The 72,089-nt window shown below is 44.3% G+C and overlaps 1 protein-coding gene across 1 annotated transcript; it reads left to right on the top strand.

Moving 5' to 3' along the window:
• Positions 1-37,319: 37,319 nt before the first annotated feature.
• Positions 37,320-53,272, top strand: LOC125339919 (neuronal regeneration related protein). The gene is made up of 3 exons (XM_048331292.1): positions 37,320-37,784; positions 46,867-46,944; positions 51,492-53,272. The coding sequence occupies exons 1-3, from the start codon at positions 37,713-37,715 to the stop codon at positions 51,618-51,620; spliced, it is 279 nt and encodes a 92-aa protein (XP_048187249.1). The 5' UTR covers positions 37,320-37,712; the 3' UTR covers positions 51,621-53,272.
• Positions 53,273-72,089: the final 18,817 nt, after the last annotated feature.

Genomic DNA, 72,089 nt, shown 5'->3' with positions numbered 1-72,089 from the left:
GACAAGGTAGAAATTGTATGGGAGTCCTTCAAATGCTTAAACGGCATCTGTGAAGAAAACCTACAGTTGATTTCATGCTTAAATGCCAAAAGACTCTCTTCCTAAAGATCCAGAGCAATAGAAAGTGCTCACTTCTTTCATTTCTAGAAAACGTAATTCTTGAGACCCTATCCAATATATGAAGACCCAGAAAAGGCATAAAAATTCATAAACATTAGAAAGGAATGCTTAAAATGATCACCATTTACAGAGTTAGTTGCTATAGGAGAACTTAGGAAATCTAAACACGGCTAGGAAATGCATTCATCAAAATCTCAGAATATACAAAAAGTAAACTTCTTATGTATTAACAACTAGAAATGTAAAACCATATATATGCACAGACATATATATACATCTATCTATCATCTATTTATCAGCAGCTCCCAAGCATACAAAAGTGTCTGTGTGAACTGAAAACTACAAAACATTACTAAATTTAAAAAAAACAACCCTAAATTAATGGAAAGATACATCAAATTCATGTATAAACTCACTTTGAAAATCTATCCAAAAGTTATAAACTAAAAAAATGATAAATTCAACTTCCTCCACTTTCATTCTCCAAAAGGCAAACATGTAGAGGCCAGAAGAAAATGTCTGCCACACACATGTATCCGACAATGAACTCACATCTATGTGTCTAAAGAACATTAAAAATTCCAAAGAAGATACACTACCCAATGAGGAAAAGATTCAAAGATTTGTACAATCACTCCACCCCAGGAGATCTGTGGCGGGTTAACACACACATAAAATGATAGTTAACATCATTAAGCACCAGAGAGGTGAACACACAATGAATGACACACTAGCACAAATCCTTCGATACGGCTAGGGTTTTGAAAAGCATCATGGTATCAAGTGTTCTGAGCATAAGGAGCGACAGGAACTCTCCACCACTGGTAATGGTGTCAGAATTAAACTTATATCCACCATATAACTTAGCACTTCTAGTGCTTGGTATTTACCCAAGAGAAAGATGTACATATGTCCACAGTAAAGAACATATGTCCCCACAAAAACTTGTACACAAGCATTGATAGTAGCTCTATGTGTAACATGCCCAAACTGGACGCAACCCTAATGGCTATCAATAGAGAAGTTAATAAGCCAATTGTGATTTGTCCACACAATGGAATATTACTTAGAAATAAAAAGGGCACTAGTGGGACATCTCACAAAATGGATCAATCTCAAATATTATGCTTAGTAAAAGAAGCATAATATGTGTTCTGATATAATGAAATGTTGAAGTGTGCAAAATATTCCACAGAGATAGAAAGGAGGTCTGTAGTTGTCTGTTGGTGGACAAAGGGGCAGGGAAACATAGAAATGTTTAGGAATGAAGAAAAAGTTTCTTATCTTGAGTCTGGTGATGATTATATAGGTTTATGCATACATAAAAGCAGATGAAAGGGTAGCATTTCAGTATGTAAAATCTAATGTCCTTCAGTTGTGCCATAATAAAGCAGGCACTATTTTAAATATGAAAATTGTGGTAAATTCCCACCTTCATTTTACCTTGTGAACTTCAAAATCTTTTGTTTTTTTAATTCTAATTCTATGAAAACCCTGTGGAAATTTGTACAGACTGATGCATCGTTTGGACACAATGATTTTTATACTTGACAGGTTTTGTTGAGTCTACCTGGAAAATAAAATAAACATGGCAACTTGAATACTTCATCTGAATAATTTTCTAGTGTATATTTCTTCCCACATATAATCTTGGGAAGATTTTTTTTAAAATAATTATTTGACAATAAATAATTTTGAGAAAATTCAGATTTCAATGACAAAACAACAAAGCCAGAACTTACACAAGGTATCTGATGGGCTTACATCCATCCCAAACCCATCTTTCATGGGAGGAATAGAGAGATTTTAGGCAGATACCTTGTGGCCATGTCTGTGGTTTAGAAATCTATTGAGACCAGTACTGACAGTTTGGAGGTTGTTTCCTGCTTATAGGAAACAATAAGGTCTTCTTACTATGAGTTCACCCAAAAGTGTAAATGTTAAAAAGTTTGCTGATGGCAATTTTCTACTCAAGCCTGGCCAAAAAGAAAAAAAAAAACTTAAAAAAAATACCATATGTTTCTTTGTCATCCTACACCCACTTACTCGAATTTTCCATTTATTGTGCATTTTATGAGAAACCTTGGGGTTTTTTTTCTATTTTACTCACCAAAATATTATTTTTAGAGTTAATCTAGAAGTGTCAGATGCCCAGAGAATCTATTTTCAGCTCCATTTTTACAAGGGAGTCAAACATTTTGTAAAATATAAATGAAATTCAGTGCTAAAAATGTAAGAGTCTAATTTGAAATACAGATTTTCCATGTTGTGATTATGTTCCAAGGCTGGCAAAGTATATGTTCATATCTCTAAGCTAAGCTTTGCCATTTATACTCAAACACATGCGGAGATGAATCAATGTCTTTTTAGGTTGCTATCTTCCAAATTGCTTTAGGGGAGATTTCAAATGAGTTCAACTATATGTTGAGCTTACTAGGCACCTTATCAAACTGATGATTCCATCTGCCCTCTCAACGTGGAGATTCTAGGAACATTAGCTGTGGACAGAGGAGTGGCCAGTGCAGTAGTCTGGGTCAACGTGCTACAATAAATAGTTACAATCACAATGACTCCAGGACCACTGATCAAGTCATTATCCAATGTCAGGTGCTATTTCCAGCATGATACTAACAATAGCTAATGTTTGCAAAATGCTTATTTTGTGCCAGACACTTCACTTATCTCTTTATATGTATGTTTTCTTAATTCTCACAATTGTAAATATGAATTAACCTAATTTTACAAATGAAGAAACTGAGATTAAATATTCCCAGGTACATGGATTAATAAAGAGTTGCATTTAAAAGAAGTAACTCTAGTGTGGGAAGCCACTTGTTTTCTCCTTGTGTAGCCTGGGATCTACTTTTACATTTCTGAAAGATTAACCAGTTCCACTTACATTTCTCTCCTGCAGTAATAGTCTGTGTCAAGTATCAGAAAGCTTGAAGTACAAAGAATGAATTCTGGAGACCCAAAAATGCCGTGGAAACAGACATAGACTGTCTCTTTTACCTCAAATGGAATGAGTCCAAATTTCACCACCGAATTGCTGTTAATTTTTTCTGGGAATTTGCAGCAAGAGCTGGCTTTGAACGGAGATCCTCAGATTGCAGCCTCCTGAGTCCTCATTTATATTTGTGCCAATTACCATAATCATTTTCTTTTCTTAATTAATTTTTATCATCATTTTCATAATTGACAGAAATATGAAAACATCCCATTGTTTAAAAAAAAAAAACTATGTGGGACAGTGGTATACCCTGACCTAGACTTTTTTTTGCAGTGTAACATAAGAGATTTAAAACATTTTCAAATCACGAATGACTTTTAGCTCCTCTTTTGGTTACAGTCCTTCTATTAATCAGTTATCTAACAGTTCTGTGTTTTATTTCCCTACTTTCAAAACCTAGCCTCTTTCCATAATGCACACACACACAAAGAATTACACTCGCCACCAAACAATCACAAACACAAACATCCACTGAGAGATGCCAGCAGGCATTTACAATCAAAGAATTCTCCATAAAGGCGCTAAAAACATACATCCGAGAAATTACAACCCTTTAATAAATGGTGCTGGGAAAACTGGATGTCCACATGCAAAAAACTTAAACCTTCTCTTTATCTCTTACCTATGGTGGGGAAATGGCTCAAAACAATCAAAAGCCTGAAACTCTGATGCCACGAGAAAAAACTTTACATGGAAACACCCTGAGAAATTAGCAAGGACAACTAGTTTTTTAATAAGACCCCAAAAGCATAGCTGAAGAAAGCAAAATTGCAATTTTGTGGCTCAATAGAAGAGTGTGTATTTACAATGTGCTATGTTCTGAGTTCAGTCCACAGCACCAACATTAAATAGATATAGATGCGTAAATAAAAATTTTAAAAGACTTATGCCCTATTGTTCACAGCAAGATGTCTAAACTAGAAGACATAATGTTAAATGAAATGCAATGGATTCCATTGAAGAATTTCCTGCACAAGCAAGAGAACAATCCACAAGGAAGAGACAATTCACAGAGTGGGGGAAAGATTGCAAATGAATTATCAGACTGAACACTTGAATTATCAGGATTAACACCTGAATACATAAAGAACTCAAAGACAGTAACAGAAAAGCAAATAATACAATTTAAAAATGGCCTGGTCATATGGATAGATATTTCTCAAAAGAAGGAATTCAAATGACTAAAAAAAATATGGGAAAACACTCTGGTTGCAATTGCTCATTCCTGTAATCTCAATGAAATAAACTAGGTTGAGGAAGACAAATACTGCATGTTCTCTCTCATGTAGACATTAAAAACCAGAAAGAAGCAAATACAGAAGAGGCTGGGCGAGGCTGGGGAATAGAGAGGGGCTGGCTTGTAGATATGGACGTACGAAAGGGGTAAGTCCTGGTGTCTGACTGCACAGTGTGGGGTGACTGTAATTCAGTATAATCCTTTCCCTGCAAATGATACAATATTATACTTTCTAACAGCTATGTAAAATTCCATTGCGTAAATTTCATTTTTTTTGTTCCACCCATCTATTGTAGGGCAGCTGGGCTGTTTCCATAACTTGGCGATTGTGAACAGTACAGCAATAAACATGACTGTGCAAGTGTCTCAGTGGTATCCTGGCTTTGGATGGGCTTTTGATGGATTGATGCCCAGAAGGGGTAGAGCAGGGTCACAGGGAAGATCTATGTCTAGGTTTTTGAGGAACCTCCAGACTGCTGTCCAGAGTGGTTATGCTCATTTAGATTCCCACCAACAGCGCAATACATTTGCTTCTCCCCCACATCCCCGCCAACATTTGTTCTTTGAATTTACGGTGCTGGCAATCTGAGATGAGGTGGAATCTCAGAGTTCTTTTGATTTCCATTTCCTTTATGGCTAGGGATGCTGAGCACTTCCTCAGATGTTTCTTTGCCTTTGTTACCTCCTCTTCTGAGAAGTATTTCATTAGCTCCTTTTAATTTTTTAAGAAGGCTTTCCTAGTTTTTCCTGGGGCCAGCCTCAGACCTAGGTCCTTCCAATGACACCTCCCAAATAGCTGTGATTACAGGTGTGAGCCACCACCTCGGTCTTTATTTTCTTACCTGCCTCTTCTCTCAGAGAGGCCAAAGCTTTAAACACCTTTCCATTCTTCAGTGAAGAGTAATTCACTTTTTACCCATTTTGCTGTTACCTCTATCGCATTTCACAGTGGGAATGAGAATTCCCTTTGCACATCCAAGGGCTCTTTAATGTTTTCTGCTAAATCCACAGGTCACCTAAATCTAAACCTCACATTTACTTCCCATTCCATCTCCTTTTGCAAGAGAAGAGGCGCTGAAGGGATTGAGGCCTCTGTGAGGGGAACCGTCCTCTGTTCCCATCCTGTCTTCTCCGTGGTAAAGGCCAAAGTTGCTGCATTCAGACGTGGTTTAAAATAGCATTTCCCCTTCGGCTTTGCATTGGCGTGCACTGGCTTCTGGCCAGCACTATCCACTTAAGTTTTCCATTTCTGATCTCCAAAACATTTAGGGAGAGCCTCCTTCTGAATGTTGCTTTAAAAAAATAGAGGTTTGGAAGCAAAACTCACCATCCAATTAAGAACAAAGCCTTAAGATCCTGCGTGGGTCACCAACCAAAGAGGAGGACCAGGCTTCTGTCCTCGCGCAACACAAAACATCGGGTCTGATTGACTCCCTTCGCCAAAGCCTGTCCTTTTTTGTTTGCCAGTCCTGGGGCTTGAGCTCAGGGCCTGAGCACTGTCCCTGGCTTCTTCCTGCTCAAGGCTAGCACTCTGCCACCTGAGCCATAGCGCCACTTCTGGCCTTTTTCCATATATGTGGTGATGGGGAATCGAACCCAGGGCTTCGTGCATGGTAGGCAAGCACACTACCACTAAACCACATTCCCAGCTCCAAAGCTTAACCTTAAGTCCAATAAACTTTTAGAAATAGATTGTCTCAGGAAAGGTCTTTATGGAAACATCTAAATATTGAAAAAATACCTTCTGAATTATAGTCCCCAAATAGCCAGACTGGAAGACTAATGCTTCCATGTGGTGTAAATTTCATGGTGTGTTTTTCCTGCACAGTTCTATCCTCCCCATTTCCAGCAAGCCCGCCTTGACTCTTCCCAGTTTCCCCAGACTGGCTGAAGAGCGGTGCAGAAGGGATTATGGCGCAGCCAGGCTCCAATCCAGTCAGATTGTTTGCCTAAGACAGTGGGATAGGGCTAAAAGACAGCGGCTGAAATGGTCTGCCCAACGCTGACCACATCTGTGTAGAAGCAGAAGCACAACGTGGATGCTGGGAAGTGTGAAATGGATGCAGTTTGGCTTCTGAGAGCGGAGGAAAGAAATGCAGCTGTAAACGCTGTCGGATTCTTGCTACCAGACCCTTAGGAGGCCTGGGACTTCCTGGCCGCCCCTGCCTTGGAGAGACCCCTCCAGCTCTGGAACTGCAAGCCTATCAGGGCGTTTCCTCTAGTTTACAGCCACACGAAGAAGAGAGATGGTTCTGCAGAGGTCACGAGAAGAAAAATTAAAAGTATCTTTTTATTTACATTTGATATGTATATATATTACTATTTTTCGAGCATGTATGCTGTAAGTAGTTCAGACTTTATAAATCAAGGAGGTTTTAAAAAAGCATGATTAGGGCTGGGATGTAGCTCAGTGGCAAAGTGCTTGCCTAGCAAGTGCAACATCCTGGGTTCGATCCCCAGTACCAAAAAAGAAAATACAAAAAAATACAGTTAAGGGCTGGGGATATAGCCTAGTGGCAAGAGTGCCTGCCTCGGATACACGAGGCCCTAGGTTCGATTCCCCAGCACCACACATACAGAAAACGGCCAGAAGCGGCGCTGTGGCTCAAGTGGCAGAGTGCTAGCCTTGAGCGGGAAGAAGCCAGGGACGGTGCTCGGGCCCTGAGTCCAAGGCCCAGGACTGGCCAAAAAAAAAAAAAAAAAATACAGTTAAGGGCTGAGAATATGGCCTGGTGGCAAGAGCGCTTGCCTCCTACACATAAAGCTCTCGGTTCGATTCCCCAGCACCACATATATGGAAAACGGCCAGAAGTGGCTCTGTGGCTCAGGTGGCAGAGTGCTAGCCTTAAGTAGGAAGAAGCCAGGGACAGTGCTCAGGCCCTGAGTCCAAGGCCCAGGACTGGCAAAAAAAAAAAAAAAATATGGTAAAGATGATATCTACCGGGGTTACAGTTATATAGGTCAGGTAATGAGTGCATTTCCTTCTGAACAGTGTCACCTCTTCCTTGTTTTCTCCCAGTTTTCCCCCTCCTGACCTCCCCCTCCAACACCTCCACTTCTGACTTTTTGCTGGTTAGTAGGAGATAAGACTCCCCGTAGGTTGGGAATATGGCCTCGTGGTAGAGTGTTCACCTCGTATACATGGAGCCCTGGGTTCGATTCCTCAGCACCACATATACAGAAAATGGCCAGAAGTGGTGCTGTGGCTCAAGTGGCAGAGTGCTAGCCTTGAGCAGGAAGAAGCCAGGGACAGTGCTCAGGCCCTGAGTCCAAGGCCCAGGACTGGCCAAAAAAAAAAAATACAGTTAAAAAAAAAAACCCAACCTAAAAAAGCATGATTGATATTCCTCTAGCACTGCTGTTATAAGTTGGTCTAGATCCTTCCATAGAATAAGATACACTCTTGTACAGAATGAAATATCATTGTGAGTTTATTTTTGATGTCATAATATATATACATATGTATATATGTATATCCATATATATATATATATCCATACAAATGACACAGAGAATGAGAGATCAGGCCTGCCCTTGAGATGTTGCCTGGCTGCCCTTGAACACTTAGATTCATTTTTAACATAGCACAACAGTGTGATTTACTTCAGTTAGAGTGTTGTGAGGTAACAATATAATACTTGTAAAACATGGGTAACATGCATAGTTGTGCTCAATAAATCTGAGACTGTTCTTGTCTTTCTTCATCCCAATGTATCTGGAAATGCAAGTGCAGTTTCCTTGGTCTACAAAGACCTGGTGTGCTGGCTGGAGACAGTTTGCCTCTGTGCAGTAAGACCGCTTCTCCTTTGTATGTGTGCATGTGCGTGCGTGTGTGTGTGTGTGTGTGTGCATGCATGCACATTAAATCTGTCTGTATAAACTTGTGGGTTTCACCACCAGGTTTCAGTTTCTTTGGTCAGGGATAGAAGCTGTTTTGATATTTTTACCAACTGTCTTTTTAAAGCATGAGCGAAGCAGTCAGAACCCTGGGCCTCTCCTCTCTGTGTTTATCTCCCTCACCAGCCTGTTTCGTGTGGACCAGATGAGGAAATGTGACCCAGCCTGCTAGTAGTATATTATTGGAAACTTATTATGCTCTAACATATGTCTCTGGCCAATTTCCCCGTTTGCCCTTATTTACAAGTTCTAGAACTTTCCCAATCTTAAACCAAGCTCCAGTCTCACAAAATGCTTACTTTTTTCTTCTTCAATCACCCTAACTTATGTCAATAGTATTTTGCCCTTTAAAATGAGATAAAACACTCTCACTGTTAAATGTCACAAACACACACTCACCATTTTGAAAACATCATCTCTGTTCCTATCTGGCTCCTCCCTATCTTAGGTGAGAGGAAACGTACCTGAAGTTACATGCGCATGGTGCATGATTCAAATTATATACAGGGCCTGTCATGGAAAGGGAGCTATCTAGACGCCCCCCAAGAGACACGAGCTGTTAGTTTTTTGTGATGACTACACATGTAAACACACACCAATATACAATGAAGCATAATGCACATTTGCATTGATGGTTCCTGGAGAAGATTAAGCTCTCATCCCCTGAGGCTTCCATTGTGTGTAATAAATTATTTTTTCTCTTAGGCATCAGGAATGGTATTAATTATTTGCTCCGTGAGAGAACAGAGACAACACAAATAAACTTATATGTATTCTGTTTCTCAAAGAAGAAACCTAGGAAATGCTTTCACTGAACAACCTAGTTTGCAGATTTTATACACACACAGGTACATGATGTAAATGTATATGTATACATGTATATATATACAAACATGTTTATGTTTAAACATATAGGTTATATGCATGATACATATGTTTATATATGAATTATGTAGGGAGATAAAGATATAGATAGATAGATAGATAGATAGATAGATAGATAGATAGATAGATAGATAGATAGATATGTTTGAGTATTTAGAGAGCTGCTGTTCTCTTTTTTTCCCTCTCGGTTTTACTCTGTTTCATTGTCTCCCTTTTTTTCAACTGAGGTATAAACTAGAAGCTGCATCAAGGTCTGGGGTTGGGGCTCAAGTGACGGAGCCCTGCCTCGGAACTGCTTCAATGACTTAAATGTCCCTCGTGATGCATTTCGCATGTTTATATAGTCACACCTCCCCCATTCCTGTGATGACGTAGAACATTTCCATCACTCTAGGGAACGTCTCTTCATCCCCCAGAGGTGGTCTCTAGTCTAACTTTTACCTTCTCAGTTAGTTTTTCCTCGAATCTAACGTCTATCATTTCAGACATGAGTTCCAATGATGGAAATTAGACTAGAAATCTCCTACAAGTTTATCTGATCTGCAGAAGGAAAAGGGGATTCTAGAAACAGCAGGACAAAGGATGAATCAATGCAACAATGATACTCACTACATACTAAATTGGAAATGAACTTTACAACTTGGGAGGAAAGGGAAGTGGTTACAGGAAAGCAGGGGAAAATGAGGGAGAGGATAACAGTGTCCAAAAAGAAATGTACTCATTGCCTTGTTTATGTAACTCTAACCCCCCTGTTTACCATATGTAAATAAGGGGGAAATCTCCTGTAAATGTAACCATGTCTGGTTCTCTCTTTCTTCCCTCTACATGTCATAATGATTTTTCCATGTGAGTGTTGTGGACCGATATTGCCACTTGTTTCTTCTTGTTGTTACACGGTGTTATTCTGTCAGGTGAATACACCAGTATCACTTGCTTATTCTCCCCTTGATGGGAAAGTTGAGACGTTTCTATTTTAGAGATGTGATGCTCAAAGCCACTTTGGAAAGATTAGCACGCATCTCTTGGTGATGTATGCACTCATTTCTCTTGGTTATGTACCAAAGAGCAGACTGGGTCACGAGGCAGGCACGCATATGTTTAGCTTTCATAAACATTGCCTGACAGTTTTTCAAACGTGCTTTAATTTTGTTCATTCTTTTTAACAGCTGCATGACATTATGTAGACTTTTCCCCATGATTTATTTAAACTAGCCTACTATTGATAGAGATGTAAGTTATGTTCAATCATTTGCTTGTTAAAAATATGTTCTACATGTTACCTTTCACATAAATCAATTTTCACATGAGCAAGTTCAAAATAAAAACATATGAAAAGGGAATTTTCTTAACCATTGATTTGTGCATTTTTAAATTCAAGGAGGAAATATGACAGAATTGCTCTTCAAAGTATTTCAACCAGTGTTTCCTTCTACTGACAAGTTTAGCGGTGTTTCACCTTCAAGAGTAAATTGTGCCAATGCAACATCGATATTCACAAGACGCTAGGTTGGAAATTAACTCTACAACTTGGGGAGGGAGGAAGGGTGAGGAAAAGTAGGGGGAAAACAAGGGAGGGGTTGACAATGTTTAACAAGAAATGTTCTCCCTACCTTCTTACATATGTTACTGTAATCCCTCTGTACAACACCGTGACAACAAGATATATTAAATTTTTTAAAAAGAGTACAAATGTTTTGAACTTGTCCATCTAATAAGTGTAACTGCTGACCTGGGTAGTTTTAGTTTGGAAGTGTCTAATTCTTAGAGCTGACAAGGACAAGTTTTAAAGTATTTGGGCTTCCTTTTCCATAGTGCGTGACTGGTGTTTGAAATCAGGACCTTGTGCTTTCTAAGCCGGCCCTCGAAACTCCCTTTGCTTTGTTTTAGGTGGTGGTGGGGGGTGGAGTCTCCCACGGATGTTCCCCCCCCCCCCCACCAGCTTGGCCTGTGCTCCTCTGTCCAGGCCTCCTAGGTAGCCAAGAAGATGAGTTTGCCCATTACACCAGCGTTCGGCAGTTGAGATGTAGTCTTGTGAACTTGGTGCCCAAGATGACCTCAAACTTTGACCTTCCCAACCTCTCACCCATGTAGCTAGGATTACCGGAATAAGCTACTGTATCTGGCTGGGCCTTGTCTTTTAATATCCTTTGCCCATTATTCTACTAGGTGCTTAGTATTTTATTGATTTGGGAGAACCCTTTCTTATATTACAGAAAAATAAGTCCTTTCTTTGTGAATTGCAAATATTTTCCTCAGATTTGTTTGTCTGCTTTTTTGTTGTTGTTGTTAATGGCTGAAAAAACCATTTGGACTCTTTCCTTTACATCAGATTTCCAAAGCATATTATACAAAGCCCTAGTCTATTTATCTTCCCCCACTGACAAGATGTGTATTGACTGCTCATAATAATGAATACAATTAATTTGTGCTCCACATACCCCTTTTGGGTTATTAAAAATAATCTTGCTCTCACACACGCTGCAGGGAACTGAAAGGAAGCCTGCTTGCAGAGCGAGGGTGTGCCTCCGGTGCTGGCAATTTTCTCAACAAAGCAAAAGGAAAGTTGTTTTCTTAGCAAGATCCTTATTCAGCTCTGAGAAGTGGTTGTGTGAGGCACTCGGGCAAGCTGGCTACTCTGGCCGAGGTAGCCTTAAAGTTGCACAATGACTGGCAGGCAGGCACTACGCCCTGTCTCCCAAACACTTGGTTAGTTTTACCTGTCCCCAAAGTGACCTTTCCACAATGACGGGCTAGTGGGGTATCAGTTGGATGGGAGGACTGAGCCCTGCGTAGAACCCTGTGCTCAACCTCTAGCAGCAAAAAAAAGACTGAACACAAAGTTATTAGTATGCAAAAGGATGCTGGAGGTATGGCCCAAGGGGCAAAGCACCAGCACCTGCAAGTTCAAAGCCCTGAGTTCAAACCCCAGTACTGCCACTAAACAAACACAGCAGAAAGCAAACAAGTCAACAGGTACAAGGATTGGCCTAAGGTATTCTTCAAATGCTAACACCTCTACGATGCTTAAAAACTAACATGTTATTCTTCTGGAACATGTCACCCCAACTACTGACCTTTCTCATTACTGTCATTAGTCTTCTCACTTAATTATTATTCACCTACTTTCTCTTTCATTCGATTCTTTACAGCTAAAGGACATATATTATGTACAAGTTTCCTATCACCACCATAACAGACTACCATAGTTTTAACAGTTAAAGGAACACTCATATTTTGTTTCACGTGGGTTAGAAGTCTAGGTTGTGACGGCTTGCGCAGATCCTCTGCTTGGTGTATGGCAGAAACTGGGGGGTTGGCAGGGCTATTTCCTCTTTGTCGCCTCTAGCAATGGTAGTGAACGCCGTTCCACGCGCATTCATTAGCAGGATTCAATTCTTTGTGAATGTAAGTCCGAGGGCCCATGTGCTGGCTGCTTGTCAACCAGGGGCCTCTCTGCTCCTCGTGAGCATCTGTATTCCTGGTCATGCATTTCAACTTCAAACCCACAGCGGAAACGCAACTGAGTCCCACGCTTTGAGTCTTTCTGAACTCTTCTTCTGTGCGAGCTGTTCTTACTGGAGCGCAATGGTGTCTCTTTGCTTTTACAGGGCCGTGTGACTGGCTAGGCAGAGCAGGGTAATCTGCTTGTAAAGTCTGTAGCTTTAGATCTGCAAAGTCTTTCGTATGATGTGAAGTCACACAGTGAGGTTTGGGAAGGGGAAGGGGGCATCTCTTAGAGGCCATCTTTTTCTCCTCTTCCCCTTCTTTCCTTCCTTCCCTCCTTATCCCTCCCTCCCTCCCTCCCTCCCTCCCTTCTTTCTTCCTCCCACCCTTCCTCCCTTCCTCACCCCGTCCTCCCCTCCTTCCTTCTCCCCTCTGTGTCTCCTTCCGTCCTTCCCTCGGGCCTTCCCTTCTGCCTTCCCTCTCTTCTTTCTCTTTACTCCCTCTCACTCTCATTCACAGCATCTAGAAAATACCGGAGCTATAATGTGAGAACTAAATTCATGTTGATTGTCTCAATGATGTTTTTAGCCTCTTCTATTCTCAAGCTTGTTCGTCAAAATTATATATTGGAGCAACTCTTGTGAAGATCATAACTTCCAAGAGCAGCAGAGTTCAGCAGCTGAAGGGAGGCGCTTGCTTCGACCGCCCTTCTCCGCAGCCTAGGCCAGGAGTGTGCATCTGTGTCTCTTGTCTAGCTGAGCACCTGAAGATTGCTGTGCAGGTTAGGGCTCCAAGGAAAGAAGAATATACGAACTCCTTCCTTGATAATGCAAGACAAATGTTGACCCAACAGTGTTTTAGCACAGTTTATAAAAGGAATTTCTTGGTGGTAGCATTTGAACTTGGGATCTTGCGCTTGCTAGGCTCTCTTACTGCTTGGGCCTGCTCTGTTTTTGAGATCCTGTTTTCTTTTTGTCTGAGCTGGCTTAGATGATATTTCTCCTATTTATACTTCCTGTCATAGCTGGAAGGATAGGTGCGCACCATTGTGCCCAGCTTTTTATCAATGGACGTGCAATCTTTGTAAACTTACTGCGCGTGTTATCTTCAGATCACCCTCTTCCTGATCTTGTAGCTAGGATTACAGGTGTGAACTCCCATGGGCATATAAAATGGCATATTTTTTAACCAAAAAAGAAATCCCCACTTGGTAAAGAAGACATTAGATCATCCAAACCTTGTCTTCTTAAAGTCTATTTTCCTAGAGTCTTCCTTGTAGAGAATAAGGGGACACTGCCATTTGAGAGTTTAAACCACAATTTATCCAGAGGCCAATTTTTCTTGCTCTTTGTTGTACTATTGAAAACAAGAGCCTCTTATAGGTCTCCCAACAGGCTTGATTAAGGATAAATCCTCCAATGTTAAGTGCTGTCTATCATGGCTTACATATGAAATTTCTTCTCCAGGCTCGTGTGTTGAATGCTTAGTCCTCGGTGGAGCTAGTTTGGGAGTTGTGGAGATTTCAGGGGTGGGATCTAGCTGGGGGAAGTAGGAAGTAGGGGGTGTGTCCTTAAGCATTATATCTTACTGTGGCTCCTCTCTCTTTGCTCTCGGTCTGCCATGAGGTGAATAGACATCGCTATAAGCCCCGTGGCGCATGCAGCCAGGGGCTGAGCCCTCTGAAAGCACAGCCGTCTAAGTCCTCCCTCCCTGAAGGGGTCTGTGTCCAGCATTCGTCACGGTGATCTAGAGGGAACTCATGCATTCTCAGCAGAGAATGCGCTCGTCTCTTGAGCAAAACAATGTGACTATTTGTCTTGATTTAAGTGAAACAAAAGAACTTTCAGAGAAAAGATTCAGCATCACAGCAAATCAAAAAAAAAATAAAGACTTGATAAACTGTGTTAAACTAAAAAGATTCTGTATTGCAAAGGACATGGCCAACAAGCTAAACAGACAACTTACAGAACGGGGGAAGATTTTTGCCAGCTACACATCAGACAATGGCCAAATATCCAAACTACACAGAGGACTTAAAAACATTAACCCTCAAAACAAACTTGATTAATAAATGGGCTAATGAGCTAAAGAAATTCTTCTCAGAAGAAGAAGTAATGGCCAATAGACACATGAAGAAATGTTCAGCATCTCTGGCCTTAAAGAAGATGCAAATCTAAACAATATTCTGAAGTCTACATTCTTATTTTACCAGGATTTGGAATTATTTCACACATTGTAACATACTACTCAGGTAAAAAGGAACCTTTTGGTTATATGGGTGAGATTCTACCTCATCTCAGAATGGCCATTATCAAGAAAACAAACAATAACAGTTGCTGGTAAGGATGTAGCCAAAAGGGAACTGTTGGTGGAAATGTGAACTTGTTTAACCACTCGGAAAAGCAGTGTGGAGATTCCTCAAAAAATTAAATATGCTCCAACAACTTCACTCCTGGGCATTTGTCCAAAAGATTACAAACCAGGATACAATCAACCACCAGCATAGCTCAGGTATGCAATCAGCCCAGATGCCCTCCAGTAGATGAAAGGTCAAGGATATATATATATATATATATATATATGGGATTTTTACACATTCATGAGAAAGAATGATATTGTACCATTTATAAAGAAATAGAAATATATACATATATAATGGGATTTTACTCATTCATGATAAAGCATGATATTGTACCATTTATAAAAAATAGAAAGGCTTGGAAAAAAATTATAAGTGAAGTAAGTCAGGCACAGAGAGACAAAGGATGTATGTTTTCCCTTATATGTAGAAGGTAGGTTTAGGTTATAAAATGGTAAGTAAATATGGTGGTGTGCAAGTGTATACAAATGTGTTAATGTGATAGATTTAAAGGAGAACTCATGTAATTCCTGAGGAAGTCAAAGTTTGATAAAATAATCACCAGGAAGCAGGTTCTTGAAAAACTGGGGTAGAGGGGTACAAGATAGATGGATGGAGAGGAGAAGAGGGGGAGAATGAAATCAAGAATTCAATGTATATTCTAAAAAATTAAGAAGAGTGAGGAGAAGGGTGGGTAGGGGAGGGAGAATGTTGAAAAAGGTGACATTAATCAAGATGCAATGTATTCATAAACTGCTTTGTTAAGTGGCAAACTTATACAACTTTGTACAGAGTACTTAATAATTTTTTAAAAAGCACTGTCTCCACTGTTTCTTTGGGATGGGAATGAACTAGAAAGTAACCTTCAAACATTATTTATTACTGTATTTGTTTTATAGAATTGGGCATTTGCTAACATTCAGTGTATGCTTGTATTTCTGTCTCCTTCCTGGGCTACTCATTCCTTAAGCAAAGAGTTCATCTTTAATTCAAGAACACAGAAAAACAAATACAAGCTTAGAGAATTTGAAGTTCCAGCGCTGTAAGTCTTACTCTCCTTTACTATCCCTGAGGCTCCCAAACCAGAGAACACAGATAATATATGAATATACTTCAACAGCTATATATCGTAGTAAAATTCTGGCATTATGAAGACTGTGTTGACTTTAGCTGAATCAGATAAATGAAAAACCTAAAATAGATCATCATGTTGCTATTTAAGAGAAACTAAGCAGCAGTCACCATTAGTAACAAGATAATATGACCTAATCCCAAGCTGTCGGGCCACAAAGCATAGCATCATTTATATTAAACTGCTAGGATTAACAACAAATGATTAATAAAGATACGTGGAAAGGAAAATACCATCTTTCGGGCACAGAACCCAAGCGATGCAGTTGTGTTTGCATGACAACCATACCACCCCTAGCCAAAGGCGGGTGGCCGTTGAGGCCAGGGACCACCGGCCTCCGTGGGGGGAAGGACTGCGGCTCTGGGCCTTGGCTAGCGTCTCTGAGGCTGTACACTTGCTCCTTGAGGAAAGCAGGCTGAACACACTCACCAAGCGCGCCCAGATAGTCCTCCAAACCAGACCGTGATTTGCCATGGCAGCCGAACTTTCAGAGTGGAAATACAATTTTTCGCCACTGGACATATTATTTCCCTTTTAAATAAGGACTTTTCACATTAATGATAAAAGTCTCAAAATCATTTCTATAGACCTAGTGGAACAAAGATGAATGAAATGACAAAAATTCTATTTCGAAACCGTTGGAGTATTGAAAAATAAATAATAAAACCGAAAGCTTCTCTATCTTCCAGTTTTTGATTGTTTATCAGCAGCACAAAAATGAAGCCTTTGACGAGGTAGACTGTGCTTGAAATACGAATTTTACAAACCACAGAGGAAAGCAATTCTAGAGTTGCATTTAAGCAGAAGACTTTGCCTATAAATGTTCACACAGTATTCCGTTTCAGATTCTAGAGTCATAGCATTGTAGAGCGTTAAAACAGACATGGATTTAGAGAATGTTCTCACCTAACCACTGTATTTTACAGATGATGCGATTTCTCACAATTCCATTTTCCCTAAGAATCTACCGAGGGATGGTATTTTCAAGTGGCATTGATAGCAACCGCTCTGCTAAGTGATCTCTTGTGTCTAGGGGAACACTGGTGTTTGAACTTATGGACTCGCGCTTCTTTGGCTGGCTTGAGAAGGGCCGGAGCTCTGCCGCTTGAGCTACATATCCAGCCCCGCTTTTTGCTGGCTATTCTGGAGACGGAGTGTCATGGACTTGTCTGCTGGGGCTGGCTTTGAACTTAACGCCTCCGGGTCCTGGACCTCCGAGTACCTAGGATCACAGGAGCGTGCCGCCAAAGCACACACAGCTAAGTGATCTGGACGGAAATCTTAAAAAAGCATTCCGCAACCACGGTTCCTTCTCTGAGTTGGGCGGAATAGTCTTAGGGATTTTAGTATAATTTTTGGTATACAGTAGCATAGGGGAATACTTATTTTTAATGGCACAATAGAATCCTGCTCATAAATATTCCATTTTTCAGATAAGGTCTTGTGCTTGGCCTGGAGCAGCTCAGAGTGCAGTCCTCCCGTCTCCACCCGGCTCTTATCTGGGACTCCTGGGCAGGGACTTCTATGATCAGCCTATTTCGACATAGAATCTCACTTCTTTTCCTCCTAGGCTGGTCTTTAACTGTGATTCTTCTGTCTCTGCTTTTGAACTAGCTGAGATTATAGGCAGAAATTACCATGCCCGTCTTTCCATTAAAATATATATATATATGTATATGTGTAAAAGATATGAAGCCTGTGGCCAAATAATCCTACTTTAAAATCTCCTCTCTCTCTTTCTCTTTCTCTGTGTGTGTGTGTGTGTGAGAGAGAGAGAGAGAGAGAGAGATTATTTACTCAGTAATCCCAGCTAAATGGAAATGAGTCCAAGAATGTTTAGCTCAAAGAATCTTACAACGTTCCGGGAGGTTTGCAGGCCCTGTGCTACGCAGGGTGCTTCTCGGAACACGGCTGCTCTCAGTAAGCGACTCCTGTCACTCCTTCCACCACTCACCCGCCTCACCTGCCTCTCAAAAGCACTTTGCACGCTTGGCATCGCTTCACCTTCCTAATAGAGTGTGGCAGGTGGGAAATGAGGGGCGTGCCGACTTCCTGATCTCATCTTATCAACTCTTCTGCCTGCTCACTAAGCTCTAGCTATAGTGTCTCAGCCACATTCGACCCCAACTCATGAACTTCCTCACCTCATGCCCAAGGCCTGTGCACTTGACCTTCCTTGCTGGTAGAAATGCTCATTTCTCAGGTCTTTCAGTGCCAGCACCATGTCATTAATCAGATCTTCGCTCCCGTGTCGACGCAAAGGGCCTGGAGACTCTTCCTCTCCCTGCACCCCGGCGTTCTTGCCACATTGCCCAGTCACTTTCTTTATCTGAAAATGCTTTGCTTACTGGTTTGCATATTTGTGTGTGCAGTTTGAGATTGCAGGATGGAGTTCCGTTAGGACAGCGTACTTGGGTCGGTCTTGTTTTATCTCCAGTGCCTAGCACTTTGTCGTGCATGGAGTACGCAGATGCCCAATGAAAATATGTATTGGGGATGATTGAATGGCACCATTCCCCCATAGGGCGTATGGGAGCTACTGTGAAGCTTGAGCTAAGAACTGGAAGATCCTGTTTAAAATACAGGATTTACACAAATTAGGGGCCGCGGGGAGGAAGATGGGAGGAAGGGTTCAAATCCGGTGGACTGATTACATGGAAGAGTAACTGCTTCAACAAGGAACAGAAGGTAGTTCTTTCCAAAGGAGATGATAGATTTAGCTCTGGATAAGATGGGTGTACCGTGCTTGTGAGCTTCTCCGGTGAGGATAAGCCACAGATAAACAGAAAGTCAGCCTGTGTTGCTACAAGATACTTCTGCTAGTTTTTACCTTGAGTTTCCAATGAACTATGTCTGTGCTTAGGTTATTCTGGTATTACTTTAATAATTGAAATTGTTTTGGAGATTTTGTAGCATATTTTGTGAACAACACTGGAAATGAGCTTTAAATCTAGACTTTCAACACCTTAAGTCCTGTTAATTTCGCTAATTTTTTTTATGAAATGCTCCTCCATACAGACTGCACAAACACAATTCTAATGTCAGCGTAGCCTGACTTAAGTTGAATTAAGAGCCTCTTACTTGAAAATCCTTGGTTTCTTGAATTCCTGAGGATGTTTTCATGTCTTTCCAGTTGTTCATGTCTCTCTAAATCCCTAGGGTAGCAGGGGTGTTAAAGGAACCTGTAACTTACAACACATGTTCAAAAAGATCATGGGTTATTTAAAACTTCAAACCTGTACAAAGTAAATTTATTGACAGAAGGAATTACGATATTCCTGAACTTAGCAACCAATGAAGAATTAAAACCCATATGATTTATGACAGAAAGGAACACTGTTCCTTTTCCAGGCTCTTCTGGGCAAATGGTACATACCCAGTGCTTTCCTGGGCATTAGCCCTTCTCCCCACCAGAACCTGGAGGAAGCAGCTTTGTGGAAGAGAAAGCAGTGGTCTGACGCTGGAGGTTGTGTAGACAAAGCTCAGAAGACAGTGGAGAAGGGAGCTTCAAGAAGAGCAACTCCAGGGGCTGGGGATATAGCCTAGTGGCGAGAGTGCCTGCCTCGGATACACGAGGCCCTAGGTTCGATTCCCCAGCACCACATATACAGAAAACGGCCAGAAGCAGCGCTGTGGCTCAAGTGGCAGAGTGCTAGCCTTGAGCGGGAAGAAGCCAGGGACAGTGCTCAGGCCCTGAGTCCAAGGCCCAGGACTGGCCAAAAAAAAAAAGAAGAGCAACTCCAGATGTCTATCTGTACTGGATTCAGTACATGAAAGGCGACTTGAGATGAACAATAGAGAATTAATTGTTCAGTTACCCAACACTCTGCACGCGAGTTCTGGCTTATCTAAGCCATAAGAAATTCCCCTCTAATAAGTAGCTGACACATTTTACCCCTCTAACTCTTGTTAAGGGATAATAGCTGGATGTTTCAAAACACTGCATTTTGGTGCAAAATGGGGCAAATCTACGCAATTGAGAACCTGGCCATTTTTTTTTCTCAGAAGTGTCTTGGTTTCAGCTTTTAAATGTGAACAATCTGAATTCTATGAAAGTCTCCTGGATCTGCCCAGCGAACAGCAATTGCTTACTGCTTTATTGGGATGCTTTTGAGGTTGAACAAAAGGAAAACTTTATCATGTTTAAGAAGAAAAAAGTTTGGGGCACATGTTTGACTCCAGCAGGGCAATTAATTTAGGATGAAAAGGCTATCTGCAGCACCAAATTTAGAAATGGTGAAAAGAAACTGTAATGATAGAAATGAAAATAGAAGACTTGGAGAAGTAGGGAGGTGTGGCCAAGGTCTAAAGAGCTAGTCATGTCCAATGAGGTTGCAAACTTCTAGGCTTGTACATAGACCAAAAGTGGTACAAGAATATGGTGATTTAAGAGGCTGAATTCTGGAGCCAGATTTCCTAGGTCCGTGTGTCCTGGCCTCAGAATGAGGGCTAGACGGTGCCTAAGCTAATGCGGCCTGCTCATGGGCAATGTTTGTTTCAAGTGTGATTTTCGGAGGAATGAGGGCTTTTGTGAGCATTGATATCATCTCCCCATACTTCAGACATTCTAGTCAGTGCTGCTAACTGGAGCTGTGATCCCAAGTGACTTTCCTCTTTTCTACCTCTTTCCTCATCTGTGAAATGAAAATAATAAAGCCAGTTCCTCATAGTCTCTAAGATATATTTTGAAAGAGTCTTGCAAGTTCAAAAAGAGACTAGAGCAAGCACGTTTGATGTTATTACTGTCGAATACCTTCATCGATATCATTACTATTCTGGGGTGGCTCTCGGTTTGAACTCAGGGTTTCGGGCTTGCTAGGCAATCGTTCTACCACGCGAACTGTACTTTCACCTCTTTGGGCTTTATTTTTCAGACAGGGCTTTAGACTGCCTGGATTTCAGGAATGCACTACTATACCAAACTTGTTTTCCGAGATGAGGTTTTGTTAATTTGCCCAGGCGGGCCTCCAGTCAAGATCCTTCTACCTCCACCAGCCACTTAGCTGGCATCACAGGGTTACACCGCCATGCCTAGTCCCCGCTGTTGTTCTGTGTGTGCTGCTCCTTGGGCTTGAACTCAGGGCCAGGGAACTGACCCTGAGGTTTTTATTCGTCAAGGCTAGTGCTGCACCCCTTGAGCCACAGCTCCACTTCCAGATTTTTATCGGAGAGGAGTCCCACGAACTTTCCTGTCCAGGATGGCTTCGGAGGGTGATCCTCCGATCTCAGCATCCTGAGTAGCCACGATTACAGGTGTGAGCCACCAGTGCTCACCCGGCTACCCACTATTACTTTACATGAGTACTTCCAAAGGTTCCAGGTAACTACACCCCCTGATAGCTGCAGTCCTTGGCAGAGTCTTACTACAGCCGAGGAGGCCACTGACCCTCATGTTTGATAAAGAAGAACCTCATTCTAAACACAAAGACTTCTGTCTTCCCATCAGCTATCTTTCTATTAGAACAATCTCCTTCCATCTTTGCCTCTGAAGTGAACGAATACTGCATCTAGTGGGCATTTGAGAAAGGTTCATAGATGAAAAGACTTTGGTTTTTTGTTTTTGTTTTGCCAGTCCTGGGGCTTGGACTCAGGGCCTGAGCACTGTCCCTGGCTTCTTTTTGCTCAAGGCTAGCACTCTACCACTTGAGCCACAGCACCACTTCCGGCTTTTTCTATATATGTGGTGCTGAGGAATCAAACCCAGGGCTTCATGTATACGAGACAAGCACTCTACCACTAGGCCACATTCCCAGCCCCAGATGAAAGACTTTGAAAGCATAACCCTGGGTATCTCAGACTCCACCGGGCCCCAAACCCAAGGGCTGAGTCCACTGCTAGGAAAGAACTTTGCTCAACTGTCCAGATACTCGAGTTACTGCCCAATATTAGATTTAGTATTATTATTGATGATACAATGAGAATGTATGCATCTCATTGATGGATAAAGTAAGCAGAACTTGCTATCCCAGAAAAAGATATCAGCTCCTTACAATGTATTTCTGCATTTCCCCAGTAATAAAGAATATATCTATTACTGTTGTCAATTTTAAAATTCAAAACTCTTCCAGCAGCAAAGAAAGAAAATCTTTGTGAAGGAAATCAGTTCAGGCGTGCGCGTACTTGTGCATGTGCACACGCACATGTGCTGGGATTTTAAAAATAATTTTCTTTTACTTATTTTGGAATGGCATTAAGCAACAGCCTTATTTTTAAAGTTTTGCACTATGATTCAAATCAGTTTTAAGGCAGAAGGATAATTTTAAAATGTGTTTCATGTGCTTTGTTTTGCGTGGGACGATAATCTGGATAAATTTTCCTTTTAGACTTTCCTTTATCTCTTCTTTCAGCCATAGCTTTTTTGAATCCTTGCCTCCAGAAGTACTAACTTGACTTTTTCCAGGGATTTCAATTATTTCCAGATGATAGGCAGAATACAAAATCATGATGGGGACTGCAACCTTTGAAAATTCTTCAGTCTTGACCATTTATCTGTTATCTGTCAAATACTTTATTTTGTCAGCATGTTTTGTAGACTGGTGGTTTTCTATTCTTCTTGTATCCATCTTTTGCTTTTGTGTTTCACAGTTTTGCTAATTCTTACCTATTTTCCCATCTCGCGGTCAGTGCCCGCAGTGTCAGCGGTGTGTCTTATTCTTTTGTCTCTCCTTGAAACTCACGGAGTCCTTAAATATAAAGGTGATTTTCTGAACATACTGTCTGTGTGGGTTCCTCTGTGGTGAAGTAGGGGATCTCTAGTCTAGTCTACGTTCAACAGCTGTGTAAATACAGCTGGAAAGTTGCCGAATGGACAGGGTCCATGGTAAACAGGGTTCTTCTCCCTTATGTGTTTTGGAATGTTGGCTTGAGAACCATAATCTACGGTTGCAGTTTTCAAACCTATACTTAAATGACTTTCTGGGTTTGCACAAAGCCTGGCCCTTGGAGAGAGGTAACTTGTTTAGCTTCGGGCTTGTTCTACAATGTCCTCAATACTACAAGCCCTTTACTCTTCTATATATTTGGTGCAAGAAAGGAGTAACTGCTTATGAAGACTGCAATAACCAAGTACCACAGATTGGGCAACTTAGGCAACAGATGCTTTATGTGTAATTTTTGAGGCTGTGGATCTGAGACCAAGGTTCCACTTAGGCTGGTTTCTCTTTAGGCTTTTCTCTCCTCAGCCCCTTAGAAGCTGTCTCCTCCCAGTGTCTTCACAGACCCCTCTCTCTTTGCCTCTCTGTGAGTATGTGTCCTAACTCTTCCAAAAAGGACAAGAGTTGCTTCCGATTAGGGTCCACTCACGCAACTTTATAGGACCTTAATTATCTCTAAACATCCTCTTCCCAAGTGCAGTCCACAGTGTGAGGTTCTAGAAGAACCTCAGCCCATAACAGAGGAAGCATAAGAAAAGAGAAGGTGCTGCTAAGAAAATTATTCTAGGCCATCTGTTGGAATATTACATATGCATGCTTGTACTCAACAGGTATAAAATTATACTCCAATATCTCCCATTTCTCCGTCCAAATCCACTTTCTTCCTGTATTTTTGCTTTTAGAAAAGACTATTCTTATCGAGGGAGGAGCAAAGCTAGAGGCCTGGACTTATCTTCGACTTTTCAGTCCAGCTCTCTTTCAGGCTCTCTCTCTCTTAGTCCCCGGGCTCTCCAAAGGCCTCCATGACAAACTGACCACAGCCTCAACTGAGCGTGGGCCCCTCATGAAAACTCACCTGGGTTACTGCAGTAGTCTCACCACTGATCTCATTCGATTAGCACTGACTCTCTTCCCTACTCGACTCCATCTTCTAAGTGTAATGTTCTTCAAAATAACCTCTGTTGGAATAAAAAAGAAAGTGCTCATGACACTAACTTTCAGATCACATTTTAATAGTCTTGTAGTGCTTTCAGAATTACATCTAAAGGTTCTAACTCAAGCATGCATTGTAATTTTCCCCTTTAGACTGACTGGTTGAACCTACCTTGCAAGCATGCTTATCTCTAGCCTATTGTCAGATCCAAGAAATTCAATACAATCAAGTAATGAAGATGGACTTCTCTGGGCCACTTTGCCTGGATCTTGCGGGTTATGAAAGAGGGATGCAGACTAGAATTCAAGATCAGAACTTCATTAAAAAAGAAGAAAGAGTTAACAGATGTTAGGTATGCAGCTAGTAATGTCTTCTCTAGCCTGTTTCTTCCTGGAATTTCAGTTCTAGTGATTAAAAACAGGAAAATAAAGCCACAGTTACCCATGCACTGGGAAAAATACAATCACAGAATTCTGCACAGGTTCACTATGAAAACAACCCCTTTCTAAATCACATTAGGACATCAAAGAAATTTTCCTAAACTATTTTTTTCTGCAATACTGGGGATGATCCAGGGATTTTTGCATGCTAGCACGTGATCTACCACTGAGCTACAACCAAAATTAATTTTCTTTGTTTTTGTCTTGAGACAAGGTCTCCCGATGTATCTCAGACTGACCTTAAACTTGTGATCCTCCTTTCTCAGCCTTCTTGTGTTGGGATTACAGGTGTGCATTAGCACACTGGGTCTCTAAACTGGATTTTTAAAGAAGGGGAACGAGCCAGAAAATTGAAGAAAGAAACCAGAACAAGTGAAAAGGCCTAAGTGTTGTACACAGTGTGGCTCACTGAGAAGCTGTATTTCATTCAGTCTCACTACCGAGGGTCAAGAATTGAGGACAGAATGAGAAGCCGAGGCAGAAATATCACTTAAGTTTTATTCTAGAAACATATACCTGTTGTTGCCTTGTATGGAATGCTATCTGTCAAACACTGCCCACTATGTCACACAAAATAGCGTTTTGGTGCTGTGACAAAGATGAAAAAACAACAAGACTAAATGGTAACACCGAGGGGCTGGGAATGTGGCTTAGCAGTAGAGTGCTCGCCTTGCATGCATGAAGGCTTGGATTTGATTCTTCAGCACCACAGAAACAAAAAAAGCCAGCAGTGGCGCTGTGGCTCAAGTGGCAGAGTGCTAGCCTTGAGCAAAAAGGAAGCCAGGGACAGTGCTCGGGCCCTGAGTCCCAGGCCCAAGCCTAGCCAAAAACAAAGCAAAACACATGGTAACACTGAGCTGTGAACTTGGCTTTGCCTCTCTTTGCAGCCTCTAATCCAGACTGCAAACACCATGAAGATAAGGATATTGACTGCTTCCTGACTCTTTCCTCAGCATGCCCCCATTTTCTGCACGGCTCTGTGGCCCCTGCATGGAGTTCACGCGACTCAGGAAAGACGCTTTGACTTCAGGAAACAGGGCTGCTGGTAAATCAGAGCTGAATTTGCCACCCGGAGTAACATTGGGGAATGTCCAGACCCAGGTTTGGCTGTCAGGCTGGGGCTGGCTACCGGCCTACAGGTTGGCAGAGGCCGCAGATGGTGCGAACCCGCCATGCGTGGGCCAGCCTCCCCCCTCCCACTCCTCATTCGTGGGAGACTCGTTCCTTTCTGAGTGCCAACATGGCTCATCCTTTGAGACATCTTGGTTCCTGACTGATAATGAAGGAGGGGTGAACGCCTCCCTAAGTTATCAATCAGACCCAGTAAAAGGCCAACGTTTGGGAAAAGATGGACAGAGGACTGGGACGTTACACTGCGAGGCTCAGGGGGGCCTTGATCCTGTAACAGAGCAAGTCATGAGAGGAATGTGGGAGGCTTTCCGAAGCTTCAGGATGGCTGGGGGGGGGGGGGTGGAGGCAGTGAAGGCAGGATGGCTAGGGGAGAGGGAGGGGGGGGGACACCGGGCAGTGAAGGCGAGCTCCTGAACCAGGCCTGCCCTGCTGGGCCGCATCCACCACGCCTGGACGGGAGCTTTCTGTACGGTGTGTTCACGTGTCCATCTTCCGGGCAGGGGGACAGAACTCAAGGGGAGGAGGGTGGGAAGGTGCAGCGGTGGAGCTGGCTGGACACCGAGGAAAGCGAGCTGTGCACCTCCTGTGTGGAGACGGGAGGGAGGGAGGGCGCAGGAGGCCCTGCACGGAACGAAATGCACTCCTTACCCGGTGCATGTTATCCTAAGCCCTCTGCACATCACCTTTATGATGGCAATAAAGCGAACGCGATAAAATAAATAAACGAAAATTTAAAAAAAGAGAGAGAGACTGGACAGTCGTGTGTCTTTCTGGGGGCGCTGCTCCGCGTGTCTGTCCGCCCCCCTCTCCCTTCCTCTCTCTGCCTGTGCGGGGTGCGTTTCCCTGCAGAAGCAGCCTCGGGACAGAGGCTCCGGGACGGGCTCTGCACCCCTTTGGCAGCGGCCCCTTGGGCGTCTTTCCCATGTGGACTTAGGGGGCCCCCCGGGGCAGCTTCTAGGCCTCGCCCTCTCCCACCCCGAAGCTGCTCCCGACCCCCCCCCCCCCCTTCCCGGAGCCCCGAATGCACGAGGAAATCGGGCTGCGTTTATTTCACTTCTCTCCTCTCTGTTTTCCAACTCCGTTCCCAGGTAAGTGGCGTTCCTTTTCCAGGAAAGTGAAATCCAGAGAGGCCCCCACCCCGTGCTCTGCACCCCCCCACCACCCCGCCTGGCGGGCCCGGGGGCGGGGCGGTGCTCTCGGGCCGGGCCAGGTGCCCGGGGCCGCCGCGCAAGCTCCCGCCAGGCCCGCGCGCGCTGCCCCGCAGCCCAGGACTCTGCAGACTCCGGGTCGCACCGGCGCGCGCCGCCCTGGGGAAGGGGGTGGGGGGTAAGAGGCAGGGGGGGGGATGTGACGGGGGGGTCCCCGGCGTCTCCTTCCGGGCAGAGCAGCTTCATTAGGGATCAGTTTCCCCCGCAGCCCCTGACCGTTCCCACGCGTGACACCCGGGCCACGAGCGGGGCGCAGCGCCACGCGGGCTAGGGCACCTCGGGGAGCAGGCGGGGCCCGGGGTGCTGCAGAGTCGGCAGTGGCGACGCGTTTGATCGATCGACGGATCGACGGATCGATGGATCTAGTAAAGCGATCCGCGATTCAAACCACGAAGCTCCGGAGCTGCGGGAGGGGGAACGCGTCCGACCCCCGAGGGAGGAACAGGGGCGCGAGGTCACCGGCCCGGGCCGCGTGTGCGCGCGGGTGCGAGTGAGCGTGCCCGGGCACGCGAGGGTCCTTTGCGCGTGCGCACGCGTGAGAGCGCCGTGTGTGTGTGTGTGTGTGTGTGCGCGCGCACCGGGCGCGGCCCCGGGCTGCTCCCCCCCCCCCTCCCCGAGGGCGCGGGGCCGGGCCGGGCCGCCGCGGGCACCCTCTCCCGCCCCGCCCGGGACCGGCCCCGACCCGGGAAGGCGGCCGCGGCCGTCGCCTCAGATGCCCTCGGCCGCAGGTTCACGAGGACGGCGCGGGCCGCCCGCCTCCCCCCGCCCCCCGCCCCCCGCCCCCCCCCGCGCGCCCGTCTCCCCCGCCCCCCCGGCCCCGCGCGCCCGCCTCCCCCGCCCCCCCCCCGCGCCCCCCGCCCCCCGTCCCCGCGCGCCCGCCCCCCCGCCCGCCCCCCCCCGCCTCCCCCGCCTCCCCCGCGCCCCGCCCCCCCGCGCCCCCGCGCCCCCCGTCCCCGCGCCCCCCCCCCCCCGCCCCCCGCCTCCAGATTCGTCTGGGAAGCAGCCGCACGTCGAGGCGCGGCGTGGGGGGCCGGGGTGGGTGCGCGCCGGGAGGGGCGGGGCCTGGGGGCCGGGGCGGGGCCGGGGCGGGGCCGGGCGTCCCGAGGCGCGGGGCGGGGCGGGCTGGCCGCTCGCCCGCAGGGGAGGGGGGGGGCCGGGGCCCCCGGAGCCGCCGATTCCTGCCGAGTAAGCAGCGTGGCCGCGGGGCCGGGGCAGCGCGCCAGCCTCTGAGAGCCGGCTCATTGTTCACCGCACACGAGCGGGAGGGAGGGGAGAGGGGGGAGCTGGGGAGAGGGAGGGAGGGGGAGGTTTCGGGAGAGCGCGGGGACACTCGCGCCGGGAGAGCTCGCGGGCCCGGGCGGCCTCCCCGGCGGCGCTGCGCGTCGTGGGAGCGGGGCGGGCTGGGGTGGAGACCCCGCCCCTCCTCGCCCCGGCCCCGCCCCTCCTCGCCCCGGCCCCGCCCCTCCGCCCTTTCGGCCGTCTCGCCGGCACCCAGCCCCGCCCCTCCCAAGCTCCGCCCCCTCGACCGGCTCCCAGCTCCGCCCCCTCGGCCGTCTCGCCGGCTCCCAGCCACGCCCCTCCCAAGCCCCGCCCCCTCGGCCGTCTCGCCGGCTCCCAGCCACGCCCCTCCCAGGCCCCGCCCCCTCGGCCGTCTCGCCGGCTCCCAGCCCGGCTCCGCTCCCAGTCGCGTTCCAGGTGTGGAGCGCGCGGCGCGGGCGCGAGCCGGCTTTGTCTGTAAGTATGCGCCGTGCCCTCCGGCCGGGGCGCCCGCCGGACCCCGGACCCCGGGACCCCCGGATCCCCGACCCCCGGATCCCCCAGACCCCCCGGATCCCCCGGACTCCCTGGACCCCCCGGACCCCGGATCCCCAGACCCCAAAACCCCCGGACCCCCAGACCCTCGGATCCCCCGCCCCCGCGGACCCCCCCGGACCACGGATCCCCGGGACCCCCCTGACCCCCGGCCCCGCCGGACTCCCGATCCCCCGGACCCTCGGACCCCCCGGATCTCCCGGACCCCCCCCCGACCCCCCGGCCCCGCCGCCCTTCAAAGCGCCGAGCCGGGCGGAAGCCCGCGCCCCGGGGCGGGCGGCGGGGAGGCCGGGGCGGGCCGGCGCGAGCGTCCTCCGAGCCCCTGCACGCTCAAGTTCGCGGGGAGGAGGGGTGGGGGTTGGCCTCGGTGGGGAGCGCGGCTGCTCGCCGCCCATTGTCAGAAACGGCCCGGCGCCGGGGCGTGCGGCGCGCTCGGGTGCATGCTGTCCCCCCCCCCCCCCCCGTGCATGCTGCCCCCTTCACCGTGCATGCTGCCCCACACAGCATGCTACCCGTGCATGCCGCCCCCTCCCCCAGTGCATGCTGCCCCCCCCCCCGGTGCATTGCTACCCCCCGCCCCAGGTGCATTGCTGCTCTCCCCCCCCCCCGTGCATTGCTACCCCCGCCCCAGGTGCATTGCTGCTCCCCCCCCCCGTGCATGCTGCCCCCCCGCCCCAGGTGCATTGCTGCTCTTCCCCCCTCATGCTGCCCCCGCCCCCGGGTGCATGTTTCCCTGCATTGCTGCCCCCCACACTCCAATATGTACTCCTGCCTTCCATCCTCACTCCTGCCGGCTGACTCCAACGCCGAGGTGATGGAGTCTTCCTGCTGTCCAGCCTGCAACACTTTTTCCCCCTGCATTAAAAATAATAATAATAATAATAAAGCAGTTGAACTTGGGAGGGGGGGGGCAAACACGCAAATGACTTACCTTTCTCTTGGCTGTGATCACCATCTGCTTTGCACTTCTGCGTGTGTAGCTGTAAGCGTGCGCGGCACCCCTCCGGAGGACTTAGAGTTTCTCCATTCATCCCAGTGTTGTCACAACTTCCAGTAATTAACAAAAGAGCCGGGTGCCGCTGCTATGGGGGTCGGAGGCGAACCCGAGCCGCTGCAGCGAGTGTGAATGTGCATTTGATGTAGGGAGAGGGGCAGGGTGGTGTATGGTCCCGACTTTTTCCTCTGTGTTGGTTTTTTTTTTTAAATTTTTTTCTCTCTTTTGTTTCTTTCTTTCTTTCTTTCTTTTTTTTTTTAAAGCACGGAAGGTTATGTAATGCAGAACCATTTCCAAAAATATCCACTCTGAGGCATTACACTAGGGTGGAAGGCTGATTGCCATTCTGCTGCCTTGATTGCAAATATACTGCCAGGCGTGTGTCTGGGAACAAAGAGAAGCCAGCAAACAATCTATTTTTACCACTTGACTCTCCTCTTAAGTTGCTAACCCTTTTGAACTCCTCCAATTTAAAGATGAGCTAGACTCTTAAGAATAGTCCAGGCACAAGGGATTCCTTTGTCCCGATTCCAACCTATAGACCACTTGGAAAGCTCTGCATGAACCCCAGGGGTTTTTATCATTTGCCTGTAACTTAACCTCAGCCACAAAGAGTGGTTGTTGGGAAGCTCTGTGAGGACTCTTTTATTTTTCTCTTTTGCTGATCTGTGACTGATGAGGTAGTGTGTCTACTATATTTAAATATATTTTGCAGGTTGGGCTCCCTGGATTGAAGAGAATACAAGTCCAAGACTATTAAGATTCTCAGAATGGTAAGCACTGGTCACCAGGGGAAATTCTCAGTAGCTGCTCATCGGTGGTGGTTGTTGTTTTTAATCCGGTGTAAATATCAACCACCCACCTTCATCCCCCTCAACACTTCATTGTTGCTACCTCATCTGACCTTTCAGAGATTCTGTCTCCAGCCGTGTGTGTGTGTGTGTGTGTGTGTGTGTGTGTGTGTGTGTGTCCGATTTGGTGAATTAGATCTCTAGACTGGACTGGCAGTCCTTCTGAATAGCAAACTGAAATCACTCAGAGCAAAGACTGAGTTAACCCAAACAACGAAAACGATTCTGTTCTTTAAGGAAAGTGATGTGTGGTCGCGTGTGCAGGGGGTCGATGGCGGCAGGCTCACACAAAGCCGTGGGTCTCACATGACGAGTAGCCGGAACTTCTCCCAGCTGAGTCTGTGCTCGGCTAGTCAGCAGCAGTATGGGCTGTCTCCAAGAGCAAATAGATGTGAAAACAGGAAGCTTGAAATGATCATGTCTCATTTGTGACTGAAATAGAGTATTGCTTTTATTTACCTCCTGATTTGTAACTTTGTTTACAAGAGACATCTACACACCACACTTTAGGTTTCTAATAAGGGTAATGATCCATAAAGAAGGCAGTTTAATATTCGAGTTCTTGTTGAGTAAAATAAAAGGATACACATTAAATCCGGTGAATACATATATTAAGCTGAACATTTCCCTTTTGGGGAATAAGGTTGAATTTAGAAAAATAGTGGAAAAATATAAAGGTTTTCACTGAAGTGTACAGTACACGCTACTGCAGGTGTTTATGCTTTTAAAAATACCTCTTTCCCACTTAAATGTGTGATTTCCAAATTTAGTTTTAGGTTTTTCTTTTAAATGGGAGTAGAATTTAGTGAGTCAGAATTGAATCCAATATACTCATGTTTTCTTTGAGAACGTCCAAGAATAAGCTGCTAAGGGAAAAAGAAATGAATCATAGGCAATTAAATGAGTTCAGATTGCTTTTTATTAACAAGTAAGCATTTGTGTGTGCTTGTGTGTGTGTGTGTGTGTGCACGCGTGCACATGTTTCACCTGTTATTTAAATGAATGGGTGTCAGAATACTAACTACAGTAGGACTGGCTTGGACCAGTTTGATAATGATCCAATTAAGGAGCTTGGAGTAGAAAGACAAAACAGGTGAAGAAGGCAAAATTAAACTAATCAATGGGCTTTGTGCAAACAATACCTAACTTGCTATTAAATTCCTGATTAGCTATTGTCATAGAGTAATAGGATGGTAATGAAATGGAAAGCATTTTTTTTTGTTTGCTCAATTCTTTTATTCCGACTGGAACACATCACCTTCCATCCTGCTTGTGTATCTGCCAGAGTGTTTCCCGTTCTGCGTGGCCATAGGCAAACCATGAAGTCTGTATGTTGCCATTTTGTCAGATGATGATTTGACCACACCAAAACTAGCCCTTTAGACTCAGAGTAAAGACGATTTTCCTGTCGTAGAGAGTGGGATGTGCATTGTAGAAGGCAAGCATTTGTGCCAGCGGCCAGAATTAAAGTTGGAACCACTTGAATGGAGAAGAGCAAATGTGAATTAATATTACATGGTAATTTCTTACAGTTGTCATTTTACATATGGTGGCAAAAGGGACAGTTCCAGATTGTTGCTTTGGGAAGAATTTTTACTCATGAAAAACAATCTCACAACTCTCTGGTGATCCTTTCATCAAGATGTCAGTCCCTTCTGGCATAAGTCCATTGCTTGAAATGAAACCACTGACGGTTATTGTCTGTGGGTGATTCCAAGGAACTTTCTAGCAATTTTCTTACTCTGAAAAAAATCTGAGCTCTTAAATTTTTGCACAAAAAAATCTGAGCTCTTAAATTTTTGCTGAAAAAGAGCAAAATGTTTCAATTGACTTTTTTTAGAGGAATGCTATCAGATATATCTTATACCTCTTTCTCCTTTTTGGCAAAATGAAGTCAATATCCTTATTTCTTTTCCTTGTTAAAAATGGAATTACTTTTCAGATTTCTAGCTTACTTAAAGCAATTGCTTGGCCACATGCAGTAGAAATTATTGAGAGGAAACTATGAGCTTGAATTCCTGGTCATCTGAAGAATATACATAAACACAGATTTCTTGGGTTTATTTTTAATTTTTATAGGATATTTTCATTTACATAATTAAAATACTAAAGGGGACTTAACTTTTGTGTATGTAATGAGGCCATTCCAAATACACATTCATAATCAACTCAATCCAGGGTAAGAAATTAATGAGTGGGCTCCAGAATTCTTTAGATTGTGATTCAACATCTAGATTGTTATATCCTCTAAAATGATAATGTTTCTTAGCAATCATTTAGAGAGATGCAGGAATTTTATTGTGTCTTCTGCACTGCATACATCTATCCTCTCTCTCTCTCTCCTCTCTCTCTCCCCCCCACCCCCCAGTCAATCCACTGTGTGGTGTGGATTTGCCTCTTAGGGTACACTGCTGGGAGTACCATCCCATGGATTTGGTGTGGAAAGTGGCACTTGGGCTTCCGCATCCCAACAGTGTTGTTACAACTGCCAATTCTGAGTAGAGGTTTCTGTATCCTAGTTGAGTCAATATTCTTTTCCATAACTTATTGGAGTCTCCAAGCTGTAATTCTCAGCTTTCTAGGAAACATGCCCACTTTATCCCTTTTTTTTTTTTTTGCAATTACTAGTATCTGCAGTTTTTAAATTATTGTGAGTCTGCAGAGATCTTCAGCACATCTTTCATTTATATTTGGCTTTTTACTAAATTTTAGCCTACACAACTTGTTTTTTAGTTTCTTATTATTGACATAGGCATTTTATTTTAAAGGTACTTGATTCGCATACATCCAAAAGAAGAAGATATTTCAGAATAAGTAGCTGACCCTGTTGAGTAGCTTGAAAGCTAAATTATTTAATCCCACTTAAGTCCTGGTTTTGGATATGACCATCCTCGCTATCCAGTAAACTTGCCTCCCAGTATGTATTTTCCATAGACTCAGAATAGCGTAAGCATAAATAACTTGTAATGTTTTATCAAGCTCTAAGAATTAAAACAATTTAAGTTCTCTTTGTGGCAGGCTGAGCTTTGCAAAATGATGAGTTGACCCCATTGTACCATGCATATGCCCTGTTTTCTGCACAGTCTTTGAAGTGGCATTCATGAGCTTATGAGGAGACTCTTTTCAATAATCTCCTTATTAACATGAGCTTTCTTTGTTAAAAGAAAAAGACAAAGATTGGGGTGGACTGAGTTCTGTAGCCTTTGCCATTTGGTTTGGAATGCAAATTGACAAATTGCTCCGGACACTTTGGATCATAGAGGTGCTGGACAGTACCAAGGAGAGTCATTTTATAAGACATGCTGTCTTCTCTTTCACCAAGGCTTCCTGTGCACAATGACGATTAGGAACTGTTTGGGGAACTAGGACAGTAGAGATAGTCTATCTGGGTTTAATCCCAGTTCAGCTTCCTCTTGAGCAACGTAGATAATTCAGGTAGGAATAGGGATATAAATATAAATCTTGAAATAAACAGCTATTCAAAGTAACATTCCATTACAACCTGTTGTAATTCTTAATAAGTTAAATATAAATCAGATTATTATGTGTATACTGAAAGAATTCACTTTATTTTAAACCCTGAACACAAATATTCGTAAAATAGGGAAATATGTTTCTAAAGTATACGTTTTTAGTAAGCTACATGAGTAATCCTCAATTGTGAGTTTTGACCATTCAGGTATTTCCCTGGCCAAGGCACTTCAAGAGGTTAGCCAGGCCCCTTGAAGTGTGAGGAGTCTCGGAAGGAAGTGCTAAGCTCGCTTGGTGCTACCTTTCCCCTTGGTGCCAGTCCTTGATGGAAAGTCTTTTAGGCCATATCCTCACAGCCCAAGTGAAATAAAAGATTGAAATAATTATCTGAGTAATTATGCTTTAAAAAAGAAACAACTTTCGGTTTTGTCTGATTCATCTTGGTGTAGGTAACTTGAAATGTTACTGGAGTAGTGTAGGAGTAGAAAGGATTTGCCTGAATTATCTGCATAATTCCCATACTATAACAAGAAAAGACTAGGGGAAAGAAAATCTTATCAGCAAATATAACTGGAATAGGGCAGGGGAAAATGAATCCAATGTCGTTGGACTGTGTCATTCTGGCAAGTCATGATCTACTGCGAGATTCTAATTTTAAACTGTTTCTTTGCCTTGCATTTGGAAACTGTTTAATCACTAATTGCTCTCTTTCACTGTCCCTGGGTTGAGATGGGCTAGGGTGGTGGAAAGGTAGAAGGTCTCTAGCGAGAAGGACCTGGGGAGGGAAAGGGCACCATGACACCTTCTTCCTCCTGAGAAAGCGGTTGCTCTTCCATTGGTAAATCCCAGCCAGTTCTCCAGTGTCCCGGGCGCCACTGGGCTTGCTACTGTGCCAGCACCCACAAGCAGCCTCCATGCTCCTTTCTTTGAAGGAAACCAGGTGCTGGCATGTGCTGACCACGTCCTCACCCTCTCCTCTCCTTCCCTGGGTTCCCAGCAAAGGCAAGTCAGCACTGAACACCGCCTTGACGAGATGCTTGATAGTTGGAGGCCGGCGCTCTAGTACAACAGTCGGGTGACCATCTAAAGCGAGTCTCACCGGTAACACATGCAAGTTTAGGAAAACCAAATCCAAGAGAGATTCTGAGGGATTTTTTTGCCTTACCTCAGAAGGCATGAGCTTCAAGATTTCAGCATGTAATAAATAGGACTAGCACCTTTAGCCCTTCAGAGAGGTTGGGCTTACCTATAAATCTCAGTGCAGGTGACACAGGTAAGCATGGCTCCTTGAACCCTTTGTGCCTTCTCCTAGCTCATGCTCTCAATAAGCCTTTTCAGCTACTGTATTGAGATAGACCAACTCATTTGCCAGGAACTGTCTGAAAGAATCCTTTATTTGCAGCCATTATGGACTGTATTTTCTTAGAGGGATGAGGCCACGTGTTACCTTAAATGCGCTCCAGGAGCCCTTTGTTCTGCGCCTTTGCTTCCTGGTTCTCGAAGGAGTACAACCTCTGACAAAAATAAAGCCACTGCTGCGGAATGGCTTTCAACGACCACTCCTATATAAACTATCCCAGTCCGCCCAGCAGGAATAATCCATACACTTACCACCGCTGTAGCATCCCTCTTTTGGCTACATGCAAACTTATTTTGCATGTGACCTCGAAACAAGGATCCCCTTGTAACTGAATCTCTTCCTTTTTTGGTAGCACTTGAGGCAGTGATGCTTCATTTTCTTTCTCCTCCGTGGGCCGGGTGGTAACTTCAGATGTGGACAAGTTTTTGTCACCGTGAGGAAACTTTTGAACAGCTAGTGCAATGGTGTAACTTTGTCTTCTGACAATGGAAGGCAATCCAGCCCTCAAGGACATATTCTAACAGGGTCGTGGGGGGGGGCGGGGAAGATCCAGTCTGTAGACCAGGGTTGTCCCTGCCTTCCCCTCTGACCAGGATCTGCTGTATCCCAGGGAACAGTGCATGCCTGAATGCATCCTAAGTCAGTGGGAGTGGTCTGCTTTGGCATTTGCAAGTAGCAGCAGCTTGACCCTTGGGAGAACTTTCCCAGCTCAGCCCAGGAAATGAGACCATCCTGTACTGATTATATTTTCACTGCCCCAACCCCCATCCCACCCCCCTTGCCCCACTTTTTAGGTGGTTCCATGTTTGGGAGTTCAGAGGGAAACTTGAGTGAACCCTACATGACCTATAAACATGACTCCTAAATTCTATAATCCCTTTTACTCTGTGTAAAACAGAAGCTGTCTGGAGAGAGTCTGGAAAGTTAGGTTGGTGTGGTCTGCTAAACACACAGACAGAATCATTTTTCAAGTAGGGTCTCATGTCTCACCCAAAGCATTGGCCGTTAGATGCTGGGGACCAGAGGGATTCTTCCGGCGGATGACAGGCTGTCTCCTGAAAGACCGAAGCAGTGTCAGTAGAGCAAAGGCCTTGGTTTCACAAGGCAGTGTTGGAAAGCTTGCACATTTAAACTTTTTTTTGTCTTCGAAAGTGCTAAGATTACCTAGTTAGAGCAATTTTTTAAGACCCTCACTGTAGACATCTTGATTCGGTGTTCATTCTTAGGGTATTTTACACAGAGTTGCATTGGAGAAATTGGGAAAGATCTATAAAGTGCGGGCAAAGAAAAGAAGGCCTATTTGCTTCTTTTTGGCTGAAATCGGGAACCAGAGACAGTAAGTGGAAAGGAAGGGATCCTAACCAAATAAAAAGACTGAGCCAGATTCACCCCTAGGCAATGAAAACAGGAGGGAGATTCATGATGTGCCCAGAAGCTTCCGTGTGGCTGCCCAGGTCCAGCGCTCCGGCCCCCGCCCTCCGACCACGATCACACTGCTTGCCTTTGATTACCAGGGCAGGTACCAGCCTTCCTGGCTGAGCTGGGTTTGATACAATTCCAGTAGGGAAAAGTACCATAGTTCAGTGGTTGAGCTGGGAGAAATTTACAAAAGTTGTTTTGTCTAAAGTGGGTCCAGGCATTTTGAGGACACATCTATTGGCTGAGCTTGGTATCTAATCTAAGGATACTGTTCTTGGACAGGAAAGAGTTAGAAATAAAGAGAAGATGCTTTGTTGGCAGTTGATAAAGCCACCTGTCAAGAAAAAACTATAGTCAGTAGTTAAATGGGAAGAACTAAAGATACTTAGAAACCTGACCTTGGGAGGGGCTTGGTATGAGGCGCTTACACCGAAGGGGTCGTTTTCCACAAGGGGCCCTACTACTCTTCCCTTCTCTGAAATGTGGAAGAGGATTACGGATCTCTTTCTGTGCCTGGCCCTGGTACCACCACTTCGTGTGTATTAGCTCATTTCAACCTTGTAATAATCAATTATTTGATGCTAATTAATCAGTTAATTGATCAGGGCTGGCACTCTACCACTATAAACACATCTCCAGCTTTGGCTTTTTGCAGGTTCAGAGTCTGGTGGGTTTCTCTGTGCAGGATGGCTTTGAATCCATGATCCTCAAATGTCAGCTTCCTAAGTATTTTGGGTGGTGGTAGTGGTCCTGTGGCTTGAACTCCAAAACTTTTGCTTGCTGGGCCAGTGTTCTGTCACTGATCCATTCCTCCAGTTGTAGCTCTTTGTTTCTAAGATTAGAATTTTGAAAGGTAAAATTACAGTGAACATGATTCAAATGAATTTGATGAAAGAAGATGATGAATTGAATTAATTCATCCATTGGCCATCTGAGAAGGAGCTATTTGAGAGTTCATTTGGGGTCATATTAAAAGAATTTGGTTTCTCAGTAAGTGTTCTTTGTATTTTTTTGCAGTGATTGCTAATTTGTGTTATGCTGAAAATATCCTTCCATGGGAAAAAAACCTGAAAAACTGAAAAGATAAAACTATAATTACCAGTATTACTAGGGTTTAAGTTAGGTCCAAAGTCGCAATGATTAGCCTTTCTTTAGCAGATGCAGCATCTGGAGAGAAATCTTTCTGTGTCTTCAAGCATTTTTTTAAGGTAAGTTATATTGAAGGGTGGCTCTTTACTGGAAACAGCAAGCAACAAATGATTTTGAGAAAATTACTCCTGACAGTAGGTGTCAGACATCTATCCAAATGTCATCGCAAGGGCTCTTAGGGGAGATGCTCAACAGCTATTTGAGGGACTGGAAATGACCCCCAGCTTTCTGGAAGCCCTGGTGGTGATGCTCTGAGTGTCTCTGAGGAAAAGAGAGAGCAGATTAAACACAGATAGATGAGTCTGTGGGAAGGATGATGGTTTTTCTTCTCCTTTGTTCACGAGATGATCTTGGGCTCCTTCCCTACCATTCTTCTCTTCTCTGAAGTGTTGAAGAGGAGGATTACGGATCTCTTTCTGTGCCTGGCCCTGCTACCACCACTTCACATGTATTCTCTTATTTCAACCTTGTAATAAAACCATGAGGATTAAATTAGTGCACATGCCTAAAAAGTTTAAAAGTGAGTTCTAGGTTAGTGTTTAGCTCAGGGTAGAGCACATGCTTCTCAATTAGAAGGCCCTTCATTCATCTTCAGCACTGAGAGAGGAAGAGCAAACCAAAAGAGCCCAAACACTCTAATTACAGTGCACTCCATGATGCATTTCTCCAAGGAGCTGTGGCTGCCCCCAAGTCTGCCTGTCTGGGTCTCACAACTCCCAATATTGCTCCTAGTTGTCTTCATTTGGGCAAGTGTGATTTTGACGTTTGGTTCACAGTGGTAGAGAGACTAAGGGGAACAGAGAACAAGAGGTTGCGGTCTGTGGGTGAAACACTTAGGATTTGGAATGAAGATCTCAGTTTACACTGTGATCCTTTTCATGGCAGTTGGAATGTAGGATATTCTTGGAGTGCACTTTGCCTCCTACTTTGTGGCATTTCTTTTGCAGTCACTTTTATAGTTGTTGAAAGGTCTGCTTTTTTGACTCCTAATGCTGAAACACCTTATGCCTTTGAGTGACTGGCTCCTTCCTTTGTTCTTTTTTACTTCCCATGACTTTGTCTGACTGAATCAGAGAGGAGCTTTTGTGCAGTCAGACTGTGCTGTACCCAATAGGGTTGGAAGCCTGACAGTCAATAGGTCTATAAAACACTTATTCTAACATTGTCCTATTCTTTGTATACTTGTAAGGTTTTTAGGGGGGAGGGGCAATTGGCTAGTTTTCCTAGAGGACAGGTTATCAGAAACCTCTTAGTCTCGTTTTGACCTGAGCATTTATAGGATGCTGATCCACGTCCCGGTGTTTTTTGTTTTTTTGTTTTTTTTTTTTCCTTTTTATTTCATAGGTCAAACTTCTTAGTAAGAAGAGAAGCTATATCCTCTCACGGCAGAATCCACTTTGCCTCTGAAGTTAGTGGTCTGTCAGATGCTATTTGCTGTGGAAGAGATGTCCGTCATTAAATGGCCAGCACACTGTGAGCCAGGCAGTGAACGATGAAATGACTTTTGCTAAAATCTGAGCGGGTTGTTGCTCCCAGAAGACAGTGCCTTGGTGGGAAGAGGGAATCATTTCTTTTGGAATGAGCCTTTGTGGAAAATAAAAATTAAAAAAGCAACCAGGTTTTCTGGAAAGCTCGGTCTTGTACATGTCAACGCTTTGGAATGTCTTGAGAGTCTTCAAAAGCAGCGGGCGCTCTTTGAATCCGCCCAGACCAGGGGAAAAATCCCAAATTCAAACTCTTAGGTCCAGATAAATAAATATCCCACGAGTCTGTGGGGCTTTGAGAAAAGGAATAGGATTTTTTTTGCCAGTATTCTTCAACATTAATGAAACGTTTTCAGAAGGTTTGAGTTCATAGCAGAGTAACTTTTGAACAGGAAAAAAAAGAAAAAGAAAAGGTAGCATTCTTTGTAACTATAAATCAGGCTTCTAAAGTACTGATTTGAAGATGAAACCTGGGATAGCATACCTAAAGTTAATCAAACCAGCTAATAAGAGCAAGTATGGATGTTTCCTATTAACCTTGGAATGTGATTGGGAAAAAAACCAAACAAAAAAACCCTGCTACTCCTGACGTGAGTGGTACTGGAAAGCATAGAACAGCAAGGACTTTGCTGGTGGCCACCATTCTGAAAGTCCCAGCCTCAGTGCGGTGTACTGAGGCATGGTGGAGAGCTAACCTTTCATCGTTCACTGTTTCTTTTCACGTGTGAGGAACATCGCAGCATGTACTGATTTTCATTTGTTGCTTACAAATAAAAACTATTTCATATAGTGGAATAAGGTGGTCCACACTTAGAACTCAGATGTGTTAAGTAAATATTCTGGTTCTACTCCAAGGAGGTAAAAAAGATTGTATTAACATATTTGTTGAGGTCATGGGGCAGGCAGAGCTTATGCTCTACTTAAATGCCTAGAGGGCCTTTTGGCTGACGTTAACAAAGGCTCAATTTTTTTTCTCTTTTGTTTTCTTTTATTTATTTATTTATTTATTTATTATTATTGCTGAAAAAAAAGCAAGCATCTTTTTATTGGGCACTCTACTTTCTAACTGGGCATTCATCATGCAGAAGTTCCAGATCTGAATTTTAAAGCTGCTTTATTTTTTCCTTCTTGTTCAGCAATCTCTTTTTAGATACTGTGCGTTTTCCTTTCCCTGAGGCTGTAGTCTTGTCCTTTCCCTTCTGCTTTGGGCCGTTATCAGCTGTCTGTGTTTTGCTTTGTTTTTGTTACTGAGCAGTCGGGACGGGAAGCGTCGCGCTGGCTTCCTTGAGCCGAGCTGCAGCTTGGCTGGGCGACTCCCCCAGGCTGACCTCCAGTGCAGGCAAGAGCGCCTTGGCAGAAACCCGAGAATTCCTCGATCCAGTGACTCCCTTTTGGGGATTGTTTTTGGAGCCGTTGGATGGATTGCTTTGTGCTACGCATGCTCCTATTGGAAAGGAGTAAGTCTGACATCAGAGGAAGCGTGTGAAACAGAAACATTCGCAGCTCACCTCCTCCTTCACCAGGCCCCAGTCAGGGGGGAATGGTGTGGCCGGCTGCCCTTGAACCTGCCTCAGCCAAGCCCCCAAAGCTCACGCAAGGAGAGGCTTGCAATAGTGGCGAAATCGTGGTGGATGTTAACCTTTTGTGGCTTGTTTCTGACTTGATTTGTTCCTCCGCTTGAAAGCCTGTGCTGTTCTTCTTAGAAGTCACATTTGAAAAGACTCAGCAGCCAAAGCAACAGAATAGTATATTGTGGAGCGTGGTGTCTGTGAAGGCCCTTTGTGCTTAGGATTAATTCCACATGTAAACACTTTCATTTGTTGCCAGTGAGGTTTTCATTTCCTTCTGGTTAAAGTCTCCAAATAAAATTCCACAGCCGTCAGGTTCCTCTCAAGGTGGCTTTACAGTGAGCAGAATGGAGTTAGAAGGTTCTGCTATTACAGTCTGCACAGCTTGTTCTAGACATAACATGAAAGGATTTTCCGTCTTTAGCTTTCCTATCCTGTTGGGCAGTGGCATAATGTGTTGCATCATAGGAATACAGTGTTGCCATTTTCTGTGCCTATTGTGTTGGCATAATATTCACTGAAAGCGAAGCTGCATGGGGACGGGTTTAACTCATTGGTGAGCTATCACTGCCTGTGAAATGCAATCGTCTCTTCCCAGCTCTTTCTTTCATGTTAAAGACGTGGCTGGCCGTGGACACTGAGAATGGCAGCAGGTCTGACAGTGCAGCAGCACCGCCAAGACCAGCCTTTCCCTTCTCGTAGGAGGGCGTTGCTTGGTTATTGAGCACAACAGTCAGATGCTTTCTAATTGCCCATTGTTACCACAGCCAGCTCCTCAGTGTGTGTGTGTGTGTGTGTGTGCGCGCGTGCGCGCATGTATGTGTGTGCGTGTGCCTTCGGTGCATATTTTCTTTCATTTCCCAGCCAGAAGGTGTGCCACTCTAGGCACTACCACTTGTCCTCTGCTTTCTGATACGTGAGTTTGCACACCGCACCCGAGTGCACTGATGTTCTGAATACTTGCGGCCGCGTTCCCAGTGGCAAGGCCCTCCCTGTTTCTTTCTCTTCCCGAAGCATCCGTGGGGTGAGGTGTGTCTCTAAGGCTCGTCTCTAGGCAGCCAACACTGTGCATCATCTTCCACATCATGCTGTTGAGAATTTTACTTTAACTGATCTTTGTGGCTCATTGATGGTTTCAGTTTACATTCTGTCCCCGCGTGGCCATCACTACCTGGAGAGAGTGGCTTTTGAGGAAGAGCCAGAATAGTGCCACTGCGAAGGGCATTTGCACAAACAAAGTGCATGTATATGTCGTAAAGGCTTCTTAAATTATAGTACTGGGTTTCACAATCGAGGCCAATTAGACATAATAGAACATGTACATATGCAGGCACAGTGTAATTGGCAGAAAGATTATGAAATGCGGCCTTTGCTACACAAAGAAAATTAATTATGCAGGTTGGACACCTGCTACCCTTGTCTGCTCTCTTAATTGCAGAGGGTGGGTACCTATGCTTTCTAAGTCATAAAAAGGCCATGTGTACGCGTTCTTTAAACACAAAGAACCCCAATAAGAATAAAATTAATGTTACAATTATGGCCATTAACAACCAAGCCACTCAACTTATCTTTAGATTTCTTTGAAGATATATTAAACAATTTAGTATATATATATATATATATATGGAGTATAGTCTTGTATTGAATAAAATTGAATAAAAATAAAACCTTTATTTAGTCTTTGATGCTCATTGCCATGAAGTGGTCTCCCCAAAGAAATATTGATAAAGTATTGATCAAAGTTAGAGAACTTTTAGAATGATTTTCTATGTGGACCATTCTACTGGAAAATAAACAGAAAATTTGACATACAAAGCTTAAAATAAGTTAAGCAAGGGAGGAGGTAACAAGTTTTACAAGCAATGGACTTACTACCTTAGGGACTACTAGTGTAGCCCCTATGTACATCACCTTGACAATAAAATTAAATTTAAAAAATAAAAATAAGCTTAAAAGTAGGTTAAGCAGTAGTCTTCTTTGCATATTTTTTAGAACCAGGGAAAACTGGTTTCTTCTACTTTTTATTTTTCTAATCTGGAGTGCAAGCTATCAGCCATAGTTCATACCAAGAAATAATTCCCCTATAGGCTTAAAAATTGAACTTAAAGCATACTTCAAATGTAGTTTGCTAGGGCTAACATAACAGTGCCACAAGTTAGTAGCTTAAGCCACAGAAATGCATTTTCTCTCAATTCTGGAAGCTAGGAGTGGAGATCAAGACATTCGCTGGGTTGGTTTCTTCCTAGATCTCTCTCCGTGGTTAGAGATGACCATCTGCTACTGGTGTCGACACATTTTGTCCCTCTGTGTGTGTCTCTGTCCTAATCTCTTCTTAGAAGGACATGCATCACTTTGGGTTGAAACCATCCTGATCTTAATTACCTCTCTAAAGATCTTATGTCTAAATTAATGCACATTCTTAGGTAATCATGGTTACAACTACTCCATTTAAATGTTGAGGGGACTTAAGTCAGCCCATGTTTAAAATTATCTGTTTAAAGTGACCTTTTGGAGGGTTGATCACCTCTATGGTTCCTCACTCCACTTGGAGCTCATAGGCAGCAGGAACTATCCATATGTGATCTCCAGAATCAAACATAGTTTCTGTACAGTGCCCATACATTGTAGCTGTTTTATAAACTCTTGGTGAACCAATACATAGGGTCTACTAGGAAACCTAGACAGAACAGTTCTGTCTTCAACATTATCAATTTAAAAGGTACTTGGTCCCTCATGATTAGCAGATGAACCAAAATAGCAGCTACAAGATGTCTAGATAGGAAGACGAGGAAATGAAAATGCAATATATTCAAATGAAGACAACTTTTGGCAGGAAAATAAATGGACAGTTTTTGCTTGTGGCTTTCCATGCTCTGTGTCCAACACAGTAAATGTAATGAAAATTGAGGTCCATGTGCAAAGTACCAAAGGTCAGGTCTGAGGCCTTTGAAAGCAAGGATAATGACTGTCAATAGATCTTCTCTTTTGGCCCTTCATTTAGGGTCTTAAAATACCACAAGTCTAAGAATGAACACAGCTGTAATGTAGATAGTATTACAGTGCTCTCCAACTTTTTCCCAAACTAACTGTCCTGAAAAAAATAAATAACCTCACGGCTTTTAATGCTGCATCTAGAGATCTACTGTGTTCTTAGACAACAGCAAAGCAGATTTTAGGGATAGCCCCAGTCTGGCCATTTTGAGCTACAGTTCTGACATGGAAGGAAACTGGAAGACTTTACTACATGGTAAAGTGTATCTTTCATAAAGAATGCAATTATTATTTGATGATTCAAGCACATGAAATAAAGCTTAATTAGAAATACCTTTAGTCAACTTGTAGCTAACTTAATGTGTCTCAGTAAAATAAATAGGTAAGGAGAAAGTTCCTTAGTGGTGAGTTTTGCTTTCAAATGTTAATATTCCCAGTTCTTTAGAGAGAAAAAAAATCATTGACATTTTCTTGAGAATAAGAGAGGTCTTAGAAAAGCAAATCATTGGGGCTGGGGATATGGCCTAGTGGCAAGAGTGCTTGCCTCCTATACATGAAGCCCTGGGTTCAGTTCCCCAGCACCACATATACAGAAAATGGCCAGAAGCGGCGCTGTGGCTCAAGTGGCAGAGTGCTAGCCTTGAGCGGGAAGAAGCCAGGGACAGTGCTCAGGCCCTGAGTCCAAGCCCCAGGACTGGCCAAAAAAAAAAAGCAAATCATTAAAATAAGTAAGAATTCTTCTGAAAGGTGAGCTATTTGTCCTACAAATTAGAGATTGTAGATTTCACTCTTATGTTTGGAACCTAGAATTAAAATGCTAAAGCAGTACAGTTTTGTTCAAATGAAATAAGCGAAAGAAACACAAGAACACAGAAATGATATCTGCTTGACTTTGATTTTCATTACTTCCATATGCCTACATTTTTATATGAATATTAATCATGTTTTTTATTTCTAAGGAAACTTTTTTTCTCACTTAGTATGTGCAATATTTTAAGTTGTGCTTAAAGAATGCTTTTTTAAAGTGGTAATTTTGAAAAGCAATCACTTTATATCGACCTATACCAACTAAACTTAAAAAAAATGGATCTCAATTAGGGGTCTCCTATAATGAAAACCAAATTGAGATTTTTTTAGGCGCTATGAATTTATGCCTTGAGAAGAGCATTCTGTTTTGGATTTTAATTTTATTTTCTTCACCCATTCCTGGTAAGTGTGAGGAATGGCCGTTGGTCACAAGTAGATGGTGTAATTCAAGAAGGAGCTAGGCAAAGAGGGAAAATCTCTTTAGATGAAGATAGGCTACGGTCGGAGGAACCCTGTGGCTCAGAAAGCAAACCAGTCCAAAGGGAGAAAATTGTCCTGGTACTTGCAGAAGGAGCTCCCAGGCATTTAAGATCCCGATGCGGGTGATAGCTGTGGACTGGTGTAATTTTGAGGGGGAAAGAGGGTAGGTGGTTTGCATTCTAGGATCATCTGAGAGTAGTAGGCTTGTGGAGGGAAGGGAACAGGGAGTGAGTCTAGAGAATTCGCTTCAGTCGCTTTCCTCACTTGCACCATGTTGCTTTGAGGAAGTTGGTTACCATTTTGTGTTTCATTTTCCTTGTTGATATAATGAAAATAAGACCTATTCATAGAATTATTTTCAGAATACATTAAGTAGTTATGAAAAATTACTTTGTAGAAATAGGTACTATAAACATTAGTGGCAATAAGAGCAAAGATAAGTACCATTATGTTATCCCAGAGACTGAACATAGTTATCTACATTTTCTTTTTTTTTTTTTTTCTTTTTGCCAGTCCTGGGGCTTGAACTCAGGGCCTGAGCACTGTCCCTGGCTTCATTTTGCTCAAGGGTAGCACTCTGCCACCTGAGCCACAGCACCACTTCTGGCTTTTTCTATACAGGTGGTGCTGAGGAATTGAACTCAGGCCTTCACATATGCAAGGCAAGCACTTTACCACTAGGCCATATTCCCAGCCCTGTTGTCTACATTTTCTACCTCATATCTCCTAGACAGATTCACTAATTGGCTCATGCAAAAATGTTGAAAACCAGAAACTGACACCTAAGTCTATTTGTTAATCTCTTAATAAAGTGTGATCCTTAATTATTATTTATCAAGTGACAGGCTTATCTACAACGAGTAAAGAGCCAGAACTGGAGGGAACCTTGTCTAATTTCATCCCTTCTCTTTGGGCAAGGCTGTATCAAATATGAATTAGCTCTGACAGATGGTTGTTGGATTCTGTTTCTAATTTTTTTAAGGAGATTTCACAGTTTTCCTCTCTAAATTCTTTTAGTAATTTAATGATTCTTGTGCCAAGTTTTTCCTTATAGCTGACCTAAATCTGTAGTGTGTAATTTTAAGCCTCCTTCCACTGCAATCTGTCTTCACTAGAGATGAGGAACAGCTGGTCAGCACTCTTACACTAATAGCCCTTTGTATATTTAAAGACGCGTCGCTCCGTTGGTCTCTCTGTCCGTGTCCTTCTGCCTTGCAGAATTCATCAGCTTGTGTTCTTGGAGTCGTTCCTGTGACACTGCCCAGGTGCCTCCTCTCTCCTCAGACGATCGGTCATTGCAGACAGCTTGGAGACCGCTTGTTGTTAGTGGCCTCATGGATCTAGACAGAATATGAATTACGTCTTACCTTCTTCCTTTTGCTCTGCGGATAATCTTTAGTCGTATAATAAATGGTCAGAACCACTCCTAATCGTAGTTGATGAGGACATGTCATAACTATGCAGTGTCGTGAGCATACTTATTATGCACAGGTTGCTTTGAAAGGCCTCTTTGGTGATTTGGTGCACTATGCCAGACTTGCCATTAAGCTGCTACTTTGCCTGCTAAAGATCACATCGATTGCTATCTCTGCTCTATTGGAAGACACTGAGCTAAGACTCTCCCGAGTGCAATTCACATTCAGAAGAGCACTACCAATTTGGAAGAGGTAATGGGTTTCCCCAGTGCTCTAAGTCATAATAGGGGAATAAGTGATCATTGAAAAGAATTGAGCTTTTTAAGCTTACCCCATGTGGTTTCCAAGAGGATTTTGTTTTTAACCTGGGTATGTGTAACTTTTATGTCTCTACAGATTTACTACCCAGGACTCTTGGTCTGGGTCAGTCAAGGAGCATTTCCAGACAAGAAAATGGATGGAAGTCTTCCTAAGGTGAGATCTCTAGCTGCCAGTTCACAAACACCATTTGCAAGCTAGAAGCATTGAAAACTAGACATTTCTTGTTTTCTTTTTTTGCCAGTCCTGAGGCTGGGACTCAGGGCTTGAGCACTGTCGCTGAGCTTCTTTTGCTCAAGGCCAAGCATGCTACCACTTGAGCCAAAGAGCCACTTCCAGCTTTTTCTGTTTACATGGTGCTGAGGGAATCGAACCCAGGGCTTCCTGCATGCTAGGCAAGCACCTTACCGCTAAGGCACATTCCCAGCCATTCTTTTTTTGTAGCATAATATCTATTATAAGTAATCCATTAATATAATACTAGAATAATCTTGTTCATAACAAGTATTTTAAAATCATAGCTTAAAGTCTTGTGGCTCTTAATGTTTGTGTTAGCTTTCTTGACAAATAAATCAAAAGCCAATTTTGATGTAAGAATCATAGAATCAGCATGTCAAATACATTTTTTTTTTTTTGGCCAGTCCTGGGCCTTGAACTCAGGGCCTGAGCACTGTCCCTGGCTTCTTTTTGCTCAAGGCTAGCACTCTGCCACTTGAGCCACAGCGCCACTTCTGGCCGTTTTCTGTATATGTGGTGCTGGGGAATCGAGCCCAGGGCCTCATGTATACAAGGCAAGCACTCTTGCCACTAGGCCATATCCCCAGCCTGTGTCAAATACATTTTTACAAATTTTAAATTTGTTCCATTCTTGATTTAGACAAACTCAAATACAGTAACCTAAAACCTGAAAGATAAAGACAGTTTAGGATTGGAATTTCTTAAAAGCGTGAAATGGTTGCATTTTTTTTTTGTCAGTTAATAATGCCTGAATGTCTGATAAGATCACCCAAGAAACAAAATGGGAATCACAAAACTTATGGTCTTTTCCTTCTAATTTTTTGGAATCCCTATGGATCAATATGATTTTATTATTGTGATAGTTCAGTGTGGCAATTACCTGCCTTAAGGAAATTGAAAACACTCCTTTTAGATTTTAGCACCATTCTTAAAATAAATTTTAAAAAAATGATTATCTACTAGCTTTCCCTGTAGATACCTTTGGACTTTACCTGCTAAAGTACATGTCAATTTGACCTCAAGTAGGAGGACTGTGTTTTTTGCCACTGACCTGCTGATTTTGCAATTAATAAAGAGTCATAAAACTTCTATTCAGAAGTTTTACAAGTGTTATTAACCAGCGGTGAAACTTCCCCCAGCTCCTCCTGGTACTTTGAAAATGTAAGAAACTCTTATTTACACCAAATGGTTTCAACAGTGCTCTGTGACCAACAGGCAGAGTTGGAGAGAGGGTGACAGACAGCTGGTAGCTTACACTGAGAAAAACAACCCAACCCAACCATCTTAAGTCACTTTTGATCTTTCAGGGAATTTCTGAAGGTCAAGGTTGAAATAATGGCAGGAAAGTAAATGGACAAAATAGTTGGGGCCCTTCCTGAGCTAGACCTGAGCTGTTGGAGGAGGGTCGAGTGGAAGAGAGCCCCTCCCTCCCGCGCCCCCTGCCCTGTACCCTCCCCCGTGGGGACTCAGACCCTGGGGCCTGCTCATGCTAAATGCGTTCTCCACCCCTCTGAGATACACATCCTAGACACTCTCCACTGCTCCGGATCAAGGCGTGAGACTGCGGAGGCACCTCAGCGCCTTGAACACAGAAAACGAGTCCTTGCCTCCTTCAGAGAGAGATCCAGAGATCCTCCTCTGACCCGGAGATGTCACTAGCTGGGCGACCAGGTGGACATCCCCGGAGGCCATGGCCCATTCCTCTCGGTAGCTTTGGGAAGGCCAGTCCAGGGGCCGGGCCTCCAAGGCCTGCCTGAGCACGGTGGGCCCTGAGAGGCAAGCCTTCCTTCCACTGTGTTCTCGCCTCGCTCCGTCTGAGAACCGTATTTCGAGCCTGATAGACGTGGTCCCTCTCCAGCAGCATCCGTTGAGGGAAGCGCCTCTTCCCATAACAGTGTGAGAATCAATCCTGGCCCATGCCCAGTACTGAGAAGCCGGAGAGTAATCCGGTGGTCCCCAGAGGGAGGGCTGGCCATGCTGCGGAGTTTCCATTCCACTCCAGCGTTGGTGGTATAGTGGTGAGCATAGCTGCCTTCCATTCCACTCCACGAGGTGCAGCCCGGACCCCCCTGGGGGAGGCCCGGGCCCTGCTCCGTGGTCCACACCAGCCTTCTACGTCCGAACAGTCAGGTCTCTCAGTCTTACGTGAACGACTATGTGCAGTGATTATGTTTGCGTGAACTCCTGTAAGATCTGACTCTGGAGAAATCAGATGCCCTCGGGTTTCCCCTTCACGCCGCCTCCTCTCCCTTTTGCTGTCAGGCCCTACACCTGCCTGCCTGCCTCCCCACGAGACCTGTGCCAAGGCCTTGCTGGAAGCCATGACTTGGTTCTTTCTCATACAGCAAGTTAATTAAAGGCGGATTGGGCTGGGACTGTTTTTTTGATTCTGTGACCCTGTAGGCTTAAAAATCTAATAGAGTGCTCCAGCTCTCAGCATATGAATAATGAATGAAGAAATGCCCGAGTGTTTGGGGACCTCAGAAGAGAAACAAATGGTAAAATTGCTCAACTCATTTCTGAAGTACGCTCCTTCACGTCTCCTTTCTGGAAGCCCTTCCTCGGCAACCGCTAGCTCTTTGTCTCACGTGGTTTATTTTTCAAGGAGGTCAAAGGTTAGTCAGACCAGACGTGTACAGAGACAGACCCACGTGCTCTCTATTCACTTTGGAACAGAGTAGTCAGTCTCAAGGCTAGCTGTAGGAAGAACGTACGTGTTGAGTGAGTGAGATAGCGTTCGTGAGCTTTTCATTTCCCTTTCTTCCTGGCTTGTGACAACGGCCATTGGAGTCTTCATTTGTCCCAAACAAAGTTTGCTATGTCCTGAACCACTTGCCACAAGGAAACAATGAGCTTCGAACTACTTCTATACATTGAAAGAGTACAGGGGTAAAATAGAGAGACATACAGACAGTTGATGAAGTGGTGGCATCATTTTGAAAATACTGTGGGTGTCTTTGGGCAGTGGTAGGGTTTGAACTCAGGCTCCTTCCTACATTTACTGAACAGATGCTCTACCTCCCAGCCATGCCTACAGCCCCTTTTGCACAGGTGATTTTGAGATAGGCTCTTGCTTTTTGCCTGTACCTAGGTCCCAATTTCTCTGTTTCGCCTTTAGGCTGCAGCTAGGATGATGGGCCACTATACCCAGGTGATTTTTATTTTACATTTTGTGATTGTATACCAAGATTTTTGAAATCAAAATAATTTTCGCAACCACAAGAAGCTGCTCAATATTGCTATGCTTCTGGACATTTTATGAAGATCCTTAATGTGTAAGAAGGAAGGATTCTAATTTTCTGGTCTAATCCCACTGCTATTTAATGATACCAGAAATAACCTCAGAAATTACAACCTAAGACTTGAGCGTTAAAGTATATGCTGTGTGGAGTGTGGGCTCTACGAATATCGTGTGCTTTCAAAGTCTGAGATTTTAAAACTAAAGTTAGGCGCACCAGATGTTTGATACAGAAGACCTATCCGGTAGGGATGGCTTCCCGCAGTTGAATTATCTGCTGCGTTTAGTTCAGCCTGAGACTGCTGAAAATACGGATTCAGTTTCAAGTTGTTTGGACGTGACTGGCTTCTGAACTCTGAAAAATAAATTCAGATATGTTCATTTACAGACCACAAAGAATATTCCTTTCATCCAAGCCCTTATCGCTAGTAAAGAGAAGAAAAGAAAAACGAGACCAGGTCTTTTCAAACCACAAAAGATCATTTTTCCCAAGAAAACGTTTGCCTGTGATGAGTAGTTCATCAGCGTAGAGACTGCTGTCAAGTCTCGGCTGCGTTGGTGTCTGGGCAGAGCCTGCAGGGTTTCTTGGGGTGCATGCCGCCTTGCCTATGCCTCGGGCAGCCTTGCTTGGCCGCCTTGCCTATGCCTTGGGCAGCCTTGCTTGGCCGCCTGGCTTGGCCGGGGCGCTGCGGGAGCCGAGTCCTCACTGGGCACTGGGCTTCGGTGGGTCTAGTCACACACGCGGGGCCTCAGCCTCCGGCCAGGCAGAGCGCAACCCACGTCAGCCCCGACCAGCTGCACCGCACACCGCCTGCTGTTGTCCTCCCGCCGTCCTCCTCTGTCCCCCAGCTGCCCTTCCCTCCGCTTCCCTACAAACGCCCCCCTCTGCGCCACCCCTGCCCTGGGCCCCCTCTGATACGGCAGTGAGCCCCGGCCGTCTGACTCCAGGCAGGGAGGCGGCCTCCCTCCCTCCCGCGCTGGGTGCTGTCACCCAGGCCGCGGGCACCCCCCCCCCCCCCCCCCCGGTGCACAGCCCTGCTATCGACTCGCAGGTCCACGGTGTTGCGTGTGCAAACTCCGCAAAACAGCAGCGGCTCATGGCTGAAAAGTGGGTGGGAGAAGCTACATGTGATTCAGAGGTGTGACTAAGTTTGTCGTGTGTGTGTGTGTGTGTGTGTGTGTGTGTGTGTGTGTGTGTGCGGTCTGTTTATGTCCTCCTGCTTCACAGGGAAGGTTTCCCGTCCCCAAGGAAGTGAACCGCAAGAAGGAAGACGAGGAGCCCGTGGCCGCCTGCCAGCCTCCCCCGGGCCGCGCCGACCGCCGCCCCCCGCCTCTCAGTGACCGCCGCTCGTTCTAATCGTGACACCTCCGTTTGTATCACACCTGGTGTCTGGGTGTTGGTGAGGTCATGGTATCATATAGAGGATTGTTTTCTGTGTAAATCATCAAGTGTAAGAAGAAACTATGGGACTCTGGGCCTCGCTTTACAGAATTTCCAGTGGACAAACAGGTCTCATCAAGCCAGTTTCGCATCCTCCTGACTCACGTGAAACCGCTCACAATTTCACACTGTGAATCCACGTTTACAAACCCCTCCAGGTGGGCCTTCAGGCCTGGTTCGCTAGACGACGTCTTCCACCACTCGAACCCCACCCGCCGCGCTCTCGAGCGCCCGGTCCGCCCCGCCGTCTCCCTCCACCGCTCCTGACTGCTCTTTGCAGAGGCTGAGAGTCCCTTTTTTTTTTTTTTTTCATTTAGATGTAACAAGCCTAGTAGTTTACGTTCATCAATTGTCTGTATATCTCTCTATTTTACCCATGTACTCTTTTAGTGTATAGAAGTAGTTCGAAGCTCATTGTTTCCTTGTGGTAAGTGACCGAGATGCTACCACAGGATCTGAGACACTGATGAATGGTGCTATTTTGGACTTTCAGCATACTCCTTGGCGAGGTAGCTCTGACGGAGTTCTTTTTTATTTCCATGTTCTAAGAAGGTGTTGGTACTCTGTTTCCCTGAATGTCGTCCTCTAGACTGGATTGGCTTGTTTCCTTGTGTCTTCAGTGTGGCTTTCTTCCTCCGTGCTGTAGGGTGAATGAATGCTACCAAGAGTGTGAGAGACTACCGTCTCCCTGGCTGGCACTCACGGACAACGCAGTCAGCGTAGCGGGAGCCGTTGCAAAACTGTAATGCACTTACCCAACCTCTTCCTTTACTCAGCCTCGCCTGCCTGACTTAGAGAAAGACAAGCAATAATCTTACAGGCATTTGGAGGTGTCTCTTTGGATTCTTTTCTGTTTGACTGGATATTTGGGGGAAGGGTACACATTTTTTTAAAAGTCCAGTGGTGGGTGGGCGGGGGAGACACAAAGCACTGGAATTTAAGTAGGAATAATGAACATTACTTATCTGACCCAAAAATTAAGTTGCAAAAAAACCTATCTTTACACGTAACTCTGATAAAAGGGGGAGCGCTCTCTTTTGTCTGACAGTTTTTGATACTCCAAGTGTAGACTTTGCAATTTGGTTCTTGCTCCTGATGAAATGGATTAAACACACAAAAATCAGATCAGATAATACCATCTACTCCTGGAATTGTTGTTTGTGTTAGCCAGTCTGAAAGCCCACCTTCATTTTTATACAACTGTCTTTTAGCTCTTCCTTTGACAGGGCAGGCCTTGTTCTGAACTGCTTCTCCCTCCGACTGTTAAACATGACTGCATGCGCCGCATTTCTTTGTTCTTTCCTGTCTCCCCCATTGGCCTGAGTTTCTTGTGTGTCCCTCCCACCCCCCCTCCTTTGTTAGAATAAGTATATCAGCTGTGTAAATAGAGCAAGAAAAACAGTATTCTGCATCTGTGGCATTTATGTAGAGTTGCGGTTGTGTGCTGCTGAAGAGGCAGGCTTTTGTAAGCGATGTGATCTTTACTGATGCACTCACAAGTACCCAATGTATTTTAGCTATTTTAGTAGTATTTGTTCAATAAATATGCAAGCTGTATGATCACTGTCTGATCTGGCTCATCATTGAAGAGTCCTGCTCTTTCATGGCTCCACTGATTCGTGCTAATTTTCGTGTTCCCAGACTCAAGCCAGGAAACCCAAGGGCAAATAGCAAAGGAGATGGAATCAGTTCTGCCTTTCATGCGTGTCCCCTTCGGAGGGTTTTATGAGATTAGGGGCTTGACTGGACGATCATTAAGATGGTATTAGCAGAGCTGCCTCTGGACACAAGAGAGAATTAGACTGAAACCTATTTCTAGGCCTATTCTTTCTTCCAGGGCATTCCCACCTACTTCAAAACTCGGTCCTTCTCCCAAAGTCATTACACAAAGACCTACAGCTACCCAGAAGATGGTCAGGTGCCATCACCATCACCAGAACCATGCGGAGACCTCATGTCGCCCCAAAAACCTGGAGACTTGAAAGATGTGTGCTCCTCATTTCAAGAAATGCCCGCTGCCCTCCTCACCCACGATGAGGTTGAAACTTTTGGCTTCTGCACAAGTTACTACATTGTCTGGTTGGACTCAGATACTTTTATACAAGTGTTTCTTGTGCCACCAGTATTTACAAATCGGAGAATCTAGGTGAAAGCTCTAACAATCGGGAGGCTGGAATAGTGGCGTCTGTCTTTAGATGAGACATAACCCCTCTTTAAAGCCTGCTCCCCCTGATTCTGATCAAATCTCTTTCTCTCTCTTTTAAAGGAATGGAAACCAACAAGTTTTTGCATATATTTTAAGATGAACACGCCATCTGAAGTTTAGAAGCTTAGCATAATTGCCAAGGATTGGGTGTATGAGCAGTTGGGGCTTGAAACACAGCTACTTTCAGTGGAAAGGGCTTTATATTCCTTGGAACTCTAGGGATTGAAAGTACAGGAGGAGAGCATTTAGAAACTCTAATTTGGGCCTTGCACCACTTCCTTCTAGTAACCAAAGCGCTTTTAGCCCCACAAGAGGCATTTGTAGAATGTTAGTTATTGGAAACTGGGAAAACAAGGAAGTGAGAATAAAGGATGTTGGAAGTTGTGAGAAAATCAGTAGACTGGGGTTCACTGGTGATAACTTCCTCAGCCGCCGTGAAGCGTGAAGTACCAGGTGACTGACCTTGCACCCTGCTTTATACTGCACCATTCATAGACATCCCTAGCCTCCCTCACTTACATCCTCTGCCTGCCCTTGTGGGCATGGCCTTTGCAACCGTACTCCAGCAAAGGGCTAAGGACCTTTCTTCACTTGTTCAGTTTGATAGCAGGAGCACTGGAAGACCAGGAACATCATCCTGGAATCAGAATTTCTGTGATCTCCTCTTGATTCCACCTGCCCCTTTCCAGCCCTTGTTGGAGTTCTTCATGTTCCTCCAAGAACTGAGATCCTATAATAAAAAAACTCGGGGATTGGATGAAGCTAAGTTATACATAATTTTTTAACTATGTGATGATTTTCCAAGAAATGTTTTCCAGCGGAGAGTTCTAAGGAAATTAACATTAAGGTCCTCTATATAAACTACATTCTTCTGCAGATTTGATTTGCTGAGTTTGAGTCTTAAGTATGAGTCTTAATTTTAAAAGTATTTTTAAAAAATATTATGACTCATTACCCTTAACATGACACCCAAACACCAGGTGTAGCAAACAGATTTTCCCTAATAATGGATCCTTATCATACACTTGGGGCTTTCTGTTCTTATATCCATGTGAGAGGGGATTACGATATTAATGAACTACAAACCGGGTGTTTGGGATCGTATATGAATTAACCGATTTCATAAATATAGAAGAGGAGAATGATGGTGATGGATGGTTTTATTGGACACCTTTTACTTTTCCTTCTGACTCTTATCAAAGAAATGGCTTATTCTTGAGAGAGAATCCTGAGAGACTGAAACGATGAAAACAATGGATAGGAGATGCCAATCACCAAGAATGGTTTTGTCACATCACTTTAAGCAAAACATAAAGAATAGAAATGAAATAGGAAGCACTACTGTCCTCAAGAACCATGTCTAGGATATATGTTGTCTAGGAAGAGAAGTAGCTTTGAGTGGCTAAGGCAGTGATAAATATTTTTACCTTATCTTACTTGTTATATATTATATTACTTAGGTTATATTTGGGGTTTTGAGCTCGCTGTGTTGCTCAGGCTGGCCTTCGGCTCCCAGGCTCAATCCCCCTGCATGTCCAAGAAGCTACATGGGCGGACTACAGGTTGAGTACTCTATGGCGAGCTGGCTGATTATTTTATGTATATCTAGAACATTTTTTGACAACTCCAAATGCTTATAGACACAGAGGAGAAAATAATTTCATGTGGATTCTTTCAGATTTGAAGTGCCTTCATGAATAATATTGTCAGGAGCTATTGTATCAATTCTTGGCAAGAAATATTCAATCACAGTCACTTCTCATATTTTATCCTATAACACGTTTAATATCAGTTTCATCATAGCAACAAAAATTGTGTGCTAGCAGACTAATTAGTAGCCTATAACCTTTCCATGGCCCTTGATGTTTCTCATTTTTACAATCGTTTTACTGATCCTTCAAAGCCAGTCGGCAGTATGCAATGGCTGCTGCGGTTTTGCTGGAGATACGCCATCGTTTATATGATCTTTTCATTTATTTTGCTTTTAGTTTGTTTTTCAGTTGGAGTCTCTGGCTTTGCCTTGGGCTGGCCTCAGACTGAGATCCATCTACCTCTTCCTCCCAAGTAGCGAGAACTCCAGATGCACGCAACTATCCCCTGACCTGAAAACAAGAAATCTGAAGCAAACTGTAATCAAGGCATTGAACCAAAAAATACTGTGTGGTCAAAAAGAAATTCCCCCTCCGCAATAGATCACGGTGAAGCCAGGAGCTGTGAGTCTTCAGGAGTCACACCAGCGCCTGAGCTCACGGGGCTCACCTCCAGGTAACTACACAGCGGGCGTGGAAGTGCAGCAAGCGTGGAAGTCCAGCGAGTCCCTCACACAGCCCACGGGGCCATTGGTGTGCAGCTCATCCATTGCACCAAGAGAGCGGCGTGGCTGTGCAAACGCCTCATGAAAGGGAATTTTAAGAATGCATTAATTTTCTGGTTGCTTCAAGTTGAGCGGCTTTAATTATTAGTTAGGGTCTTTCCGAGCTCAGGGCTCCTATTAATCTCCACCAGCACGTCATTCCTGCAGAACTCCCAGAGGTTGCGTGAGACCCATCTGCCCTTTTCCGCAGAGCGGCACCTGCCCCTTCCCATTGCCCTGGCTTTTCTCTCCTCCGGTCCAGCAGCGTGGATGCTCTTAGCCAGTGTTACTGAGACTTGATTCCTGGGACTCTGAACATCCCTTTCCTCCCTTCTTACAGGAACCCTGGTCTTCGACCAAGCCATCACTTTAAAAGTGATGCCTGAGGCCTGACAGGCACAAGGGCAGAGATGTTCACTGGAGGGACAGGTTCTAGCGTGCCCTGGTGAGGGTCGTGACAGAGCCAAGCGGAAGGGAGAAACAGAAGAGCTGACTCTCCACAGCCCCCTGTGCTCTTCTCACCTCCTGGTGTGAGCAGCCCCGTACCTGAGCAGTCTTCAGTGAGGCTCGGGCGCACCCTGAGAGAGGAGATAGTAAGTTCTTGTCTAGGAGGCCCCAGACCCCTGTTCTCTTCTTCCTGGGGCTTTAAAGAAAGGCTGCTAGATACCTGGGAAAGAAACGTAAGCAAGAAAGCTTGCCGGGCCTCCTCTGGGCGGTCTTGGTGACTTATTCCTTCAAATACCTGGGCTAAGTCAGATGCTGGTGTCCCAAGCCTGTAATCAATCCGAGCTACCCAGGAGGCTGAGACCGGAGCTTGCAGTTTGAAGCCAGCTTGGACAGGAAACTCTGTGACACTCTAATCTCTAATTACCCTCCCAAACAACAACACCGCAGTCGTGGAGCTGTGCTAGAGTTGTGAGACTTGAGCAGGAAAAGCTCCCAGACAGCACCCAGGCCAAGAGTTCAAACCCAAGAACTGGTAAGACAAAAGGAAACAAAATGAAGCCCAGCTAGTTTCTGCAAAACAAATGGGCCCAGCAGCGTTGAGGGTACTGCTTTCTAGGAAAGAAGGCTGACTGGAACTCTAATTGGTCATTAGCCACCGAGATCTGCCTTGTGCTATGTGCTAATGAGGGACTAGTTGATCTAAGTTTCTATGGAGGAAGAGGATTCGCTCAGAGGGACATTTCTGTAAAGTGTGGTAGCAGCCCCCAGGAAGAGTGTGAAAAATAGCCATTGCACATGTAGGACACTTGAGACGTGTAGCATTTTGCAAAGGGTCTCTCTCACACTTGGGAAGTCAGCTTCCTATCTCAGTTCAGAGATCAGTCGTCGCTCCGCGTGAAGTGTCTTCTCTAGGACAGCATAGCCGGGCCTGGGGAGGCGGCTCAGGAGTAGAGAGTTTTTCCAGCACGTGAAAGGTTTGCTTTCCGTCTCAGCCCTTGCCAAAAAGCTGTCGATCGACCAAGGCCTGAGAAGCCAATCTTTACCTCTCCATGGCACCACATTAGGACATTTAACCCTGCTACTTCCAGTTTTCCCCCTGCACTATGATCTCTCTTTCTTCTTGTATTAGTCAATGACAAGCACTGGAAATATAGAAATTAGTCTCCAGAGAAAGAGACTTGGTAGGACCTCTCTGATGTAAAGAGATTTATTGTCAGCTACTGGTTTACAGAATTATAGAGACTGAGGCATTCTGTCTTCCATCTTTCAACATGGGCACGCAGGAAAGCCAGAGGGTAGTTCAAAAGCCTGGGAATCAAGGGTGTACATTCTAGCTCTGATCTGGAGTCCTAAGAACCAAGAGTTTCCAGGACCGAAGATGAACGTTTCACTTCAGGCACCCAGAGGGAAGTCGAAGCAAATGTCCTCTGCTTCTTTGTTCTCTTTAGACTTGGATGGACGAGGCAGCTCCCCCTCCACTGGGGAGGGCCCTGAGCTCCTCCCGGTCCACCAGTTCAGCCGCCAGTCTCTTCCTAAGTCACACAGAAATAGCTAACCGAATGCCTGCACATCCTACGGGGCGGTCAGATGAGGGCGTACAACGAAGCATCCGCCTTTCCTCATCTGTCAATTTCCTCGCGAAAAGTTTGCACATTGCCTTTTACCTACGCGCGGAAAGACTGGAGAATGGTGTTGGATTTTATAAGAATAGCTGTAGTGACTCTAACACAAATCCTTAACCCCCCACCTCAGCGCTAATGGCGGAGGTCGGGGATGGGACCACGGAAGAGCACTTTCCCACCTGCATGCGGGAGGCCCTTCGGATCCTCCCTGCGCCTCGCTTTCCCTAGGCTGACGTCGGCCATGAGCTCCGGGGCGCCCTTCATGCTGACGCGCTGTTCCTCTGGAGCCCACACTCCTAGGGCACGTGTGTCAGCTGGTTTATCGGCACCGTCCCCCCTGTGTTTCACTTCTCCCATAAATGAAAACCTAAATGTTATGTAAAAGCCTCAGCATGAATATCTCTAGCAGCTTGAAACACAGGCACCCCCAAACAAAAGGCAATCCATATACCTTTTGGTGCACCAGCTAAACAAACTATTCTCACACCATGAACCTACCCGATAATGAAAGGAAATGAATGCACAATGTGTCCAGCAACCTGGATGCATCTCCAGAGAATTAGGCCGAGCGAAAGTAGTCGATCCCAAATCGTTACATACTGTAAGATTCCTTGTGTACTGCTTTTTTGAAATAAAAAAAAATTGGACAAATTAGTACCATATTAGTAGTTTTTTTTTGGGGGGGGGCCTGGAAATGAAGGTCCAGGCAGGCAAGAAGGAAAATGTACCACAAGGCACCCTGGTAGTGAGGGAAAAGTTTTGCATCTTACCTGCATTAAAATCAGTCTCCTAACTGGGGTGCTGTGCTGTGATTCTGTCAGAAGATAGCACTGGGAAAACTGGATAAAGGACACATGGAATCTGTGCACGTTTTTACAACTATATGTGAATTCACACACACACACATATGTATATCTGTACACTTATGCATATAAATGTATGTATTTGGTTTTTGAAATAAAGTGTTGCTAGGAAACCTTGAATTATTATCCTCCTGTCTCTTAAAACTGAAAACTTAATGAAAAGGGGAATTAAAGAGGGGAAAGGTTGAAGGCTTTAGTTGGTAGAGTGCAAGCCGATGAGTGAAAGCAGCAGGTACGGAGTTCTAGTCTTGGTATCAGACTAAAAAATGAAAAGGAAGAAGAAGGAAGGAAGGAAGGAAAGAAAGAAAGAAAGAAAGAAAGAAAGAAAGAAAGAAAGAAAGAAAGAAAGAAAGAAAGAAAGAAAGAAAGAGGAAGGAAGGAAGGAAGGGAGAGAGAGAAAGAAAGAAAAATGGAGGAAGAAGGAAGGAAGGAAGGAACAAGAAGGAAGAAAGGAAGGAAGGGAGAGAGGGAGGGAGGGGGGAGAAAGGAAGGAAGGAAGGAAGGGAAAGAAAGAAAGAAAGATGGAGGAAGAAGGAAGGAAGGAACAAGAAGGAAGGGAGGGAGGAAGGAGAAAGAAAGAAAGAGAAAAAAGAAAGGAAGGAGGGAGGGAGAGAGGAAGGAAGGAGAGAAAGAAAGAAAAGAATAGAAAAAATAGACTGAGGAGATGTTGGTTGTCTATAAAATATCCCAGGACCTCATCAGGTGTGAAATACATACTTGGTTTTGAGTCTCTATCAGTTTTGAAGATGAAAATCATTGTCTCGTTACCTGTACTTGGATTTACATGACAGTGAGACTGAACACCTTCAAATGCCTACAAATCATTTTATGAGTTGTGCATACATCAAAAACCATTCCTCCAACCTGTTACACAATGGACACAGGAAACATTGTGAGCTAGTTAAAAATGGCTAATTTGTTTAAAGTTACAGTAGAACTAACAGATAAGCTTGGGTGTTAAGGAAATTCTCAGGTGAAATATAACCAAGAAATTGGAAGGATGAGCAGTGTTCCAGGTCAAAGCCGGAGGCGGAATCCTGGTGTGATTCGGTCCCATGTCAGCAAATGATTCCTGTGTGGACAGCAACAGTCTAGCCGCAACCCTGCAAGTGCCCAGCTGAGGAACCTCCCTGGTGGGAGAAAAAGACCAAAGAAGAGAGGGAAATATTTTTAAAGTGTGTGAGTATCGAATGACACGGATATTCAAACTGTAGAAAGCTGAGGAGGGACGATTTACATCTCGGGGAAACAAAGTCGCATTGTTTTTCAGGGAAGATCACTCCTTTAAAACAAATACAGGACCGGGGTTGTTTGAAGACTTGTTAACTGAGCTAGGAATTGGGGAATGCAAAGGCTGACAGATGTTTCTGCATTTCCATTGGTGTATGAAAGCAGGAAGTTATTCTAACGGGAATAAATCCATAGCAGAAATACCTTGGACCGTTTTTCAGGAAAAGGGCATAGCGTTAGCAGTGAAGAGAAAACTATTTCCATGACCAACCTTCTCAGTCTGTAGAACTGTGGAAGTGAAGATTCCATCTGTGAGTACATGTGGGAAACAGAACCCGCGACGCACCTAGAAGGAAGGAAAATGAACTCGCATCCCAGAATCCGTACTTGGCAGAGCAGGGAAGCCGTCCCTCTCCATCTCCTGACACGGCACAAACCCCCTCTGAACCGGTGCAGCGTCGTTGAACAAGTTCTTGTGGAGTGCCGGCCTTGGATGTGCTCCACCGTTTCCTGTCTGACTCTCCCCGCAGAGCCTCTCTTGCCCTTTGGAACCACACAAAACAAAAGCAATGCTTCGTGTTTAATGAGACCTAATTAGGTGACGCTGCGTATACCATTTCCTTTAGTTCCCGCTACCTTCTCAATAGATATAGTCTGTCCCCGTCTTTCCAATAAAGACATGGAAGGAAGGCCAAAGAGGTGGTGCAGCATTTCTAAGTCAGTATTTGAACCCAGACTTGTCTGTGTGACAGACTGTTGTCTCTCTGGAGTTTTGTTAGTTTCTGTTAAACTCTCTCACAACTCTCAGCTGGTGTCCTTTGGAGACGTCTGTTCGTTTTGGAAGCAAGCTGTTTTGTAAGTGTTACAGATTTCTGCCACTAAAATCTGATCACACCTGCCTCTGGTGGTTTTGTTATGAAAGTATGGTCAGAGGACATTGAAAGAGAGCTTGGATTTCCGATTGTGCGAACTGTTTTGGATCTTCTCATTCACGGACGCTTGTGTAATAAACTTCCGATAGACTTGTGGCACAATTTGGTTGGAGATCTTGCCATAACCCAGTAGGGACTTTGTGGGGAGGTAAACAATCTCTCCCGTCACTACGTATTATCTATTAAATTCTATCATTGTCTACACAAATAGGCAAAGAAGACTCTCAGCATCAGTGAACGTCCCCTAGCAACTGGCCTTTCTGTTGTTCTCTACTTTGATTTCATGATCATAAATGTATCTCTGCAATCCAGCTAGGCTTGGGATGAATAGGGCAAAGAGGGAATGGCAGGAGAGCCCGAAGGTTACAGGATTTGGGGAGCAGGTGGGATGGAGGGGTGCACTGCTGAGCTACAGGAACCGACGGTCTGGTAGTTGTGATAACTGTGAGTCAAACGCATTAGGACTGTCCACAGTCGGCAAAGGAGATCTTGCTGGTCCCGCCATTCCTGATTCCAAGGCCCTCCCTGGCTTCCGCGATGCCCACATTCTCTTTCCCAGACTCAAAGCTCAGCACTTCCACCCAGGGCGGGAGCTCTACCACGGGAGCCCCAGGTCGACTTGCAGAATCTCATGGACTTTCCGCCTGTGCTAGTTTCCAACTAGGATCTCAGAGTTCAGCTTCCTGGGGAGCTAAAGACGACAGGCAGGAGCTTTCATAGAGTATAAGTCTTTAGAAAGCCAAAGAGTTCAGCAAAATAAAACACCAGGAAGCTGGTACCCCTCCACCACCAGGGGTGAGGTGGGGTCACGGGGAAAGGGGTAGAAGAAGGTTGGGTCAAGGGAAAGGGGGGATGCAGACAGGAATCCAGGCCACATCCTCTGGAATTAAGAAGAGCGAGGGGAAGGGTGGGTAGAGGAGGGCGGGTGAGAGTGTTGAAAGGGGGAGATGAAATTTATCTTGATCAAGGTGGATTGTTCTCATAAACTGCTGTGTTAAATGGCAACTCCTTTGTACAACTACTTAAGGATAATACTATGCATTTTTTAAAGATTACACACATGAGCTACAGGTGTTCTTTTGCTGGGAATTTTCTGTGTCATCTAAAGATAGCTTTTCTATGCCAAAAATCAATATTGAGGCAAGAAAATATTGATACACACTTTTCAACATTCATTATCTTTTAATGAATTCATTCTTCCTTAAGCTTTAAGTTCAATTTATTAATCTTCGATTTATGTCTAGAAGTCTTAGCAATCACTCTAATGGACTTTGACTAATACTTGATTCTATTTAAAAACTAGTTAATTGAATACTTTCACATACCTTGCACTGCATTTGTAGATTTAATATAGTTTATTTCCCTTTAGAGTAATTCAATTGCCTGATTGGCAACCTTTCTCAGGTAATAAGTAATTCACATAAATCTAATAAATTAAGCTTATAAATATTCGGAGCCATGGGTTCTTTAAGTGCTACAATATTTTATTGTTCATAAGCTTAGTAAAAATTCCACTGTAAATTCCAAGTCTCAATTAATTAATTAGGTCTTTTAAATTGTACCATCACTAAAATACAATTCCTAAGTGTGGCAAACTAAACAAAACATTGAATATTTATTTCTTTACTTTGAAAACATTGATATGGATTATAATTGTAGGCAATATGTCTCCGTTCTAGTCTCAAGTCTGTGAACTAACGACCCTTACCTTCTTTTTTTTCTTTTTTGGCCAGTCCTGGGCCTTGGACTCAGGGCCTGAGCACTGTCCCTGGCTTCTTCCCGCTCAAGGCTAGCACTCTGCCACTTGAGCCACAGCGCCGCTTCTGGCCGTTTTCTGTATATGTGGTGCTGGGGAATCGAACCTAGGGCCTCGTGTATCCGAGGCAGGCACTCTTGCCACTAGGCTATATCCCCAGCCCGACCCTTACCTTCTTAAGAGAGAAGTCTGATCCTAGTGAGTCTCGGTTCTATCAGTACAGTAGCCCTTATTCATATTTGACTTTACACATTCATGGGCAAAGCCCTCCATGCAGCCTCTATGGATTGCAGCCGTACGCACGCCCAGATTCCACGTGAGGCCACGGGAAGCTGCAGCTCTCCGGCTGTGGTCAGAAGAACCGTCGATGTCGGTGGATGAGCGCTGACGGGACAGGACTTGGGCTACTATAGAATGAAAGATGTTGACTATTGTTGAAACAGATTATATGAAATTCCCATGCAAATTATAGAACAATGAAATCTGTTAAAATTGCTTTGGGTAGAGGGAAATGAGAGCAGGGGTATGATGGAATGGAGCACATTATAAATATGTGCGGGAAGAACAATGAAATGTTAACCATGACGCTCCCCATGTGTAAGCTAATAGTAATAAATTTTTTAAATCAAACAATCACTGGGCACTGGTGGCTCACTGTAATCCTAGCTACTCTGGAGGCGGAGATCTAACAGTTCAACACCAACGACAAGAAAGTCTATGAGACTTACCTCCAATTAAACACCAGAAGATCCAGAAGTGGAGCTATGCCTCAAGTGGTAGAAAAACAGTGGTCAGCAAAAAAGCTCAGGGATAGCATCTAGGCACTGAGTATAATCCCCAGAACCCACAAAACAATAACAACAACAAAGATGATGCAATTGATTCTGTCTCTATGAAAACTTCTGACTGCCCAGGCCTAGAGACCTTTGACCATGGATAGTTCTTTGCATTCTCTTTCACTGACTTTCTAATATTACAAATACCAATCCAGATGCCCCTCAGTGGATGAGTGGATCAAGAAAATGTGGTATATATACACAATGGGGTTCCATCAGACAGAGTGACATTACTACCCCATCCCTAAGGAAACAGAAAGACTTGGGAAAAATCATATTAGGTGAGGTAAGCCAGACTTACAGCAACATAGGGTCCATGGTTTCCCTCATTTGTAATAATTAGCATATGCCTAGGATAGTCCTAGCAGAGATTCATAATACTCCAATAACTATGTACATATGACCACATAAAAGGATGCTAACCCAATGATCTCTATGACATGAAACAAGAAGTGCTGTTTCCTGTGGTTGTTCTCTTTTTATCTATTTATTTTTAGTGTACTGTTCTCAGTTGTTTCTTTTGGTTTTTTTTCTTTTTCTCTGATTTATTACTTGTGGTCACTTTTTCTGGTTTTGGTACTCTGGTACTCTTTATTTTGTCTATAAGTTTATCTGATTTGGGGAAGGGAAGGGAAATCACAGGAACGGTGGGACAAAGGGTGAAGCAATCACAGCAATACTCACTCGATACTAAGTTAGAAATAAACTTGACAACTTGGGGGGAAGGGAAGTCAGGGGAGAGGGAAAGAGAGAAAATGAAGGCGGGGTAACACTGCTCAAAAAGAAATGTACTCATTACTTATGCAACTGTAACCCTTCTGTACAACACCTTGACAATAAAAATTTAAAAATAAAACAAATACAAAAATAAATTGTGGATGTCTTGAAGTCACAGTTAGTAGGAAACCTGTACTATTTAAAACACCTTTCATCTCTGCTTTGCACCTGGTTAGATTTACTATCAGGAGAACATTTTGTGCAGTACCTCTGCGCTCTACTCCAGTTCATGTCATCCTTGGAACCCGCCGTCTTTTCCTTCTCGGAGGCATGGGTCACAGCCTGGACTGGACAGAGCCCCGCCTCACTCTTTGGGAAGTCCCTCTTCAGGTGGCTTCTGTCTACGAGTCCCCTCCAGGGACTCCAGGGACTCACTGGCAGGGCTAAGACCTGACCTTCTACTTGACTCTGTAGCCCAAGGGTTGCTTCAGGAATCTTGGGCTATTGAACAAGCTTCCGGGTGATCCTTAAGCACGTGTCTGGCATTAGTCTGAAGACTAGCTTCCAGAGCAGTTGCCTCTGTTTCATTCTCAACCCTACCACCAGACTAGGCGTTTTGCCGATGGGAAGTTGTACCGAGGCTACCAATATACCTTGATACCAATATATAGTGGTACACGGGTAGACTGCAGCCCCAGGAACATTGGGAGCTGGTTTTTGCTGCTGTTGGTTTGTGTTTTCCCAGGGCTGGTCTCAAACTTCGATTCCCCTACCTATGCCTCCTGCCCCATAGTTGGGGTGACATGGGAGGTGTGCACCTCCACATCTTGCCTTGTTTGTGGAGATGAGGCGGATCTCATTAGCTTTTAGTCTGAGCTGGTCTAGAGCCACAGTCTCTGCCTCGTGAATAGCTAGGATTACGGGTATTGACGCCATACTCAGCTTTCTATCATCTTTTTGTCTGTGTGTGTGCTGGTACAGAGACTGAAACTCAGCGCCTGAGCATTGTCCGTTAGCTTTCTTTCCTCAAAGCTAGCACTCTACCACTGGATCCACAGTTCCACTTCTGTATTTTCTACCGGTTAATTGCAAGTACGAGTCTCCTGGACCTTCCTGCTTGGGCTGGCTTGAAAGCATGACCCTCAGATCTCAGCCTCCTGAGTAGCTGGGCTTACAGGGGGAGCTCCCGGTGCACCCAGTCTTTTAAAACACGGGATGACTTCTTCTTGTCATACAGATGGGGTCTGAAAGATCACTTCCTGTTTCACCATGAGCTCAGGAAACTCCCCTGAAATGGCTATTAGATTAGTCAATGTTGAGTCATTCGTATCTGCCTCATTTTCTCTTTTTAAAAATGATCTTATTTCCTTCCCTTCGTATTACGCTCTTTCATCCGGTCTTTCAGCCCTGTCCCCAGTGCCCATGCTAAATGTCTCCCCAATTATTTGTGGTGATTCAGAGATATTATGTCAACTTCACCTGAGCCAGGAATTCACATGTGACGGGCCTGAAAAAACAATCAGTCCAAATAAAACCATACCATAGAGAAAAATAAGGGCAGGGATGGCGGATGGCAGCGGAGGAGGGGCTGGGGGTGAAGGTGTTGATGGGAAGACACAGATCGAGGTGCATTGTGGGCATCGTCTGCTTTGCTCAGTGGCAAACAGATCAACACACGTGCCTTCTCTGAAACCCCTTTCCATCTACGGGTATATGACAATAAGCCAGCTTCTAGGTGTTACAACACATGTTAGTCTCAGACTCCGAGTTCCCTTTATAAGCGGTGGATCGTCATTGCTTACTTACTAAGAGAACCTATCCTTTAAACTTGATGAAGTCTGTGCTCTCTGGCATCTTAGCATTTACATTTGGTAGAAAAACGTCTGTGTTGAAGCAAAAGCAGTACAAACTCTTGCTAGAGTAACTTCAGGACTGGATGGCATTCGTGATCATGGGTGTCGTCGCTCAGCAGGTTAGACCCCTAGGCTCACTCTACTTCATTCGTCCTGGGCACATCTATCTGCTTAAATCTTCCTGGCCAAGAACCTAAATCAGAGAAGGTATTTGCCAACATGGCTTACCCTCACTGAAAACTCGCTGGTGCGTATTCAGATAACTCTATTAGGAGCTATTGCTCATATGTGGGTTTCTAATTAGGGTGCTTCGTGTGCTAACGAACACCCCTCCAGTGGATAGTAAGGTAGGTTTTTTTCTCTCCCTCACACACATACACAACACAGCAGAGACGGAAGGATTTTACCAAAACAGAAATGGCCACCGAGGTCCTTCCCTCAACCCCTTGCCTTGAGCCCCGGGTGATAGCCCAGCTCCTAGAACCCCTCCTGCTGTAGGGTTCCATTGTCCCTTCCTTCCTTTCCGCCGCTCTAGCTTCTACTCCCTTCAGGGCCCTGTTGTCTTTATTCGCTCTCATAAAAGAGCCAAATAGCCAATCAGCAAGAGCCTGGATCTGGGTTGATTATTCCACATCAGAAGACTAGTCCTGCTCCCTCAGGAGGAGGAAGTGCTAGTCCTCAGAAGCACAACTACTCACTGTGTTCCATCTGGGGAAGTTCACTTTACATCCTTGCTTGTGCCACGAAAAGAATGAGTCGAGAACTACAGTAGATTCAGGGGAGAACTCAAACAAGGTCATTCCTTAGGAAGGCAAAATTGTAGTGCAACGAAATAAACACCAGCAAGGTGTGGGATGGGATCAAGGGGAAGGGAGTAGATGAATGAAGAGAAGTAAAAAAAAAAAGTAGAAGGAGGGGAAGCAGTAAAAAATTCAACGTATACCCTGTGAAATTAAGACAATGAGGGAAGGGCGGGTTGGAAGAGATGGGTAAGAATATTTATTGAAAGGGGTGGGGACATTGTATTCATAAATTGCTTTGTTGACTAGCAACTCCTTTGTACAACTACTTAAGGATAAATAAAATATTTTTTTAAAAGAATGAGTTGAGACTTTTTTTCTCCCCAACAGGGTAATTCCTATTGTGAATCATGCAATGAGCTCATGTTTGTAGGGGTGTAGGGGCTCAGGGAGTTCGTAGAAAGAAGCCCGTGGAGTAGGAGGTCAGAGTGGGAAAGGGCTTAGGGACACTGCTCCTAGAATACCACAGAGGTTTGCAGTATTTCAGGTTTCTCTTACGAGAATTTTCTGCTAATCCAGTCACCTGATTCCCTTCCTTCTTTTTCTCTTTCAGACTTGGAGTGTTTGCTTAGTAAACTCCTTCAGAGAAAAGGAGTCCATTTTAAATATAAGTCAACAGCACAAAAGGTTTTTTTTGTTTTTTTATTTCAACATTAAACAGAATTTTTCAAGGTCTTGAAATTCTAGTTTCATTACAGCAGAAGACATCATATGCAATAAAGACTTCCAATGACAGAAATAAGACATGGAGAGAAAGAGAAAGCACTATTTCTGAAAGTTGAATTAAATTGAAGTTCTGAATAAATGCCGCAGTAGAGACATCGTATTATTGGACAGGGAATAAAGGTATAATTTTGTGACTCTCTGTGCAGGGATAACAGCAGAATATCGTTGACTAAGGAACCTATCAGAAGCTATCAGTTAGTAGATAGTTGTCATTAGAAGCTGCATTACCTTGGTCTCCTGAAGTATTTGAATTTTATCATCCAGAGTACAGGCCACCTAACTTTATCACACCCAGAGCCACTCATGGTTTTACGTTCAGGGAGAATTTTTTTCTAATTTTTACATATATTTGCATATTGACTTTTAAACATATGGAATCATAGATACAAAAATAAGTTTGATTACCTCCTATTTTGTAGGAAAATTTCAACATGAAGCATGTATAAAGAGTTCTAAATTTGTTAGCTTTGGGCATATAGAAGAACAAAAATATTCTAATATATGAATTTAAGGAAAATGGTGATGCCATTTTAAAACTTTTCCAAATTCATGAATGGAATCCTTTAAGAAGAAATTTAAACCATCAACAGTTTAAGTCCATTTTCAAAATAAAATTTTATTGTAATCTTATACTCAATTCTCCAATAGGAAACTAATTTTTCCTTACTCATTACCCTAGTGATTCTGGGAAATTTCCTCAAGTTTATTGACAATCTGCAGAAGCAGCTCAGAGGTAGACAATTGTGGAGTCTTGACATAAATGTCATTGTGTTTGATTTTTGTGTGACTGCTGTCACTTTGTGGAAATGGAATACACGGTAGCGGATTTCAACAAAGTAATCCAGGGGTGATTCTTGTTGGTCTCTTGTTTCCTCTTAAAGAGGGATGCCTTGTGGTTTGGTCTCTCACCAAATGCCTATAGCTGACCTCCCGCCTCTTCAGAATTCACAGGGCAACTCTTGCTGTATTTTCCAGAAGTAAGACTTTTTCTTTTATTTTTTTTCAAGGGTACAAGCAAATTATAACTAAAAAGAAACAAGCTCAAGTGTTCAGAGAAAATGAAAATGTCACCACAGCACACAGCCAAGGGACAATCTCTTTATCTCGCAGATGTTCCTGCTTGCATGCATATTATGATCGTGTTTTCAAAAGCCAAGTTGCCGGGCTGGGGATATGGCCTAGTGGCAAGAGTGCCTGCCTCGTATACATGAGGCCCTGGGTTCGATTCCCCAGCACCACATATACAGAAAACAGCCAGAAGTGGCGCTGTGGCTCAAGTGGCAGAGTACTAGCCTTGAGCAAAAAGAAGCCAGGGACAGTGCTCAGGCCCTGGGTCCAAGGCCCAGGACTGGCAAACAAACAAACAAACAAAAAACCAAAAGCCAAATTGCCTTAGCTGTACTGGATGCAACCTTTTTGAATTTCTTTTTGTCTCTTTTACTTAACAAAATGTTGTGAACATTTTCCTGTGCCAGTGTATACATCTCTTTCTTGTTTGGAATGGCTGCTTGGCATTATGGTTTTTACTACAGCACAATTTAATTAACTGGTACCCTATTGACAGACTTTTATGTTACTTCCAGCCATTCATTTCTATGGATAATTCTGCAACGAATGCATGTGTGTACATTTTCTTTGTGCTGTGTGTGGGTGTTGCAATGGGAACGGATGATAAGGTGCTTCTAAAAGTAGAAATGTGGGCTGAGAATGTGGCTTAGTGGTAGATTGCTTGCCTAGCATGCATGAAGCCCTGGGTTCGATTCCTCAGCACCGCATATATAGAAAACGCCAGAAGTGGTGCTGTGGCTCAAGTGGCAGAGTGCTAGCCTTGAGCAAAAAAGAACCCAGGGACAGTGCTCAGGCCCTGAGTCCAAGCCCCAGGACTGGCAAAAAATAAAAGTAGAAATGTAAGGGGAAAGAATGGGTAAAATCGAAGCTCCTTTTACAAGTGGAGCAACACCCTGGACACACTGAGTTCATAGGGCCACATGTCAGCCAAAGCACACTAGACCACAAGGGAATCTGCTATACCGAAAGGCAACTCCTCCTGCGCCCTGTCTTGAGCCAGGGAGCCCCTTTTTGAGAGTAGAGCTTTATTCAACTAACTGCAGCTTTAACTCAAAGCCTCCACACCCATTTTAAGTTGTTGATGAAACACAAAACTTTCCTATCGAGAGGCTGGCGGTTCTGAGATATACTAGAGCTGGGTGGAAGGGGTTTCCGTCTACTTTAGCAAATCAGAAAGTTTAACTCTCCTCTTATGAGATTCATGGAACACTGCAGCTTTTTTAGCTTTCACATTTTCAAGTGCTTTCACACACACACACACACACACACACACACACACACCTATAAAACATATGTATTCATTCACAAATTCCCACTCATCCGATGAACATTCGCTAATCTAAATGCCAGGCATTGTGCTAGATGCGGTAGGAGAAATGAATGATGAGCAAGACTTGTACCCAAACGAAACGTTAGGAGCTCGTCTCTTGTCCCAACCACATCTGTGAATTATGGGAAACCGTGTTCATCTACCATCCCCTTTACGTATCTGTCTTAAGGGGAAAAACGTTGTGCCGATCCTGGGGCTTGAACTCACGGCCTGGGCACCGTCACTGAGCTTTTTCACTCGAGGCTAGCGTCCTATCACTTGAACCACAGCACCACTTCGGACAAGTTTTGATGATTCATTGCCGATAAAGCTCATGGAACTTGCTACCGAGACTGGCTTAGAGCCACTGTCCTTGGATCTCATCCTCGTGAGTTGCCTGAAATTACAGGCCTGGGCCACTGGTGCCTGAAGGAATTTTACTTCTAAGAATCACCCCTGGAGATGTGAAATGAAACAAATTACTTAGAAGTTCAACAAACCTAGGAGACTGCTACATTCAAGGCATCAGGGTTGATGTCATAGGAACATAAAGAAAAGTCTTTGCCCCTGCAATCCAAGAACTTACCATGTTATAGAGAAATAGATGTGCTCAAGACAGTACCTGGTGAACCCTGAATTATGGGTATATGAGAATGTTACGAAATAGTAGAGAGGAAAAAGATAAATTATCAGGTAACACAGAAGACAGAATAATGATGTCTCCCAACATCTCTGCTCTAACTCCTTTAGGATGTGCCGTGACTAAAAATCTTGAGATGCAAAGATTTGTTTTGAATATTCAGACAAGCCCAACAAGGACCACAGAGGTCCCTGGAGAAGGGGGGAAGGCGGAAGTGAGGAGAAAGCAATGGATGTTAGAGGCAGAGCAAGATACAAAGATTCGATTCTGCTGGTTTTAAAGATGGAAAAAGAGTCATAAGCCAAGGAATGAACGTGGGCTCCAGAAGCTGGAGATGGAAAGGAAATGACCATCTCCTATTGGGATTTTTGACTTCTGAAACTGTAAAGTAATAAATGTTTTGTGAGAATTTGGTATAGCAGCAAAATATAATTAGAAAAATTATAATGAAGCATGGAATTCCAGAGGATTCCTGACCTCTCTAGAGGAGTCTATGTACAGAAGTGAGAAGTAGACTTTTCAGGCAATAGAGCCGCAAATGCAAAGGCACGGAGGTGAGATTCTTAGAATCTAGGTATGCAGATTCGAAACTGCAAAGGAACCGATACACAAGGAAAATCTTGGAATGTACATGCATTAAACAATACAATACCAAACCTGGGTGTATTGGCTCATGTCTGTAATCTTAGCTACACAGGAGGCTGAGATCTGAGGATAATAGTTGGAAGCCAGCTCAGACAGAAAAGTCTGTGAAACTCTTATCTTCAATTAACCACCAGAAAGCAACATGTGGAGACGTGACTCAAGTGGTGTAACGCTAGCCTTAAGGAAAAGGCACCCAGGCCCCGAGTTCAAGCCACAGGACTAGCACAAAAATGAAAAGAAGAAAGTGCTTTGACTTGTCAGGAAAGAAGACAAAGTGTTCAGTATTTGGAAACCTAGAAAGAAAGCACTCTGCTTAGAAAGAATGGAGAGAGAGAGAGACAAAGAGAGAAAGAGAAAGAAAGAAAGAAAGAAAGAAGAAAAA

The sequence above is a fragment of the Perognathus longimembris genome, chromosome 22 (assembly GCF_023159225.1).
Source record: "Perognathus longimembris pacificus isolate PPM17 chromosome 22, ASM2315922v1, whole genome shotgun sequence".
NCBI lineage: Eukaryota > Metazoa > Chordata > Mammalia > Rodentia > Heteromyidae > Perognathus > Perognathus longimembris.
The sequence above is the reverse complement of the archived record's forward strand: the minus strand, read 5'-3'. Positions and strand labels throughout refer to the sequence as shown.

Bases quoted from the DNA above. Each gene is read 5' to 3' on its own strand.
- LOC125339919 (XM_048331292.1), top strand. From the start codon at position 37,713: ATGATTAGCCTTTCTTTAGCAGATGCAGCATCTGGAGAGAAATCTTTC. The intron at 37,785-46,866 runs GTAAGTTATATT...ATGTCTCTACAG, and splicing joins TCTTCAAGCATTTTTTTAAG to ATTTACTACCCAGGACTCTT. The intron at 46,945-51,491 runs GTGAGATCTCTA...CCTGCTTCACAG, and splicing joins TGGATGGAAGTCTTCCTAAG to GGAAGGTTTCCCGTCCCCAA.